The sequence below is a fragment of the Neovison vison genome, chromosome 5 (genome assembly GCF_020171115.1).
Source record: "Neovison vison isolate M4711 chromosome 5, ASM_NN_V1, whole genome shotgun sequence".
NCBI classification, from domain to species: domain Eukaryota; kingdom Metazoa; phylum Chordata; class Mammalia; order Carnivora; family Mustelidae; genus Neogale; species Neogale vison.
The window spans coordinates 77,012,586-77,084,674 of NC_058095.1; positions in this window are offsets into that span (position 1 = coordinate 77,012,586).

The following is a 72,089-nucleotide window of genomic DNA, read 5'->3' on the forward strand; positions in this document are numbered from 1 at the left end:
AACTTTCCACATGGGGTACTGTGGAGCAAACAAAACAGACTCCATATGTCCAGTAGAAGGAAACCTTGCTATTTGGATCATCTCACAAAACTCAGCTGAGGAAATCCTCCATGGGATTTTGATGTCAACCCTCCCGTTGTTGGTCACCATAGATAAAAACTCTAGTGTGTTCAAACATCTGACATCCACCCTTACTCAGGTGCTGGATATCTCGAAAAAGACGCTTCACATTGGAACTGTGTTCCACTCGCACTGAATTGTACAGTAGCTTGTGTTTACAATTCCATCCTCACCCTAATGCTCCCCAAGGCCACTTGATATTGAATTCTGGAGCCGCAGTGCATTTTGCCTCCTCCATAGAAAGAAAACGTGCCTGCTGAGTCTGTCCAGAATCCCCACATGAGGATCAATCTGCTCGGCTCTCGAGGGAACCCCAATATATGGACTGCCCTGGCCACTAGTGCTGTGTCTGACAGAGCCAGAGTCCCAACCTAGTGACAGTCACCCAGAGAGCAGGTCCCATATCTAGCATGTGGGACTGGCCATGGCCCAAGTCAATCATCTCTACCCATCCTGGTATTCTGGCATCTTTCCCCAGACTTTGCTGAAATCCTTCCATTGGGTGAACCTGAGGCATAATTGAGTACTACTCCTTTCTCATGGATGGAAAACTGCCTGTTGGGATGAATGTCCAGTCCACAAAGTGGGAGCCAGTTGTATGGCCAATGTGACCACACCACTCCTGAGGACTGCCCAGGGCACAAACAGGCATTGTGACCCTCACCTGAGCATGCTTTCAAACAAACACTCACAGTTCCACCACAAGGTTCCCGTGTTGCAGGCCTGGTACGCCCCTAGGCCCAAATCCTAACCCTTGGTGGGATTTTCCATTTGCCCAGACCCAGAGCCCGTCTCTGTAATCCCTGTTTTGGGGCGCCTCTAAGATGGAAAACAGCACTCTTGTCTTCCCCGAAAAAGCCACCAAACTATGTGGAGCCGCCAGAATCCTTAGACCCAAAAAGTCTCCCATGGACCCATGAAAACTCACCTGCATTCCGAGGCCATTCTGGACACACAATCCAGGTAGAAAAGTCTTTGCTACCATCTTCCAGTCACCCTAATTACAGTTCCTGTAGAGCTGCCCCCAAGGTCTATGCATTGGGTCTGCACACTTGCAGACTTCTCTCCCAAAACCATGGCTCACATACCCTCCAGGATAGGGTCACTTGAGGTGCACAAAAGGACTGTGGCTGCTATCCCCAAGGAAACCGTGCCCATCACAGCTGCCCAAACCTTACAGATTATGAGAAACCTGCAAGGCCCCTGAGCCCACACCAATATTAGCGGCCGCTCTGGACACAAATGCACAGTCTGAAAAAACATGATCCCCTCCATCCAGACAGAGAGCCACATCAATGGTCCTGAGTCAGAAGATTGAACCTGACATGCCCTTGGACCTCATTGGAACCCTTGATTAGGTTGTCAGGCATCTGTCCTCAGGGGACTATACTGGAATACCAATTTATGATACAACATGTGGTCCCTGAGCCACACAACAGAACATCTCCTATCCCCAGAAGGAAACCGTGCTCTTTTACCTGTGTCAAACCCTCAGGGTAAGAGAATCCTACACAGCACCTTAGCCACCAGCACATTCTAAGATCTCCCTGGTAACAAACCAGCATTGTGACCCATCTGAAGGAGATTCCATGTTAACTCGTCACCCTTGGTACTTCACTCCCGAGCCAACAGAACGAACCTGCCATGTTCCTGAGCTGCAATGGTCAATGGAGGTGTGCTCTCCAGGCATCCATGTCAGAGAGCTCTGCTATCCAGAATTTCAACATGGGGGACCCTGGAGTAAACAAACCAGATCCCACCTGTCCAGTAGAATAAAACCTTACTCTTTGGAGCATGTCACATGTCTCAGCATGGAAAATCCTCCATGGCAATTTATGCCACCCCTCCATTTGTCAGTCATCATAGACACAAACTCCAGTGTGAGCAAGCATCTGACATCCGCCCTTACTCAGGTGCTGGATATCTCGATAAGCCCCTATACATTGGAATTGTCTTCCGCTTGGCACTGAATTTAACTGTAAATTTGTTTACAATTCCATCCTCACCCTAATTGTCCCCAAGCCCTCTTGATAGGGCATTCTCGAGTCACAATGCAGCATTTTGCCTGCCCCATAGAAAGAAGAAGTACCTGATGAGTCAGGCCAAATGCCCCATATTAGGATCTACCTGCATGGCCCTCAACAACACCCTAATATCATAGGCCACCATGGGCACTAAAGCTATGTCTGACATAGTCTGATCCACAACCTCCAGTCAGCACCTAGATATTGGGCCCCATATCCTGCAAATGAGACCTGCCGTGGCCCGAAACTGTCATCTCTGCTCAACCTGGTTATTCAGGCATCTGTCCCCAGAACATAGCTCAAATCCCTGCTTATGAGGCAACCTGAAGCACAGCAGTACTCCTCCTTCCCAATGGTAGGAAATCTGGCCTGTGAAATGGGTGTCCAACCCTCAGAGTGGGAACCGGCTACATGGCCCTTGAGACCACGGTTACTCATGGGAGATGCCCTTGGCACAAAAAGTCATTGTGACCTTCAGCATGAGCCTGCTTTCAAAAAATACCCATCATTAGCTGCACCAGGAGTCTGCAGAGTGGGCCTAACAGGTTGCTATGGCCAAAACCTCTCCCGCGTTGGTGTTTTCCAGGCACTGAGACCCAGAAACTGTCTCTGGATTCTCTCTTTTCTGGTTCCCCTGAGACTAAAATCAGCAGTCTTCTCTTCCCCCAGAGACACCAAACTCCTGGGACTGGGCAGAATACCCAGAGACGAAGAATCTCCCATGGCCCCATAAAGCCACCCCTATATTTTGTGACCGTCATGGACACAGAATCCAGACAAAATAGCCTTCACTACCGCCTACATGACACATTAATTTCAGTACAATATGAGCTGCCCTCAGGGCCTGCAGATCAGGCCTGTGATCACCTCGGGCCTCACCCTAACCCTAGGTCCCATTGCAGATTTCTGTCCCTAACGCCCTGGCCCACAGGCCCTCCAGGATTGGGACTCTGGTGCAACACCATATGATTGTCACAACACTCCGAAGGAGTCTCTACACTTCACTGTTGCCCAAACCCAGAAGATGATGAGCAAAGTAAAAGCCTCTGAGCCCATGTCAATTTCAAATGATGATCTGGACTGAAATGCGTATTCTGACGCAAAATGAGCACCTGCCTCCAGACAGACATCCAAGTAAAATGCCCTGAGTCAGAAGATTGAATCTTACATGCCCCTAGGACTTCCTCGATACCCTATCTTAGATTTTCAGATGCCAGTCCCCAGAGGCCTGTTGTCCAATACCAATTTATATTCCAACATGTGGACCCTGGGCCACACTACAGAACCCCTCCTGTCCCCAGAAGGATACCTTGCCCTTGGTAGCTTTGTCCAAGACTCAGTGTAGGAGAATCCTGCATAGAACCTGAGCACCCCAACATTCTAACATCTGCCTGGATAAAAACCAGCTTTGTGATCCAACAGCATGAAACTCCATGTCAATTCAAGGAGGAAGGAACTTTTCCCCAGAGCCAACAGATTGAACCTGCCATGTTCCTCAGCTGCAATGATCAATGGTCGTGTGCTTTCCAGGCATCCATGAGGGACAGCTCTGCTACCCAAACTTTCCAAATGGGGTACGGTGGAGCAAAAAATTCAGATTTACCCTGTCCAGTAGAAGGAATCCTTGCTGTTTGGAGCATCTCACAAGCCCCAGCATGGGAAATCCTCCATGGCCTCGTGACGCCACCATTTGACCATTTGGTGGTCATCGTAAACACAAACTCCAGCATGAGCAAACATCTGACATCTGCCTTTACTCAGGTGCTGGATATCTCGAAGCACCCACTATACACTGGAACTGCCTTCTGCTTGGCACTGAATTTAACTGTCTCTTGTGTTCACAATTCCACCCTCACCCTTCTGGTCCCCAAGCCCTCTTGATAGGAAATTCTGGAGCCACAACTCAGAATTCTGCATGCCCCACAGAAAGAAGTATCGCATGGTAAGACTGCCCAGAAACCCCACATTGGGATCCACCTGCATGGCCCTCATTGGCACCCTAATATCATAGGCCGCCAAGAGCACTCATGCTATGTCTGACAGAGCCTGAGCCATGACGTATAATCTGGCATGTGGTCAGTGGGCCCCATACCTGCTGGTGGGACCTGCCATGGCCCGAAGCCGTCACATCTACTCAACCTGGATATGCAGGCATCTCTCCCCAGACCATAGCTCAAATTCTTGAGTATGGGGAAACCTGATGCATAAGAGTACTCCTCCTTCACGATGGCAGGAAACCTGGCTGTTGAGATGGGTGTCCAACCCTCAGAGTGGGGCCCAGCTGCATGGCCCATGAAACCACGACCACTCTTGGTAGCCGCCCTGGGCACAAACAGGCATTGTGACCCTCAGCGTGAGCCTGCTTTCAAACAAACCCCCTTGGTAGCTAGACCAGGAGCCCGCCAAGCATTCCTGCAAGGTCCCTAGAATCAAATGCTCGCCTTCGTTCATGTTTAATGAATGAAACTGTCTCTGTAATCCCACATTTGTGTATTCCCTGAGACGGATAACAGCAATCTTCCCTTCCCACAGAGAAACCAAGCTCTTAGGAACTGGGCAGAATCCCCATAGATGAAGAATTTCCCATGGCCTCATGAAGCCACCGGTAAAATTTGCGACTGTCCTGGAAATACAATCACGACAGAAAAGCCAGCGCTACCGCCTCCAAGACAATATAATTTCAGTAAACTATGCACTGCCCTCAGGGCCTGCATATTGGGCCTGTGATCACCTCGGCCCTCACCCTAACCCTAGTTCACATTTGCATATTTCTGTAACCAAAGCCCTGGCCCACATGCCCTCCAGAATGGGGACTCTGGAGCCACACCAGACGACTCTGCCTAACGTCCTGAAGGAAACTCTGGCCCTCACTGTTGCCCAAATCCTGAAGATTAGGAGCAATGTACAAAGCCCCTGAGCCCACCACAATTGAAAGGAAAACTCTGGACCAAAATGTGCATTCTGGCACCATGAGCACCTGCCTCCAGGCAGACATCCATGTCAAAGGTCCTGAGTCAGAAGATTGAACCTGACATGCCCCTAGGACTTCATCAATACCATAGATTAGATTTTCAGGCGTCTGTCCCCAGAGGCCTTTTCTCCAATACCAAAATGTGGTCCATGGGTCACAGAACAGAACCCCTCCTGTCCCCACTAGGAGAGCTTGCACTTGGTAGCTTTGTCCAAGACTCAGTGTAGGAGAATCCTGCATGGCCCCTGACCACCCCAACATCTAACATCTCCCTGGATAGAAACCATAATTATGATCCAACACCATGAAACTCCATGGCAACTCAGGCCGCTTGGAACTTCGCCCCAGAGTCACCAGAACGAAACTGCCATGTTCCTCAGCTGCAATGGCCAATGAAGGTGTGCTTTCCAGGCATCCATTTTAGAGAGCTCTGCTACCCAAACTTTCCATATGGGGACACTGGAGCAAACAAACCAGAATCCCCCTGTCCAGTACAAGGAAACCTTGCTGTTTGGAGCATCTCACAAGCCACAGCATGGGAAATCCTCCATGGCATCGTGTGCCACCCCTCCATTTGGCAGTCATCATAGACACAAAGTCCAGTGTGAGCAACATCTGATATCCACACTTACTCCAGTGCTGGATATCTCGAATCAGCCGCCGCACACTGGAATTGCCTTCCGCTTGTCACTGAATTGAATCATAGCTTGTGTTTACAATTCCATCCTCACCCTCCTTTTGCACATGCCCTCTTGATAGGGAATTCTTGAGCAACAAGTCAGCATTCTGCCTGCCCCACAGAAAAAGAAGTGCCTGGTGAGTCTGTACAGAAAAACCACATGAGGATCCACCTGCATGGCCCTCGACAGCACCCTTATATCATAGGCCGCCATGGGCACTGGGGATCTGTCTGACACAGCCTGGGCCACGACCTCCAGACAGCCACTTAGACAGTGGACCCCATATCCTGCAGGAAGGACCTGCCGTGGAACGAAGCCGTCACATCTACTGAACCTGGATATTCAGGCATCTCTCCCCAGACCATAGCTCATTTCTCTGCTCATTACCCTATGCCTCCCTGTATGAGGTGTACTCCTCCTTCCCGATGATAAGAAACCTGGCTGTTGAGATGGGTATCCAACCCTCAGAGTGGAGCCAGCTGCATGGGCCATAAGACCACGGTCACTCATGGGAGTCGCCCTGGCCACAAGAAGCTTTGTGACCTTCAGCATGAGCCTGCTTTCAAACAAACCCCCTCAGTACCTGGGCTAGGAGCCCGAAGAGCAGGCCTACCACGTTCCTAGGGCCAAATCCTCACCATATTTCATTATTTCCAAGCTCCTACACAGAACTCATCTCTGGTATCCCTCTTTTGGGGGTCTCCTGAGACTGAAAACAGCAGTCTTCCCTTCCCCAGAGAAACCAAACTCTTGGGATCCGAGCAGAATCCCCTGAGACGAAAAATCTCCCATGGCCGCATGATCCACCATTACATTTTGCGACCGTCCTGAACACACAATCCAGACAGAAAAGCCTGTGCTACTGCCTCCATGACACCTTAATTTCAGTACAATATGAGCTGCACTCAGGGACTGCAGATCGGGCCTGTGATTACCTCGGCCCTCACCCTAACCCTAGTTCACGTTTGCAGATTTCTGTCCCCAGAGCCCTGACCCACTTGCCCTCAGGAAGGGGACTCTGGAGCCACACCGGGCGACTGTGCCTATCCTCCTGAAGGAAACTCTGCCCTTCACTGTTGCCCAAACCCTGAAGATTAGGAGCAAAGTACAAAGGCCCTGTGCCCACCTCCATTTAGAAGAATGTTCTGGAACCAAATGCGCATTCTGACCCACAATGAGCACCTGCCTCCAAGCAGACATTAAAGTCAAAGGCCCTGAGTCAGAAGATTGAACCTGACATTCCTCTAGGTCTTTATTGATACCCGAGCTTAGGTTTTCAGGTGCCTGTCCACAGGGGCCTGTTCCCCAGTACCAACTTATATTCCAACATGTGGTCCCTGAGCCACACTAAAGAACCCCTCCTGTCCCCAGTAGGATACCTTGCTCTTGGTTGCTGTGTCCCAGATACAGTGTAGGAGGATCCTGCATGACCCTCTGACCAATCAACATTCTAATTTCTCCATGAATACCAACCAGCATTGTGATCCAAGAGCATGAAACTAAATGTCAACTTAGGCTGCTTGGAACTTATCCCCAGAGCCACCAGATCGAACCTGCCATGTTACTCAGCTGAAATGGACCATGGAGGTGTGCTTTCCATGCATCCATCCGGGTGAATTCTACGACCTAAATGGTCAGATGGGGGACCCTGGAGCAAACAAACCAGACTCCACCTGTCCAGTAGAAGGAAACCTTGCTGTTTAGAGCATCTTACAGCCCCAACGTTGGTGATCCTCCATGGGCTCTTGAAGCCACCTCTCCATTTGTCAATCATCATAGACACAGACTCAAGTGTGAGCAAACATCTGACATTCTCCCTTTCTCAGGTGCTGGATATCTCACAGAATCCACTGCAGATGGGCACAGCCTTTCACTTGGCACTGAATTTAACCGTAGCTTGTATTTACAATTCCATTCTCAGCCTATTGGTCCCCAAGCCCTCTGGATACGGAATTGCAGAGTCACAACACGGTATTCTGCCTTCCCCGTAGAAAGAAGTAGTGCCTGGAGAGTCTGCCCAGAAAACCCACATGAGAATAAATCTGCGAGACCCTCGAGGGTACCCTGATTTATAGGCTGCCCTGGCCTCTCACACAGTGTCTGTCAGAGCCTGAGCCCTGACCTAGTGTCAGCAACCCAGAGAGCGGGACTCATATCTAGCATGTGGGAGTGAACATAGCCTTATTACATCATCTCTACTCATCCTTGGTATTCAGGCATCTGTCCTAAGGCCTATGCTGTAATCCCTGCCAATGGGGGGACCTGAAGCACAACAGAGAACTCTACCTTCTCCATGGCAGGAACCTAACTATTGGGGTGTGTGTCCAACTCCCAGAGTTGGAGCCAGCTACATGGCCAATGAGACCACAACCACACATGAGGGCTGCCTAGGGCCCAAACAGGCATTGTGACCCTCAGCCTGAGCATGCTTTCAAACAAGCCCTCTCAGTTGCACCACCAGGATCCCGCTTTGTAGGCCAGGGATGCCCCTAGACCCATATCCTAACCCTTGGTGGTATATTCCAAGCATTCAGACCCAGAGACTGTCTCTGGAATCCCTGTTTTGGGGCAACCCTAAGATGGAAAACAGCCCTCTTCCCTTCCTTGAAAAACCCACCAAATTATTGGGAGGGGCCAGGATCCTTAGAGAGTAAAATCTCCCATGGATTCATGGGACCACACCTGCATTCCGAGGCCTTCCTGGATACAGAATCCGGATATAAAAGCCTGTGATACTGCCTTCGCGTCACCCTAATTACAGTTCCTAATGAACTGCCCTCCAGGTCTACGCATTGGTACTGCGATCACCTCGCCTTTATCCCTAACTGAGTTTGTGTTTGCAGACTTCTCTCCATAACCATGGCTCACATGCCCTCCAGGGTGGGGCTTTGGAATCACACCACAGCACTGTGCGTGCCATCCCCTAGGAAACTGTACACATCACAGTTTCCCAACCCTCCAGATTAGGAGAAACATGCAAATCCCCATAGCACAACACAATGTTGGAGGCCGCTATGGACGAAAATGCACAGTCTGAAACACTCTGATCACCTAAATCTAGGCAGACACCCAAGTCACCTGTCCTGAGTCTGAAGATTCAACCTGACATGCCCCTAGAACTTCATTGGAATCCTAGATTAGGTTTTCAGGCATCTTTCCTCAGAGGCCTGTTCTAGAATATGAACTTATGATACAACATGTGGTCCCTTAGCCACACAACACTACATCTCCTGTCCCCAGAAGGGAATACAGCTCTTCTACCTGTGTTAAATTCTAAGGGTAGGAGAATCCTGTGTGGCGCCTTAGCTACCAGCACATTCTAAGATCTCCCTGGTAACAAACCAGCATTGTGACCCATCTGCAAGAGATACAATGTCAGCTCAAGGCCTTGGTACTTCACCACAGAGCCACCAGAAAAAACCTGCCATGTTCCTCAGCTGCAATGGTCAATCGAGGTGTGCTTTCCAGGCATCCATGCAGAAGAGCTCTGCTATCCATACTTTCCACGTGTGGGACTCTGGAGCAAACAAACCAGACTCCACCTGTCAGAGAAAAAACAACCTTGCTATTTGGAGCATCTCACATGCATCAGCGTGGGGAATCCTCCATGGCCTCTTGATGCCACCTCTCCATTTTTCGGTCATCATAGACACAACCTCCAGTGTGAGCAAACATCATTCATCCACCCTTATTCAGGTGCTGGATATCTCGTTCATTGGCCATCATAGATACAAACTCCAGTGTGAGCAGACATCTGACCTCTCCCAAACTCAGGTGCTGGAGATCTCGAAAAAACCGCTGCACATTGGAACAGCAATAAACTTGGTACTGATCGTAAATGTAGCTTGTCTATCCCGACTTCTGTCCTCACACTCCTCACCTGTAAGCCCTCCATATTGGGAATTTGGGAGCCACAATGCAGCCTTCTGCTTGCCCACAGAAAGAAGACGTGCCCTATGGGTCTGCACAGAAAATCCACATGAGGATCCACCTGCACGGCTCTTTATGGCACCCCAATATGATAGGCCATCCTGTGCACTAATGCTCTGTCCGACCCAGCCTGCGCCCCAACCACCTAGCAGCCACACACATAATGGGCCCCATATCCTACAGGTGTGAGCTGCCTTGAACTGAGTCTTTCATCTCGAACCAACTTGGATATTCAGGTACCTGTTCCAGAACATGGCTCAAATTCCTGCCCATGGGGGACCCTGAAACTCAAAAGAGTACTCCTCCTTCCCCATGGAGGAAAACTAAATGTTGAGATGGTTGTCCAACCCACAGATTGGGATCCAGGTGCATGGAAGAAGAAACAGTGCCCACTCAGGATGGGGAGCTGGGCACAAAAGGGCATTGTGACACTCACCCTGAGACCCATTTCCAACGTGACCCCGTGGGAGCTGGACCAGGACCCCACAGAGCGGGCCTGTCAGGCCCCTAGGCCCAAATCCTAAGCCTTGGTGGGATTACCCAGGCACCAGGACCCAGAACCCATCTCTGGAATCCATGCTGTGAAAGGAACCCTGACACGGTAAAATGCGGCCTCCCCTTCCCTAGTAAGACACCAAACTCTTGGGTGCTGGGCAGAAACCCCAGATAGAAAGAAACTCCCATGGGCACCTGAGGACACCCATCCATTCTGTGGCCATCCTAAACACAATGCAGACAGAAAAGCGTGTGCTCCTGCCTCCCAGCTGACCGAATTTCAAATCGGAGGAGCTGCCCTCAGAGTCTGCAGATCGGGCCTGCCATCACCTCGCCCCTAACTCGTACCCGATTTTGTGTCTGAAGATTTTAGTTCCAGAGCCCTGAACCACATTCCCTCCAGGATGGGGCCTCCAGAACCACAGCACATCACTGGGCCTGCTCTCTGGAGGAAACTCTGCCCATCTCAGTTGCCCAAACGGTCCACATTAGGAGAAACCTGCAAGGCCCCTGAACTCACCCCAATTTCATAGGCCACTCTCGAAAAAAATGCACTGTCTGACACTACCTCAGCACCTACCTCCAGGAAGACATGCAGGTCAATGGCTCTGAGTCCAAAGATAAAATCTGACATGCCCCTAGGACCTCATCAGAACCCTAGCTTAGATTTTCAGGCCTCTGTCCCCAGAGGCCGGTTCTGGAAAACCAACATATGGTCCGACCTGTGGTCCATGAGCCATACAAGAGAACCCCTCCTGTCCCAAGATGGAAACCTTTCTCATGGGAACTGGGTCTAACCCTTAGGATAGGAGAATCCAGCATGGCCCCAGGGCCTCCGCCACATTCTAAAATCTCCCTGGACATGAAGCAGCATTGGGACCCATTAAACTGAGAACTTCTGTCAACTCAGATCACTTGGAACTTGGAACCAGAGACAGTGGATCAAGCCTGCCCTGTTCCTCGGCTATAATGATAATGAGAGGTGGGCTTCCCAGGCCTCCATTCAAAGATCTGTGCTATCGAATCCTCCATATGAGGGAAACTGGAGCCCTCTAAGTGGACTTCCCCTGTCCTGCAATAGAACACCTTGCTGTTTGGAGCAGCTCACAAGCTCCAGTTTGGGAAAACCTCCAAGGCTTCTTGAGAAAACCCCACCATTGATTGGCCATTATGGATACAAACTCCAACGTGTGCAGGCATCTGACCCTCGACCATACTCAGGTGCTGGAGATCTCGAAACCACTGCTGTAAATTGGAACGGCCATGTGCTCTGCATTGAGCTTAACCATATCTTGTGTTTTCAGGCTTCTGTCCTCAGAGTCCTCGCCTGCAAGCCCTCCATATTGGGAAAACTGGAGTCACAATGCAGCCTACTGCCTGCCCATCAGAAAGAAGAAGTGCCCTATGGGTCTGCGCAGAAACCCCACATGAGGATTCAGTTGCACAACTCTCAACGGCACCCCAATATCATAGGGCGCCCTCTGCCTGAATGCTCTGTCTGACACAGCTCAAGCCCTGACCTCTGGTCAGCCACCCAGACAGCGGGCCCCATATCCGGCAGGTGGGTCCTGCCTTGGCCCCAGGCCGTCATCTTGAAGCAACCTGGGTAATCAGGTATCTGTCCCAGAACGTAGCTCAAATTCCTGTCCATAGTGGACCCTGAAGCAGAAATGAGTACTACTCCTTCCCCATGGCAGGAAAACTGAATGTTGAGATGACAGTCCAACCCTCAGAGTGGGAGCCAGGTGCATGGCCCATGAGACCACGCCAAATCAGGATGGGCAGCTGGGCACAAACAGGCATTGTGACCCTCATGCTAAGACCCTTTCCAACAAGCCCCCTCGCGAGCTGGACCAGGAGCACACAGAGCAGGCATGTCAAGCACCTAGGCCCAAATCCTAAGCTTTGGTGGGGTTATCCAGGTGTCCGGACCCAGAACCAATCTCTGGAATGCATGTTTGGACAGGACCCCTGAGATGGAAAACAGCGCTCTCCCCTTCCCCAAGAAAGACACCAAACTCTGGGGTGCTGGGCAGAATCCCCAGAGAGGTAGAATCTTCCATGGACCCATGAGGCCACCCCTCCATTCCATGGCCATCCTAGACACACAATCCAGACAGAAAAGCCTGTGCTCCTGCCTCCCAGCCATCCGAATTTCAAATCCCGAGCAGCTGCTCTCAGGGTCTGCAGATTGGGCCTGCCATCACCTCTCCCCTAACTCTTACCCGAGTTTGTGTCTGAAGACTTTGGTCCCAAAATCCTGACCCACATGCACTCCAGTATGGGGCCTTCAGAACCACATCACATCACTGGGCCTGCTCTTCTGAGGAAACTCTGCCCGTCTCAGTTTCCCAAACTCACCAGATTAGCAGAAACCTGTAAGGCCCCTAAGCCCACCCCAATACCATAGGCCACTCTGGAAAAATGCACAGTCTGACCCAGCCTCAGCACATTCCTCCAAGAAGACATGCAGGTCAATGGGAATGGATGAATGCCCTAAGACCTTGGTGGGTCCAAGATGCTGGGTGTGCAGCCAACTGTCTCGGTTTCTGTCTGAAGGTCTGGGCTCAGGCTATTTAAGACAGAGCATTAATGCTTAGGGTAGCCTATGCAATTGGGATGTTGCCGAGGACCGAAAAGTTTGATCCTCCTTTTAAGTTTCTAGACAACGCTACAGAAAATGTATTTCTTCCAGTGGTCAGTCAGAGTGCTTCGTTTGGGCCCCAGTATTCCCAATCAGGAGGGCTTGTGGGCCCGGAATGTGAGGATAGAAGTCTGAAAACACAAGCTAGGGTGAGGTTTGGGCTCAAGGGCATGGCAGGCACACTCTGCAGAGGCTGAATTGGGATCTTCTGCCTCTGAAGTCAGGGTAAGAATCACACATTGGCTGAGGCTGGAGTTTGTGTCCATGATGGCCCCTTCATGAAGTGGGGACCTCATGAGGCTAAGGAGGTTTTTCCTCACTGAGTTTGTGAGTTGCGCCAAGCCACAGGGTTACCTTCTGCGGGAAAGCCAAGTCCTGTTGGATGGCTCCAGGACGTCCCATATGGAAGGACTGGAGAGCAGGGTTCGAAGGATGGATGCCTGTACAGCATACCTGCCATTCCCATTGGCTATTTGCGACAAGACATGTTTGAACTGCTGGCTCTGGGGCATGCTATCCAGGGGGCTAAATTGAAACGGACTCTCCTGAGGATGGGTCATAATGTGGGTTTGTGTCCATGGAGACCTTGGAATGTGCTGGTGGCTCAGGGACCTTCAGAATTTGCCTACCCAAAGGGTTAGATACCACTCCACTAAGAAAGCTCCCCATGTGGAGACAAGAGAGGTTCTCTTTGGTGCCTCAAAAAAGCCCCAGATGCTGGTCTTTGAAACCAGTCCTCTGAGGAGAAACACCTGGAAAACAAAGCTAGGTTTCAGATTAGGGCCTAGGGGCCTGTCCGTTTCAATCTTCTGTCTCTGGGCTCACTGTATGAGTGTCTAAGTGGACATAGTTGCTCAGTTAGTGTCAGAGTGTCCCTCTTAGTCCAGGGAAGCCTACACTATTGGGATGACCTCGGGGGACTTCAAGATTTCTCCTAATATGTAGGGTTGTGGCCAAACGGATTGGGCACAGTTTCCTTGGAGAGGAGAGGCACAGTCCTTTGTTGTGGCTCCATAGGCCTTTGCCTGGAAGGTGTGTGGGTCCGGGCCATGGGCACAAAAGTCTGAAAACAGAAACTCGGCTTAGGTGTGGTGCAGAGGTTATGGCAGGCCAGATCTACAGACCGAGAGGGGAGCTCCTTGGCTTATGAAAGAAGGGCGAGTGGGAGGCGTTCCCTCAGGTTTTGTCTCTTGATGTTGTGTCCACGATTGCCGTGGATTATAGGGTGGCCTCAGGGGCTATGGACGAGTCTCCCTCTCTGGGGATTTGGCCCAGCTCCCAAGAGTTTTGGGTCTTTTTGTGGGAAGGGTGGAGTCCATTTGTTTGGCTCCAGTGTAGCTCCAAGAGAGGGATACCAGAGTAGTGCCCCAGGTACAGGCAACTGGAAAACTCGAACTCTGGTGAGGATTGGAAACATAGGGGCTTCGTAAGCCCCATATGCGGGCTCTTGGTCCAGGCCCTGAGAGGCCTTACTTCAACATGAGGCTCACGCTGAGGGTCACAATGCGAGTTTGTGCCCAAGTCGGCACTCAAGTTTGGGCATGGCTTCAGAGGCTATGAAGGTTTCTCCTACCCTGAAGGTGTGACTCCATGCCAACAGCAAGATTTCCAGCCATGGGGAAGGAGGAGTTCTGATTCATGCTTCAGGTACCCACCTGTGTGGGGATTTGATATAATGTCTAAGTTCAGATGCCTGAAAACCCAGGTTGGGAAGAGATGACAGCCTAAAGCCTAGGGTCCTTTCTGGTTTAATCTGCTTCTCTGGGGACATCTGCTTATGGTCTAAGTGGAGGTAGGTCCTCAGCTTGTGTCAAATCGCTGAGGGTCACAAAGCGTGTTTGTGTCCAAAGCGGCCCTCAACATGGCCGGGGCCTTATGGGCCACGCAGGTTTCTCCTACACTGAACATTGGAGAACATGTGAACAAAGGTTTCTGGCCATGGGGAAGCAGGAGTTCTGATTTCTGCATCACGTTCCAGCTAGGCAGTGATTGGAGATAAGGTCTAGGTTCTGAAGTCCGAAAACTGAGGCTGGGAAGAGATGATGACTTAAGTCCCTGGTGGGTCCGATGTGCTCATTGTGTGGCCGGCTGCCTGGGTGTCAGTTGGGACATCCAGACTCAGGCTGTGTCAGACAGGGCATTAGTGCCCAAGGTAGACTGTACTATTGGGGAACAGTTGAGTGGCGGGCAGGTTTATCCTCATTTGGAATTTCTGTGTAGCCCCATTGGGTAACGTTTTTCTTCTGGAGGACAGGCACAATGCTGCATTGTGGCTCCGGAATTCCCAAACTGGAGGGCATTTGGCCAGCAGTGTGAGGACGGAAGTCTGAGAACACAAGCTAGGCTTAGGTTTCGGTGCAAGGACATGGCAGGCACACTCTGAAGAGCTGAATGGAGATCTCGTGGTTCTGAAGTCAAGGCGAGGATCAGCCATTGGCTCAGGTTGGGGTTTTTGCCCATGATCAGCCTTCATGAAGATTGGGGGCATCATGTGGCCTGGGAAGTTTTCCCATAATGGGAGTTGTGAGATGCTCCATGCAAAAATATTCCTTCTGCGGGACAGTCGAGACCATTTGGATGGCTCCAGTATGTCCCATAAGGAATGACGCCAGAGCAGGGTTCTAGGGATTGATGCCTGAAGAGCCCGCCTCACATTTCAATTGTCTCCTAGAGACAAGGCCAGTTCGATCTGCTGGCTCTGGGGAAGCAACCGAGGGGGTTGAGTTAAAATGGACTCTCCTGAGGATGGGTCATAATGTGGAATTGTGTCCATGGAGACATTGGAATGGGGTGGTGGCTCTGGTGACCTGAAGTTTTCTCCTAACGGGAGGTTTTGGCACAGATCCATAGAGCAAAATTTCCATGTGGATATGAGATTTGTTTTGATTGGTACCTCCAGAAACCCCGATATGCTGGTATTGGAATCCAGGCCACTGAGGAGAGATGCCTGGAAACAAAAGCAATGGATCCGATTAGGGTCCAGGTGCCTATCCGGTTCAATCTTCTTCTATGGGCATATCTGTCTTTGGGTCTCAGTGGAGGTAGTGGCTCAGCTTGTCATATCGCCCCTGTTTGTCCTAGACGTCCTACACTGTTGGGATGGCCTCAGGAACATTGGAGGTTTCTCCTAATCTGTAGGGTTGTGTCCAAAGGAATGATCAGAATTCCCTTGGAGAGACCAGGCACAGTCCTGAGGTGTGGCTATAGGGGCCCCAGAATTGATGGTGTGTGGGCCAGGATAGTGAAGACAGAAGCCTGAAAACAAAAACTTAGCTTAGGTTTAGGGACATAGGTATGGCAGGCCCAATCTACAGACCGTGAGGAGAAATTTTCTGGCTATGAACAAAGGGCGAGTATGAGGCGCTCTTACAGGATTTGTCTCCGGATTTTGTGTCAACAGTGGCCGTGGAATGTCAGGCTAGCCTCATCGGCCAGGGACAAGTTTTTCTCTCTGGGAATCTGGCCCGATTCCAAGTGTTTGTGGTCATTCGTTGGATGGAGGGAGACCTTTCTCTATTTTTTTTAACCTCATGTGTCCCACCAAAGAGGGAATCTAGAGAAGAGCTCTGAGTAGGGGTGACTAGACATCTCGAGCTCTGGTTAAGATTGGGGGACTAGGGGCATGGCAAGCCCCATATGTGGGCTCTTGGTCCAGTGTGTGAGAGGCTTTACTTGTGGACAGGGTTCACACTGAGGGTCCCAATATGTGTTTGTATCCATCGCGGCCCTCCAGCATGGGCAGGGCCTCATGGGCCAGCTGGTTTCTCCTACACTGAACATTGGACAACATGCCAACCACAAGGTTTCTGGCCATGGGGAAGGAGAAGTTCTGATTTCTCCATCACGTACACCACTTGGCAGTGAGTGGAGGTAAGGTCTAGGTTCTGAAGCCTGAAAACCGAGGTTGAGAAGAGATGACGACCTAAGGCCATGGCGTGCCAATGTGCTCAGTGTGCGATCAGCTGTCTGGGTGTCGGTCACAAGGTCTGGGCTCAGGCTGTGTCAGACTGAGCATTAATGCCCAGGCTGGACTGTATAATTGGGGTAAAGATGAGCGGTGTGCAGGTTGATCCTCATTTGGGTTTCTGGGTAGCCCCATAGGGCAAAGTTTTTCTTCTGGAGGGCAGGCAGAGAGCTGCATTGTGTCTCCAGAATTCTGAAACTGGACAGCTTGTGAGCCAGGAGTGTGAGGACGAAGTCTGAGAACACAAGGCAGGCTTAGGTTTCAGGGCGAGGGAACAGCAGGCACACTCTCTAGTTCCGAATCGAGATCTCGTGCATCTGAAGTCAGACATTGCCTCAGGTTGGAGTTTCTGTCCATGATGCCCCCTAGATGAAGGTGGGGGAATCACGAGGCCATGGAGGTTTGCCCACGGTGTGAGTGTGTGATACTGCAAACCACAAGGATTCCTTCTGCAGTACAGTCGAGACCTGTTGGATGGATTAATGACGCCCCATAAGGAACTTCTCCAGAGCGGGGTTCTAACAATGGATGACTGGGCAGCCCAACTCACATTCCAATCGTCTCCTTGTGACAAGGCAGGTTTGGTCTGATGTCTCTGGGGGAGCAACCGAGGGGGCTGAGTTGAAATGGACTCTCTTGAGGATGGGTCATAATGTGGGATTGTATCCATGGAAATGGTGGAATGAGGCTGTGGCTCCGGGGACCTGAAGGTTTCCCTTAACTGGAGATTTTGACACAGCTCCAAAGAGCAAGTTTCCCATGTGGATATGAGATTTTTTGGAATTAGTACCTCCAGAAACCCCCATATGATGGTATTGGAAACCAGGCCTCTGAGGAGAGATGCCTGGAAGCAAAAGCAATGGATCCAATTAGGGCCTAGGTGCCTGTACGGTTTAATCTTCTTCTCTGGGGATATCTTCTATGGGTCTGAGTGGAGGTCATGCTCAGCTTTTGAGAGATAGCCCCTGTTTTTCCTGGGAGGCCTACACTATTGGGATGGCTTCGAGAACTTTTTAGGTTTATCCTAAACTGTAGGGTTGTGGCTGATGGAATGGGCAGAATTCCCCTGGAGAGGGCAGGCACAGTCTTGAGGTGTGGCTCCAGGGGCCCCAACCTGGAGGGTATGTGGGCCATGACTGGGGACAGAAGTCTGAAAACACAAACTCGGCTAGGTTTGGGAATGTAAGTATGGCAGGACCGATTTACAGACCTCAATGAGAATTTTTGGGGCTATGATTTAGGGGCGAGTGTGAGGCACTTTGTCAAGCCCTTTACTTGAGGATAGGGCTCATGCTGAGGGTCTGAATGTGTGTTTGTGCCCAATGCGGCCTCAAGCATGGGTGGGGCCTCATGGGCCACTCTGGTTTCTCCTATACTGAACGTTGGACAACATGCCAACCACAAAGTTTCTGGCCATGGGAAAGGAGGAATTCTGATTTCTGCTTCACGTACAGTGCTTGGCAGTGGGTGGAGATAATGTCTAGGTTCTAAAGCCTGAAAACAGAAGTTGGGAAGAGATGACAACCTAAGGCCCTGGCTAGTCCAATGTGCTCAGTGTGCGGCCAGCTGTATGGGTGTTGGTCGGAAGGTCTGGGCTCAGGCTGTGTCAGACAGGGCATTAGTGCCCAGGCTAGACTGTATAATTGGGGAACAGTTGAGTGCCATGCATGTTGATCCTCATTTGGGGTTTCTGGGTAGCCCCCTAAGGCAATGTTCCTCTTCTGGAGGGCAGGCAGAGCTATGCATTGTGGCTCCAGAATTCCCAACTTGAGGGCTTGTGAGCCAGGAGTTTGAGGACGGAATTCTGAGAACACAAGTGAGGCTTAGGTTTCCCATTGGTGGCACGGCAGGCACACTCTGCAAAGCTGAATCGACATCTCATGCATCTGAAGTCAGGGCGAGGATCGGACGTTGGCTTAGGTTGGAGTTTCTGTCCATGATTTCCCCGATATGAAGGTGGGGGGGGGCATCAGGAAGCCTTGGAAGTTTTCCCAATGTGCGAGTGTGTGATGTTCCAAACTACAAGGATTCCTTCTGCGGGACAGTTGAGACCTGTTGGATGGATCAAGGACGTCCCATAAGGAACTTCTCTTGAGCAGGATTCTAACGAAGGATGCCAGGGCAGCCCAACTCGCATTCCAGTTGACTCCTAGTGACAAGGCAGTTTCGATCTGCTGGCGCTTGGGGAACCGAGGGGCTGAATTGAAATGGACTCTCCTGAAAATCGGTCATAATGTGGGTTTGTGTCCATGGAGACCTTGGAATGGGGCAGTGGCTCCGGTGCCCTGAAGAATTCTCCTAACCTGAGGTTTTGATACAGCTCCAAAGAGCAAGTTTCCCATGTGGAGACGAGATTTGTTCTGATCGGTGCCTCAGGAACCCCCATGAGCTGGTATTTGAAACCAAGCATCTGAGGAGAGATGCCTGGAATCCAAAGCAATGGATCCTATTAGGGCCTAGGGGCCTTTCCCCTTCAATATTCTCCTCTGAGAGCCTCTGTCTACGATTCAGAATGGAGGTCATCGCCCAGCTTGTGTCAGATCGCACCTGTCTGTCCTGGGAGGCCAATACTATTGGGTTGGTCTCGGGGACTTTAGAGTTTTCTCCTAATCTGTAGGGATGTGGCAAATGAAATGGGCAGAATTCCCTTTTTGAGGGAAGGCACAGTCCTGAGGTGTGGCCCCAGCTGTCTGGGTGTCGGTCGGGTGGTCCAGGCTCAGGCTGTGTCAGAAAGGGCATTAGTGACCAAGGTAGACTGTATAATTGGAGTACAGTTGAGTGGTGTGCAGACTGATCCTCATTTGGCTTTTCTGGATAGCCCCAGGGGCAACGTTTTTCTTCTGGACGGCTGGAAGAGTGCTGCATTATGGCTCTGTTATTCCCAAACTGAAGGGCTTATGGGTCAGAAGTGTGAGGAAGGAAGTCTGAGAACACAAGCTAGGCTTTGGTTTTGGGGCGAGGGCATGGCAGGCACACTCTGCAGAGCTAAATCGAGTTCTTGTGCATCTGAAGTCATGGCGAGGATCAGATGTAGGCTCAGGTTGGAGTTTCTGTTCAGGATGTCCCCTTCATGAAGGTGGGGGGCATCATGGGGCCATGGAGATTTTCCATGATGGGAGTTGTTAGATGCTCCAATCGGCAAGGATTCCTTTTACAGGACAGTTGAGACCGGTCAGATGGCTCCAGGATGTCCCATATGGAACGACACCAGAGCAGAGTTCTAAGGATTGATGCCTGGAGAGCCTGCTGTGCATTCCTATTGTCTCCTAGCGACAAGGCAGGTTTGATCTGCTTCCTCTGGGTGAGCATCTGATGGGGCTGTGTTGAAATGCACTCTTCTGAGAATGGGTCATAATGTGGGTTTGTGTCCATGGAGACCTTGCAATGGGGTGGTGGATGCAGGGACCTCAAGGTTTCCCCTAACTGGAGGTTTTGACACATCTCCATCGAGCACGTTTCCCATGTATAGATGAGATTTGTTCTGATTGGTACCTCTGGAAGAACCCATGTGCTGGTATTGGAAACCAGTCCTCTGAGGAGAGATGCCTGGAAACCAAAACAATGAATCCGATTAGGGCCTAGATGCCTGTCCAGTTCAATCTTCTTCTCTGGGGATATCTGTCTACGAGTCTGAGTTGAGGTAGTTGTTCATCTTGGGATAGATTGCCCCTGTTTGTCCTGAGCGGCCTATACTATGTGGATGACCTCAGGGACTTTGGAGGTTTCTCCTAAGCTATAGGGTTGTGGCCAATGGAGTGGGCAGAATTCCCCTGGAGAGGGCAGGCACAGTCCTGAGGTGTGGCTCCAGGGGTCCCAGTCTGGAGGGTGTGTGGGCTAGTACAGTGGGGACAGAAGTCTGAAAACCCAAACTCAGCTTAGGTTTGGGAACGTATGTATGACAGGCCCAATCTGTGGACTGTGAGGAGAATTTTTGGGGCTATGAACAAAGGGCAAGTGTGAGGCTCTTGCCCAGGTTATTGTCTCTGGATTTTGTGCCAACAGTGGTTGTGGAATGTCGGGATGGCGTCATGGGCCATTGACGAGTCTTTCTCTCTGTGGATTTGGCCAGATCCCAAGTGTTTGGGGTCATTCGGTGGATGGGTGGAGTCCCTTGGGTATTTTTTTTTACCTTAGGTGTCCCACCATAGAAGGATTCCAGAGCAGAGCCCTGAGTAGTGGTGACTAGACATCTCAACCTCTGGTTAAGATTGGGGGACTAGGGGCATGGCAAGCCCCATATGCATGCTCTTGGTCTTGGCCTGAGATGCTTTCCTTGAGGACAGGGCTAATGCTAAGGGTTACAATGTGTGTTTGTGCCCATTGTGGCCCTCAAGCATGGGCGGGGACTCATGTACCACGCTGGATTCTCCTACACTGAATTTTGGACAACATGCTAACCACAAGTTTTCTTGCCTTGGGGAAGGAGGAGTTCTGATTTCTGCATCACATTCCCCCCTCGGTAGTGAGTGGAGATAACTTCTAGGTTCTGAATCCTGAAAACCGAGTTTGGGAAGAGCTGACAACCTAAGGCCATGGCGGGTCCGATATGCTCAGTGTACGACCAGCTCTCTGGGTGTCAGTCGGGAGTTCTGGGCTCAGGCTGTGTCAGACAGGGCTTTAGTGCCCAGGCTAGACTGTATAATTGGGGTACTGTCAAGTGGCATGCAGGTTGATCCTCATTTGGCGTTTCTTGGTAGCCTCATAGGGCAAAGTTTTTCTTCTGGAGGGCAGGCAGAGTGCTGCATTTTGTCTCCAGAATTCCCAACTGGAGGGCTTGTGGGCCAGAAGTGTGAGGACGTTTCTGAGAACACAAGCTAGACTTAGGTTTCGGGACAAGGGCACAGCAGGCAGACTCTGTAGAGCTGAATGTAGATTTTGTGCATCTGAAGACAGGGCGAGGATCAGACGTTGGCTCAGGATGGAGATTCTATCCATGATGGCCCTTTCATGAAGGTGGGGGGGGGCATCACGAGGCCATGGAGGTTTTCCCACATTGGGATTGTGTGATACTCCAAACTGCAAGGATTCCTTATGCTGGACAGTTGAGACCTGTCGGATGGTCCAGGACACCCCATACGGAACTTCTCCAGAGCAGGGTTCTAATGATGGATGCCTGGGCAGCCCAACTCGCATTCCATTTGTCTCCTAGTGCCAAGGCAGGTTCGATCTGCTGGCTCTTGGGGAGCAAACAAGGGGGCTGAGTTGAAATGGACTCTCCTGAGGATTGGTCATAATGTGGGTTTTTTTCATGGAATGGGGTGGTGGCACCGGGGCACTGAAGGATTCTCCTAACTAGAGGTTTTGACACATCTCCATCGAGCAAGTTTCCCATGTGGTGATGAGATTTGTTCTGATGGGTGCCTCAGGAAACCCCCATATGCTTGTATTGGAAAGCAGTACTCTGAGGAGAGATGCCTTGAAACAAAACAATGGATCCAATTAGGGCCTAGGGGCATGCCCGGTTGAATCTTCTTGTCTGGGGACATCTGTCTATGGGTCTGAGTGGAGGTAGTTGCCCAGCTGGTGTCATATCGCCCATGTTTGTCCCGGGTGGCCCACATTATTGGGATGGCCTCAGAGTCTTTGGAGGTTTCTCTGAATCTGTAGTGTTAGGGCCAATGAAATGGGCAGAATTCCCATGGAGAGGGTAGGAACAGTCCTGAAATGTAGCTCCAGGGCCACCATCCTGGAAGGTGTTTGGATTAGGACTGTGGGGACAGAAGTCTGAAAACACAAACTTGTCTTAGTTTGAGGATGTAGGTATGGCAGGCACGATCTACAGACGTTGAGAACTCTTTGTGTGAGGAGAACTCTTCGTGATATGAACAAAGGGCGAATGTGAGGTGCTTCATCAAGCTTTTTCTCTGGATTTTGTTTCAATGATAGTCATTGAATGTCGAGATGGCTTCATTGGGCAGGGACGAGTATCCCTTTCTGGGGATTTAGACCGATCCCAAGAGTTTGTGGTCATTCTTTGGGATGAGAGGTGTCCTTTCTGTTTTTTTACCTCAAGTGTCCCACCAAAAGACTGATTCCAGAGGAGAGTGCTGGGGAGGGGCGACTGCACAACCCGACCTCTGGTTTAGAATGGGGACCTAGGAGCATGGCAAGCCCCATATGCAGGCTCTTGTTCCAGCCACTGAGAGTCCTTACTTGAGGACAGGGCACACGCTGAGGGTCACAATGCCTGTTTGTGCCTAACACGACCCTCAAACATGGGTGGGGCCACCTGGGCTCACTGGTTTCTTCTACAGTGAACATTGGGCAACGTGCCAACCACAAGTATTCTGGGAATGGGGAAGGAGGAGTTCTGATTTCTGCATTACATTCAACCCTGGGCAGTGATTGGAGATAATGTCTAGGTTCTGAAGGCAGAAAACAGAGGTTGGGAAGAGGTGACCCAAGGCCATGGCAGTTCCGAGTGTTCAGTGTGGGACCCACTGTCTGTGTGTCAGTTGGGAGGTCCAGGTTCAGGCTGTGTCAGAGAGTTCATTAGGGCCCAGGGTGGACTGTATAATTGGGGTGCAGTCGAGTTGCGTGTAGGTTGATCTTCTTTTGGGGTCTGGGTAGCCCCATAGGGCAAAGATTTATTTTTGGAGGGCAGGCAGAGTGCTGAATAGTGGCTCCAGAATTCCCAAACTGGGGGCTAGTTGGCTAGGAGTGTGAGGACATAAATCTGAGAGCACAAGCTAGTCTTAGGTTTAGGGGAGAGGGCAGGGCAGGCACACTCTCCAGAGCTGAATCGAGATCTCGTGCATCGGAATTCAGGGTGAGTATCAGACGTTGGCTCTCGTTGGAGTTTCTGTCCATGATGGCCTCTTCATGAAGGGGAAGGGCATTAGGGGCCATTGAAGTTTTCCCATGATGGGAATTTTGAGATGCTCCAAACCGCAAGGTTTCCTTCTACAGTACAATTGAGACCTGTTGGATTGGTGTAGGACATCCCATAGGAAACGACTTCAGAGCAGGGTTCTAAGGATGGATGCCTGGGTAGACTGCATCGCATTCCAAATGTCTCCTAACAAAAAGACAGGTTCGATTCCTGGCTCAGGAGGACCAACTGAGGGGGCTGAGTTGAAATGGACTCTCTTGCAGATGGGTCCTAATGTGGGTTTGTGTCCATGGAGACCTTGGAATGGAGTGGTGGCACCGGAGCCCTGAAGGATTCTCCTAACCTGAGGTTTTGACACAGCTCCAACGAGCAAGTTGCCCATTGGAGATGACATTTGTTCTGATCGGTGCCTTAGGAAACCCCATATGCTGGTATTGGAAACCAGGCCTCTGGGGAGAGATGACTAGAAACCAAAGCAATGGATCTGATTAGGGCCTAGGGGCCTCTCGGGTCAATGTTTTTCTCTGGGGACAACTGCCTACGTGTCTGAGTGGAGGCAGTTATTCAGCAGGTGGCAGATTACCCCTGTTTGTCCCGGGCGACCTACACCATTGGGATAGCTTCGGGGATTTTGGAGGTTCCTCTAATTTGCACAGGTGTGGTCAATGGAATGGGCAGAATTTCCTTGGAGGGGGCAGGCACAGTCCTGGCGTGTGGCTCCAGGGCCCCCAGCCTGGAGGGTGTGTGGGCCAGGGCTATGGTGACAGAAGTCTGAAAACACAAACTCAGATTGGGTTTGGGAATAGAGGTATGGCAGGCCTGATCTACAGACCACGAGAAGAATTTTTTGGGCTATGAACAAAGGGCCAGTGTGAGGTGCTTGCTCAGGGTCTTGTCTCTGGATTTTGTGTCAGCCGTGGCCATGGAATGTCGATGTGACCTCATGGGCCATGGATGAGTCTTTCTTTCTGGGGGTTTGGCCCGATCCCAAGTGTTTGGGTCATTCTGTGGATGAAAGGACTCTTTTCAGTATTTTTTTTTTTACCTCAGGTGACCCACCATAGAGGGATTCCAGAGCAGAGCCTGAAGTAGGGTTGACTAGACATCTTGAACTCTGATTAAGATTGGGGAACTAGGGGCATGGCAAGCCCCATATGCGGGCTCTTGTTCCAGCCACTGAGAGGCCTTACTTGAGGACAGGGCACACGATGAGGGTCACAATGCGTGCTTGTGCCCAACGTGACCGTCAAGCATGGGCGGGGCCACCTGGGCATGCTGGTTTCTCCTACACTGACCATCGGACAACATGCCAACCACAAGGATTCTGGGCATGGGGAAGGAGAAGTTCTCATTTTTGCATCACGTTCACCCTTGGGGAGTGAGTGGAGATAAGGTCTAGGTTCTGAAGCCTGAAAACCGAGGTTGGGAAGAGATGATGACCTAAGGCCATGGCGGGTGCACTGTGCTCAGTGTACGGCCAGCTGCCTGGGTGTCGGTCAGGAGGTCCGGGCTCAGGCTCTGTCAGACAGGTCTTTGTGCCCAGGCTAGACTGTATAATTGGGGTACAGTCAAGTGGCATGCAGGTTGATCTTCATTTGGTGTTTCTGGGTAGCCCCATAAGGCAACATTTTTCTTCTGGAGGGCAGGCAGAGAACTGCATTGTGTCTCTAGAATTCCCAACTGGCGGGCTTGTGGGTCAGGAGTTTGAGGACGTTTCTGAGAACACAAGCTAGGCTTAGGTTTTGGGACGATGGCACGGCAGGCACACTCTGCAGAGCTGAATTGAGATTTCGTGCATCTGAAGTCAGGGCGAGGATTAGACATTGGCTCAGGATAGAATTTATATCCATAATGACCTCTTCATGAAGGTGGGGGTGCATCCCGAGGCCATGGAGGATTTCCCATGGAGGAATTGTGTGATGCTCTAAACCGCAAGTATTCCTTCTGCGGGACAGTCAAGACCTGTTGGATGGATCCAGGATGTCCCATAAAAACATTATCCAGAGCAGAGTTCCAAGGATGGATGCCTGTGCAGCCCAACTCGCATTACAATTGTTCCCTAGCGACACGGCATGTTCAATCTGCTGGCTCTGAGGGAACAACCGAGGGGGTGAGTTTAAATGGGCTCTCCTGAGGATAGGCCGTAATGTGGGTTTGTGTCCATGGAGACCTTGGAATGGGGCAGTGGCTCTGGGGCCCTGAAGGATTCTGCTAACCAGAGGTTTTGAGACAGCTCCAAAGAGCAAGATTCCCATGTGGATATGAGATTTGTACTGATTGGTCCCTCAGGAACCACAATAAGGTGGTATTGGAAACCAGGCATCTGAAGAGAGATACCTGGAAGCCAAAGAAATTGAACCAATTAGGACCTAAAGGTCTGACTATTTCAATCTTCTTATCTTGGAACATCTTCTATGGTTCTGAGTGGAGGTCGTTGCTCAGCTTGTGTCAAATCGCCCCTGTTTGCCCCGGGTGGCCGAAACTATTGAGATGGTCTCAGGGTCTTTGGAGGTTACTCCTAGTCTGCAGGGTTGTGGCCAATGGAATGGGCAGAATTCCTATGGAGAGGGCAGGCACAGTCTTGAAGTTTGGCCCCAGCTGTCTTGGTGTCGGTCGGGAGGTCTGTGCTCAGACTGTGTCAGACAGGGCATTATTACCCAGGCTAGACTGTATAATTGGGACACAGGTGAGTGGCGTGCATTTTGATCCTCATTTCGTTTTCTGGATGGCCCCATAGGGCAACGTTTTTCTTCTGGAGGGCAGGCAGAGTGCTGCATTGTGTCTCCAGAATTCCCAAACTGGAAGTCTTGTGGCCCAGGACTGTGAGGACGGAAGTCTCAGAACACAAGCTAAGCCAGTGTTTTGGGGCGCGGGCTCGGCAATCATGATCTGCAGAGCTGAATCGAGATCTCGTGCAACTGAAGTCGGGTCGAGGATCAGAGGTTGGCTCAGGTTGTTGTTTCATTCCATGATCCCCGTTCATGAAGGGGGTTGGCATCATGAGGCCATGGAGGTTTTCTCACAATGGGAGTTGTGAGATGATCTATTCAGCAAGGATTACTTCTGTGGGCCATTCGAGACCTGTCGGATGACTCCAGGTGTCCCATATGGAAAGACGCCAGAGCAGTGTTCTAAGAAGGATACCTGGAGAGCCCGGCTGGCATTTCAGTTGTCTCCTGCAACAAGGCTCATTCGATCTGCTCGTTATGGGGCAGCAATCGAGTGGGCTGAGTTAAAATGGACTCTCCTGAGGATGGGTCATATTGTGGGTTTGTGTCCATGGAGACCTTGGAATGGGGCGGGGGATCCGGGGACCTGAAGTTTTCTCCTAACTGGAGGTTTCGACACAGCTCCAAAGAGCAAGCTTCCCATGTGGAGACGAGATTTGTTCTGATTGTTACCTCCAGAAACCTCCATATGCTGGTAATGAAAATCAGGCCACTGAGGAGAGATGCCTAGAAACAAAAGCAATGGATCCTACTATGGCCTAGGTGTCTGTCTGGTTCAATCTTCTTCTCTGGGGATATCTGTCTATAGGTCTGAGTGGAAGTAGTCGCTCAGCTTGGGACAGATCACCCCTGTTTGTCCTGGGGGGTCGACACTATTGGGATGGCCTCGGGGACTTTGGTGGTTTCTCCTAATCTGTAGGGTTGTGGCCAATTGAATGGGAAGAATTCCCTTGGAGAGACACAGTCCTAAGCTGTGGCTCCAGGGGCCCAAGCATGGAGGGTGTGTGGGCCAGAGCTGTGGGGACAGAAGTCTGAAAACACAAACTTGGCTTAGGTTCGGGGATGTAGGTATGGCAGGACTGATCTACAGACCATGAGGAGAAATTTTGGGGCTATTAACAAAGGACGAGTATGAGGCACTTGCTCAGGCTTTTGTCTCTGTATTTTGTGTCAACGTGAGCATGGAATTTTGGGGTGGCCTCATGGGCAATGGACGAGTCTTTCTTTCTGGGGATTTGGCCCGATCCCAAGAGTATGAGGTTATTCTGTGGGATGGGAGGAGTCCTTTCTGTTTTTATACCTCAGTTGTCCCACCAAAAGAGGGATTCCAGAGCAGAGCCCTGGGGAGGGAGGATTGGAAAACCCGAATTCTGGTTAAGAATGGGGGCCTATGGGCATGAACGCCCCATATGCGGGCTCTTGTTCCAGCCACTGAGAGGCCTTACTTGAGGAAAAGGCACACGCTGAGTGTCACAATGCGTGTTTGTGCCCCACGCAGCAGTCAAGCATGGGTGGATCCTCATGGACAATGCTTGTTTCTCCTACACTGAACGTTGGACAACATGACAACCACAAGGTTTCTGGCCATGCAGAAGGAGGAGTTCTGATATCTGTATCACGTTCAGCTCTGGGCAGTGAATGGAGATAAGGTTCTGAAGCATGAAAACCGAGATTTGGAAGAGATGACGACCTTAGGCCATGGCGGATCTGATTTTGTGCTCAGTGTGCTGTCAGCTGTCTGGGTGTTGATCAGGAGGTCTGGGCTCAGTTTGTGTCAGAGAGGGCATTAGTGCTCAGGGTAGGCTGTATAATGGGGGTATAGTCAAGTGGCCTGCAATTTGATCCTCATTTGTGGTTTCTGGGTAGCCCTAAAGGGCAACGGTTTTCTTCTGAAGGGCAGGCAGAGTGCTATATTGTGAATCCGAATTTCCCAAACTGGAGGGCTTGTGGGCCAGGAGCATGATAACAGAAGTCTGAGATAACAAGCTAGTCTTAGGTTTCAGGGCAATGGCACAACAGGCACACTCTTTAGAGCTGAATTGAGATCTCATGCTTCTGAAGTCAGCGGGAGGATCAGATGTTGGCTCATGTTGGAGTTTCTGTCCATGATGGCCCCTTCATGAAAAGGAGGGGGTGGGCATCAAGGGTCCATGGGGGTTTTCCCATTATGAGAGTTGTGAGATCTCTAAACAGCAAGGATTCCTTCTGTGGGACAGTCGAGAACTTTGGATGGCTCCAGGACGTCCCATATAAAACGACTGGGGAGCAGGGTTCAAAGGATGGATGCCTGGGCAGCCCACTCGCATTCCAGTTGTCTCCTAGCAAGAAGGCAGGCACCATATGCTGAATCTGGGGGAGCAACCGAGGGGGCTGGGTTAAAATGGACTCTCCTGTGGATAGATAATAATGTGGGTTTGTGTCCATGGCGACCTTGGAATGGGGCGGTGGCACTGGGGCCCTGAAGGATTGCTCTAATTGGAAGTTTTGATACAGTTCCAAAGAGCACGTTTCCCATTTGTGGACGAGATTTGTTCTGATTGGTGCCTCAGGAAATCCCCATATGGTGGTATTGGAAACCAGACCTCTGGGGAGAGATGCCTGGAAAACAAACCAATGGATTCGATTATGGCCTAGGGGCCTGTCCGGTTAATGTTCTTCTCTGGGGACATCTGTCTCCGTGTCTGAGTGAAGGTAGTTGCTCAGCTGGTGGCAGATCTCACCTGTTTGTCTCGGGGTGCCTACACTATTGGGATGGCCACAGGGACTTTAGAGGTTTCTCCTAACCTGTAGGGTTGTGGTCAATTTAATAGGCAGAATTCCCTTGGAGAGGGCAGACACAGTCTTGATGTGTGTCTCCAGTGGCACAAGCAAGGATTGTGTGTGGGCCAGGGATGTGGGGACAGAAGTCTAAAAAAAACTAACTCGGCTTAGGTTTGGGGATGAAGTTATGGATGGCCTGATATACAGACCAAGAGGAGAACTCTTCAGGATATGAAGAAAAGGCGAGTGTGAGGCACTTGCTCAGGCTTTTGTCTCTGGATTTAGTGTCAAAAATAGCCATGGAATGTCGGGGTTGCATAAGGGGCCATGGCCGAGTCTCCCTTTTGGGGGATTTGGCCCAATCACAAGAGACTGGGGTCATTCTGTGGGATGGGGGAATGCTTTCTGTTTTTTTGTTTGATTGTTTGTTTAACCTAAGGTGTCCCATCAAAAGATTGATTCCAGAGCAGAGCCATGGGGAGGGGCGATTGGAAAACTCGACCTCTGGTTAAGATTGGGGGCCTTGGAGCATTGCAAGCCCCATATGTGGGCTCTTGTTCCTGTCACTGAGTGGTCTTACTTGAGGACAGGGCTCACTCTTAGGGTCACAATGCGTGTTTGTGTCGAATGCGGCCCTCAAGCATGGGTGGGTCCTCATGGTCCACAGTGTTTTCTCCTACACTGAACGTTAGACAACATGCCAACCACAAGGTTTCTTGCCATGGGGAAGGAGGAGTTCTGATTTCTGTATCACCTTCACCACTGGGCACTGATCAGAGATAAGGTCTAGGTTCTGAAGCCTTAAAACCGAGGGTGGGAAGAGATGACGACCTAAGGACATGGCGGGTGCCATGTGCTCAGTGTGCAGCCAGATGTCTGGGTGTCGCTTGGGAGGTCCGGGTTCAGGCTGTGTGAGACAGGGCATTAGGGCCCAGGGTAGGCTGTATAATTGGGGTACAGTTGAGTGGCCTGCAGTTTGATCCTCATTTGAGGATTCTGGGTAGCCCCATAGGGCAAATTTTTCATCTGAGGACAGGCAGAATGCTGCATTGTGTCTCCAAAATTCCCAAAGTGGAGGGCTTTTTGGCCAGAAGTGTGAGAATGAAAATCTGAGAGCACAAGCTAGTCTTAGGTTTTGGTGCAAGGGTAGGGCAGGCACACTCTGCAGAGCTGAATTGAAATCTCGTGCATCTGAAGTCAGGACGAGGATCAGACGTTGGCTCACATTGGTGTTTCTGTCCATGATGGCCCCTTCATGAAGGAGGGGGGTGCATCAGGGGGCCATTGAGGTTTTCCCATGATGGGTATTGTGAGATGCTCCAAACTGCAAAGATTCCTTCTGTGGTACAGTAGAGACCTGTTGCATGGCTCCAGGATGTCCCATAGGAAACGACTCCAGAGCAGTGTTCTAAGGATGGATGCCTGGGAAGAACACCTCACATTCCCATTTTTCTCCTAGCAAAAAGATATGTTCGATCTGCTGGGTCTGGGGGAGCAACCAAGGGGGCTGAGTCGAAATGGACTCTCCTACGGATGGGTCATCATGTGGGTTTTTGTCCATGGAGACCTTGGAAGGTGGCGGTGGCACCGGGCCCTGAAAGATTCTCCTAACTGAAGGTTTTGACACAGCTCCTAAGAGCACATTTAACATGTGGAGATGACATTTGTTCTGATCAGTGCCTCAAGAAACCCCACATGCTGGTATTGGAAACCAGGCCTCTGGGGAGAGATGACTGGAAACCAAAGCAATGGATCTGATTGGGGCCTAGGGGCCTGTCGGGTCATTTTTTTTTTTTTCCTCTGGGGACATCTGCCTATGGTTCTGAGTGGAGGTAGTTGTTCAGCTGTTTGCAGACAGTCCCTGTTTTTCCCGGGTGACCTACAACATTGGGATAGTTTTGGGGATTTTGGAGGTTCCTCTAATTTGTAAAGTTGTGGCCAATGGAATGGGCAGAATTCCCTTGGAGTGGGGAGGTACGGTCCTGAGTTTTGGCTCCAGAGACCCCAGCCTGGAGGGCGTGTGGGGCCAGAGCTGTGGTGACAGAAGAAGCCTGAAAACACAAACTCAGATTAGGTTTGGGGACGAAGGTATGGGAGGCTTGATCTACAGAGCATGAGGAGAACTCTTCGGGATATGAACAAAGAGCGAGTGTGAGGTGCTTGCTGAGGCTTTTGTCTGGATTTTGTATCAACGATGGCTGTGGAATGTCAGTGTGACCTCATGGGTCATGGATGTGTCTCCCTCTCTAAAAATTTGCCTGTATCCAAGAACTTGGGTTCATTCTGTGGGATGGGAAAAGTCCTTTCTGTTTTTATACCTCAGGTGTCCCACCAAAAGAGGGATTCCAGAACAGAGCTCTGGGGAGGGGTGACTGGACAAACCGAACTCTGGTTAAGATTGGGGGCCTAGGGGCATGGAAGCGCCATATGCCGGCTCTTGTTTCAGCCACTGAGAGGTCTTACTTGAGGAAAGGGATTATGCTGAGGGTCACAGTTCATGTTTGTGCCAAACGTGGCACTCAAGCATGGGTGGGGCCTCATGGGCCACGATGCTTTATCCCACACTGATCCTTGGACAATATGCCAACCACAACGTTTCTGGCCATGGGGAAGGCAGAGTACTAATATCTGCATCATGTTCACCCCTGGACAGTGATTGGAGATAAGGTCTAGGTTCTGAAGCCAGAAAACCGAGGTTGGGAAGAGATGACAACCTAAGGCCTTGGCGGGTCCGAGGTGCTCAGTGTGCGGCCAGCTGTCTAGGATTCAGTCAGGAGGTCCGGGCTCAGGCTGTGTCAGACTGGGCATTAGTGTCCAGGGTAGACTGTAAAATCGGGGTACAGTCGAGTAGCGTGCAAGTTGATCCATATTTGGGGTTTCTGGGTAGCCCCAGATGGCAACATTTTTCTTCTGGAGGGCAGGCAGAGGGCTGCAGTGTGGCTGCAGAATCCCCAAACTGGACGTCTTGTGGGTCAGGAGTGTGAGGACAGAAGTCTGAGAATACAAGCTAGGCTTAGGTTTTGGGGAGAGGGCATGGCAGGCACACTCTGCAGAGGTGAATCGAGATCTCGTGCATCTGAAGTCAGGGCGAGGATCTGACGTTGACTCAGGTTGGAGTTTCCCTCCATGACGGCCCGTTCATGAAGGGGAAGATCTCACGAGGCCATGGAAGTATTCCCATGATGGGAGTTGTGAGATGCTCCAAACCGCAAGGATTCCTTCTGTGGGACTGTTGAGAACTGTTGGATGGCTCCAAGACGTCCCAAACAGAACGATTCCAGAATAGGGATATAAGGATGGATGTGTGGGCCGCCCATCTCACATTCCAATTATCTCCTAGCAACAAGGTATGTTCGATCTGCTGGCTGTGGGGGAGCAACTGAGTGGGCTGAGTTGAAATGGACTCTCCAGAGGATGGGTCATAATGTGAGTTTGTGTCCTTGGAGACCTTGGAATGGGGCCATGACTATAGGGCCTTGATGGATTCTCCTAAGTGGAGGTTTTGACACAGCTCCGAAGAGCATGTTTCCCATTTGGAGAGGACATTTTTTCTGATTGGTACCTCAGGAAATCCCCATATGCTGGTATGGGAAACCAGGCTTCTGTGGAGAGATGCCTGGAAACCAAAGCAATGAATCCGATTAGGGCCTAAGGGCATGTCCAGTTCAATCTTCTCTGGGGACATCTGTCTACTGGACTGAATGGAGGTAGTTGCTAAGCTTGTGTCAGATCGTCCCTGTTTGTCCCGGGCAGCCCACAGTATTGGGATGGCCTCAGAGTCTTTGGAGGCTTCTCCTAATCTGTAGTGTTGGGGCCAATAAAATGGGCAGAATTTCCTTGGAGAGGGCAGGCACAGACCTGGGGTGTGGCTCCAGGGACTCCATCCTGGAGGGTGTGCGGGCAAGGGCTGTGGGGACAGAAGTCTGAAAACACAAACTCGGCTTAAGTTTGGCAACGTAGGCATGGTGGGCACGATCTACAGACGGTGAGGAGAACTCTTAGTGATATGAACAAAGGGCAAATGTGAGGCGCTTCCCCAGCTTTTGTCTCTGGATTTTGTGTCAATGATAGCCGTTGAATGTTGAGGTGGCTGCATTGGCCATGTACCTGTATCCCTCTCTGGCGATTTGGTCCAATTCCAAGAGTTAGTTGTCATTGTTTAGGATGGGAGGAGTCCTTTCTGTTTTTTTACCTCAAGTGTCCCACCAAAAGACGGATTCCAGAGCACAGCCCTGGGGATGGGTGACTGGAACCTCCTACCACTGCTTTAGAATGGGGGCCTAGGGGCATGGAAAGCCCCATATGCTGGCTCCTGTTCCAGCTACTGAGAGGCCTTAATTGAGGACAGGGCTCATGCTGAGTGTCACAGTGTGAGTTTGTGCCCAACCTGGCCCTCAAGCGTAAGTGGGGCCTCATGGGCCACGCTGGTTTCTCCTAATCTGAACTTTCAACAACATGCTAACCACATGGATTCTTGCCATGAGTAAGGAGGAGTTCTGATTTCTGCATCATGTTCAATCCTGGGCAGTGATTGGAGATAAGGTCTAGGTTCTGAAACCTGAAAACCGAGGTTGGGAAGAGATGAAAATATAAGTCCATGGTTGGGTCCGATGTGCTCAGTGTGTGGTCAGCTGTCTGGGTGTCAGTCGGGAGGTAAAGACACAGGTTTTGTCAGACAGGGCATTATTGCCCAACGTAGACTGTATAATTGGGGTTCAGTCAAGTGGCGTGTAAGTTGATGCTCATTTGGGGTTTCTGGGTAGCCCCATAGGGCAACGTTTTTCTTCTGGGGGACAAGCAGAATACTGCATTGTGGCTCTGGAATTCCCAAACTGGAGGGCTTGAGGGCCAGGATTGTGAGGACGGAAGTTTGAGAACACAAATTAGGCTTAGGTTTAGGGGCAAAGGCACAGCAGGCACACTCTGCAGAGCTGAATCCAGATCTCGTGCATCTGAACTCAGGGCGTGGATCAGTCTTTGGCTCAGGTTGGAGTTTTGTACATGATGGCCTCTTCATGAAGAGGGAGGTTCTCAAGATTCCATGTATGTATTCCCACTATGGGAGTTGTGAGATGCTACAAACATCAAGGATTCCTTCTGTAGGACCCTCAAGAACTGTTGGATGCCTTCCGGAGGTCCCATATGGAACGACTCCAGAGCAGGATTCTAAGGATGGATGTGTGGTATGCCTGCCTCACATTCCAATTATTTCCTAGCAACAAGGCAGGTTTGATCTGCTCGCTCTGGGGGAGCAACCGAGGGGGGTGAGTTGAAATGGACTCTCCTGAGGATGGGTCATATTGTGAGTTTGTGTCCATTGAGACCTTGGAATGGGGCGGTGGATCTGGGGCCCTGAAGGAATTTCCCAACCAGAGGTTTTGACAGAGCTCCAAAGATTATGTTTCCAATGTTGAGACGAGATTTGTTCTGATGGGTGCCTCTGGAAACCCCCATATGCTGGTATTGGAAACCAGGCCTCTGAGGAGAGATGCCTGGAAACCAAAGCAATGGATTGATTAGGGCCTAGGGGCCTGTCCGGTTCAATCTTCTTCTCTCTGGACATCTGTCTCCGGGTTTGTGTGGAGCTAGCTGTTCAGCTGGTGTCAGATCGGACCTGTTTGTCCTGGGCGGCCTAAACTATTGGGATGGCCCTGGGGACTTTGGAGGTTTCTCCAAATTTGTACAGTTGTGGCCAATGGAATGGGCAGAATTCCCTTTGAGAGGGTAGGCACAGTCCTGAGGTGTGGCTCGAGGGGCCCCAGCAAGGAGGGTGTGTGGGCCAGGGCTGTGGGGACAGAAGTCTGAAAACAGCAACTCGGCTTAGGTTTGGGGACTTAGGTACGGCAGGCCCGATCTACAGATCATGAGAACTCTTCGGGATATGAAGAAATGATGAGTGTGAGGCACTTGCTCAGGTATTTTTCTGGATTTTCTGTCAATGATGTCAGTGGAATGTCGGGGTGGCACCAATCAGAACAAATTAGGAGAAACTTCCAGCATCCCCAAGGCTATCCTAAGAGTGTAGGCTGCCCGGGACAAACAGGGGCTATCTGCCACCAACTGAGAAACTACCTCCACTCAAACCCGGAGACAGATGTCCCCAGAGAAGAAGATTGAACTTGACAGGCCCCTAGGACCTCTTCAGATCTATTGCTTTTTTTTCCAGCCATCTCTCCTCAGAGGCCTAGTTTCCAATACCCGCATATGGGGCTTTACTGAGGCACCCATAACAAATCTCGTCACCATATGGGAAACTTGCACGTGGGAGATGTGTCAAAACCTCTGGTTAGTAGAAAACTTCAGGACCCTGGTGCCACGGCCCCATTCCAAAATCCCCATGGACAAAAGCCCACATTATGACCCATGCGAAGGAGAGTCCATTTCAGCTCAGCGCCCTTGGTTGCTCCCCCAGGGCCAGAAGATCGAACTCGTATTATCGCAAGGAGACAATTGGAATTCTAGGCAGGCAGCACAGGCATCCATTCTTAGACCCCTGCTCTGAAGTCATCCCTATGGGATTTCCTGGAGCCATCCAACAGGTCTCAATTGTCCCGCAGAAGGAATCCTTGGAGTTTGGAGAATCTCACAAATCCTATCGTTGGAAAACCTCCATGGCCTCGGGATGCACCACCCCCTTCATGAAGGGGCCATCATGGACAGAAACTCCAACCTGAGCCAACGTCTGATCCTTGCCATGACGTCAGATGCACGAGATCTGGATTCAACTCTGCAGAGTGTGCCTGCCGTGCCCTCGCCATGAAACCTATGCCTAGCTTGTGTTCTCAGACTTCCGTCCTCACACTCTTGGCAAACAAACTCTCAGGATGGCAATTCCAGAGCCACAATGCAGCAGTATGCCTGTGCTCCAGGAGATAAATGTTGCCCTATGGGACTACCAGAAACCCCAAATGAGGATCAACCTGCACGCCACTCGACAGTACCCCAATTATACAGTCCAACTGAGCACTAATGCCCTGTCTGACACAGCCTGAACCCGGGCCTCCCAACCGACACCCAGACATCTGAATGCACACTGAGCACATTGGACCCGCCATGGCCTAATGTCGACATCTCTTCCCAACCTAACTTTTCAGGGTTCAGAACCTAGACCTTAACTCCAATCAAGGCCCAGTGGCGAACGTGATGCAGAAATCAGAACTCCTCCTACCCCATGGCAAGAATCCTAGTGGTTGGCATATTTTCCAACAATCAATGTAGGAGAAACCAGCATGGCCTATGAGGCCCTACCCATGCTTGAGAGCTGCATTGGGCACAAACACACATTGTGACCCTCAGCATGAGTCTTGTCCTCAAGTAAAGCCTGTCAGTGGCTGGACCAAGAGCCCGCATATGGGGCTTGCCATGCCCATAGGCCCCCATTCTTAATCAGAGGTCTGGTTGTCAATTCGCCCCTCGCCAGGGCTATGCTCTGGAATCCCTCTTTTGGTGGGACACCTGAGGTAAGAAAAAAGAATGGGCTCCTCCCATTCCAGAGAATCACCCCAAACTCCTGGTATCAGACCAATGCCCAAGATGGAGATTCATCAAAGGCCCATGAGGACACCTTGATTTTCATAGGCATCAGTTACACAAAATCCAGAGACAAAAGCATGAGCAAGCACCTCACTCTCGCCCTTTGTTCATATCCCAAAGAGTTCTCCTCACGGTCTGTAGATTCAGCCTGCCATACCTACGTCTACAAACTTAAGCCAAGTTTGTGTTTTCAGACAACTGTCCCCACAGCCCTGGCCCACACACCCTAAAGGCTCAGGCCCCTGGAGCCAAACATGAGGACTGTACCTGCCCTCTCCAAGTGAATTCTGCCCATTCCATCGGCCACAACTTAAAATAGGATAAACCTCCAAAGTCCTCAAGACCATCCCAATAGTGGTGGCTACCCAGGACAAACAGGGGCAATCTGAGCCCATCTGAGCACCTGCCTGCACTCAGACCCGTAGACAGATGTCCCCAGAGGTAAATTGGAATGAACAGGCCCCTAGACCCTAATCGGATCCATTGCTTTGGTTTGCAGGCATCTCTCCTCAGAGGCCTGGGTTCCAATACCAGCATATGGCTATTCCTTGAGACACCCATCAGAACAAATCTCGTCTCCACATGGGAAACTTGTGCATTGGAGCTGTGTCAAAGCCTCTGGTTAGGAGAACCCTTCAGTGCCCAGGTTCCACCGCCTCATTCCAAGGTCTCCATGAACACAAAACAACATTAAGACCCATGCAAGGAGAGTCCATTTCAACTCACCCCCTGTGTTGCTCCCCAAGATCCAGGAGATCGAAACTGTCTTGTAGCTAGGAGACCATTGGAATGACAGGCGGGCTGCCCCGCCATCCATCCTTAGAACACTGCTCAGAATCATTCTGCATGGGAATTCCTGGAGCCAAGCAACAGTTCTCAATGGTCCCGCAGAAGAATCTTTGGGGTTTGGAGCATCTCCCAACCCCCATTGTAGGACAACCTCCATGGCCACGTGATTCCTCCTCCCGCCATCATGAAGGGTCCACCAGGGACAGAAACTCCAACCTGAGCGATTGTCTGATCCTTGCCCTGACTTCATATGCACGAGATCTCAATTCTGCTATGAGAGCGTGCCTGCCGTGCCCTCACCCAGAAAAATAAATCTAGCTTGTGTTCTCAGATTTCCGACCTCACACTCCTGGCCCACAAGCCCTCCAGGTTGGCAATTCCAGAACTATAATGCAGCACCCTGCCTGCCCTCCAGAAGAAAAACATTGCCATCTGGGGCTACCCAGAAACCCCAAATGAGGATCAACCAGCACGCCACTAGACTGTACCCCAATTATATAAGCTGCCCTGGGCACTAATGCCCTTTCTGACACAGACTGAGCCTAGACCTCCCGACCCACAAGCAGCCAGCTGGTGGCACACTGAGCACACTGGACGCAATATGGCCTCAGGTCATCATTTCTTCCCAACCTCGGTTTCCAGGCTTCAGAACCTAGACCTTATCTCCAGACACTGCACTGGGTTGAACATGATGGAGAAATCAGAACTCCTCCTTACTCATGGCAAGAATCCATGTGGTTGGCATGTTGTCCAACGTTCAGTGTAGGAGAAAGCAGTGTGCACCATAAGTCCCTGCCCATGCTTGCACACCACGAGGGCATAAACACACATTGTGACCCTCAACGTGAATTCTGTCCTCAAGGAAGGCCTCTCAGTGGCTGGACAATTAGCAGGCATATTGGGCATGCCATGCCCCTAGGTTCCAATTTTTAACCAGATTTCTGGTTGTCCAGTGGCCCTTCCCCCGTGCTCTGCTCTGGATTCCCTCTTCTGGTGGACACCTGAGGTAACAAAACTGAATGGACTCCTCCCATCCCACAGATTGACCGAAAACAACTGGGATCAGGCCAAATCCTCAGAGAGGAAGACTCGTCCATGGCCCGTGAGGCCTCCCCAACTTTCCATGGCCATAGTTGACACTAAATCCAGAGACAAAAGCCTGAGCAACTGCGTCACACTCGCCGTTTCTTCATATCCCAAAGAGTTCTCCTCACGGTCTGTAGATCAGGCCTGTCATACCTACGTCCCCAATGCTAAGCTGAGTTTGTGTTTTCGAACATCTGTCCCCACAGTCGGGGCCCACACACCCTCCAGGCTGGGGCCCCGGGAGCCACACATCAGGTCTGTGCCTACCCACTCCACGGGAATTCTGCCCATTCCATTGTCCACAATCGTACAAATTAGGAGAAACCTCCAAAGTCCCTGTGGCCATCTCAATAGTGTAGGCCGCCCGGAAAAAGAACGGAGGTCTGACACCAGCTGAGTAACTACCTCCAGTCATACCATAGACAGATGTGCCAGAGAAGAAGATTGAACAGGACAGGCACCGAGACCCTAATCAGATCCAATGCTCTGGTTTCCAGGTATCTCTCCTCAAAGGCCTGGTTTCCAAGACCAGCATATGGGGGTTTCCTGAGGCACCAGTTAGAACAAATCTTGTCTCCACATGGGAATCTTGCTCTTTGGAGCTGTCTCAAAATCTCCGGTTAGGAGACTCTTTCAGGTCCCCGGTGCCACCGCTCCATTCCAAGTTCTCCATGGACACAATCCCACATTAAGACCCATCTGCGGGAGAGTCCATTTCAACTCAGGCCCCTTGGTTGTTCCCCCAGAGCCAGCAGATCGTACCTGTCTTCTCGATAGGAGACAACTGGAATGCAAGGCAGACTGCCCAGGCCCGCCTTAGAACCCTTGGAATCCGTCCTTAGAAGCCCGCTGTGGTGTCATTCCATATGGGGCATCCTGGAGTCATCCAACAGGTCTCAAATATCCTGCATAAGGAATCCTTGCATTTTGGCGTATCTCACAACTCCCAATGTGGGAAAAGGTCGATGGCTTTGTGACGCCTGCCCACCTTCATGAAGGGTAAATCGTGGACAGGAACTCCAAACTGAGCCAACATCTGATGCTCGCCCTGACTTCAGATGCATAAGATCTCAATTCAGCTCTGCAGAGTGTGCCTGCCTTGCCCTCGCCCTGAAACCTAAGTTTAGCTTGTTTTCTCAGACTTCAATCCTCACACTCCTGGCCCCCAAACCCTCAAGTTTGGCAATTCCAGACCCACAATGAAGCACTCCCCCTGCCCTCCAGAAGAAATATGTTGCCCAGTGGAGCTTCCCAGACACCCCTAATGAGGGTAGACCTACACGGCACTCTACTGTACCCAAATAATATATTCTAACCTGGGAACTAATACACTGTCTGACACAACCTGTGCCCAGACCTCCTGACCAACACCCATCCAGCTGACCGCACACTAGGTACATCGGACCCGCCATGGCCTTTGCTTGTCATCTCTTCCCAACCTAGCTTTTCAGGCTTCAAAACTGAGACCTTACCTCCAAAGCCTGTGAAGGGGTGAAGGTGATGCAGAAATCAGAACTGCTTCTTACTAATGGCAAGAAAACTTGTGGTTGGCATGTTGTCCAGCGTTCAGTGTAGGACAAACCTGCGTCCACCATGAGGCCCCGCCCAAGATGGAGTGCTGCGAGGGCATAAACACGCATTGTGACCCTAGCGTGAGTCCTGTCCTCTAGTAAGTCCTCAGAGTGGCTGGACCTTTAGACGTCATAATGGGTTTGCCATGGATCTAGGCCCCAAATATAACCAGACTTCTGGTTGTCCAGTCGCCCTTCCCCAGGGCTCTGTTCTGCACTCCCTCTTTTGGTGGGACACCTGAGGTAAAAAAACAAAACAGACTCCTCCCATCCTACAGAATGACCCCAGTCTCTTGGGATCGGGTCCAATCCCCAGAGAGGAAGACTCAGCCATTGCCCATGAGGTCCCCCGGACTTTCCACAGCCATCGGTGACACAAAATACAGAGACAAAAGCCTGAACAAGCGCCTCACTCTCGCCCTTTGTTCATATCCAAAAGAGTTCTCACGGTGTGTCGATTGGGCCTGCCATACCTACAACCCGAAACCTAACCCGAGTTTGTGTTCTCAGACAACTGTCCCCACAGCCCTGGCCCACACACCATATAGGCTCAGGCCCCTGGAGCCAAACATGAGGCCTGTACCTGCCCTCTCCTAGGGAATTCTGCTCATTACATCGGCCACAACCCTAAAAGTAGGACAAACTTCCAAATTCCCCAAGGCCATCCCAGTAGTGGTGGCTGCCCAGGACAAAATGGGGAAGTCTGAGCCCATCTGAGCACCTGTCTGCACTCAGACCCGTAGACAGATGTCCCCAGAGGTAAATTGGTACGAAATGGCCCCTAGGCCCTAATCGGATCCATTGCTTTGGTTTGCATGCAACTCTCCTCAGAGGCCTGGGTTCCAATACCAGCATATGGCTATTTCTTGAGGCACCCATCAGAACAAATCTCGTCTCCACATGGGAAACTTGTGCATTGGAGCTGTGTCAAAGCCTCTGGTTAGGAGAACCCTTCAGGGCTTCGGTTCCACCGCTTCATTCCAAGGTGTCCATGGACACAAACACACATTAGGACCCATCCGCACTAGAGTCCATTTCAACTCCTCCCCTCGGTTGCTCCCCCAGATCCAGGAGATCTAAACTGTCTTGTAGCTAGGAGACCCTTGGAATGACAGGTGGGCTGCCCCGCCATCCATCCTTAGAACCCTCCTCAGCATCATTCCGCATGGGAATTCCTGGAGCCAACCCACAGATCTCAATGGTACCGCAGAAGAATTGTTGCGGTTTGGAGCATCTCACAACTCCCATTGTAGGAAAACCTACATGGCCTCGTGATTCCTCCCCCGCCATCATGAAGGGTCCATCAGGGACAGAAACTCCAACCTGAGCGATTGTCTGATCCTTGCCCTGACTTCAGATGCACGAGATTTCGATTCTGCTCTACAGAGTGTGCCTGCCGTGCCCTCACCCAGAAACTTAAGCCTAGCTTGTGTTCTCAGATTTCTGTCCTCACCCTCTGGCCCAAAAGCCCTCCAGTTTGGCAATTCCAGAATTACAATGCAGCACCGTGCCTGCCCTCCAGAAGAAAAACATTGCCCTCTGGGGCTACCCAGAAACCCCAAATGAGGATCTACCAGCACGCCACTTGACTGTACCCCAATTATACAGGCTGCCCTGGGCACTAATGCCCTTTGTGACACAGACTGAGCCTCGACCTCCCGACCCACAGCTAGCCAGCTGGTGGCACACTGAGCACATTGGACGCACCACGGCCTTAGGTCATCATCTCTTCCCAACTTCGATTTTCAGGCTTCAGAACCTAGATCTTATCTCCAGTCACTGCTCAGGGGTGAATGAGATGCAGAAATCAAAAGTACTACTTCCCCATGGCAAGAATGCATGTGGTTGCAATGTGGTCCAAAGTTCAGTGTGGGAGAAAGCAGTGTGCACCATGAGTCCCTGCCCATGCTTGCACACCACGAGGGCATAAACACACATTGTGACCCTCAACATGAAATCTGTCCTCAAGGAAGGCCTCTCAGTGGCTGGACCATTAGCAGGCATATTGGGCATGCCATGTCCCTAGGTTCCAAATTTTTTTTTAAGTTTTTTTTCCAATTTATTTATTTTCAGAAAAACAGTATTCATTATTTTTTCACCACACCCAGTGCTCCATGTAAGCCGTGCCCTCTATAATACCCACCACCTGGTACCGCAACCTCCCACCCCCCTGCCACTTCAAACCCCTCAGACTGTTTTTCAGAGTCCATAGTCTCTCATGGTTCACCTCCCCTTCCAATTTACCCAAATTCCCTACTCCTCTCTAACGCCCCTTGTCCTCCATGCTATTTGTTATGCTCCACAAATAAGTGAAACCATATGATAATTGACTTTCTCTGCTTGACTTATTTCACTCAGCATAATCTCTTCCAGTCCCGTCCGTGTTGCTACAAAAGTTGGGTATTCATCCTTTCTGATGGATGCATAATACTCCATACTGTATATGGACCACATCTTCCTTATCCATTCATCCGTTGAAGGGCATCTTGGTTCTTTCCATAGTTTGGCGACTGTGGCCATTGCTGCTATAAACATTGGGGTACAGATGGCCCTTCTTTTCACGACATCTGTATCTTTGGGGTAAATACCCAGGAGTGCAATTGCAGGGTCGTAGGGAAGCTCTATTTTTAATTTCTTGAGGAATCTCCACACTGTTCTCCAAAGAGGCTGCACCAACTTGCATTCCCACCAACAGTGTAAGAGGGTTCCCCTTTCTCCACATCCTCTCCAACACATGTTGTTTCCTGTTTTGTTAATTTTGGCCATTCTAACTGGTGTAAGGTGATATCTCAATGTGGTTTTAATTTGAATCTCCCGAAGGGCTAATGATGATGAGCATTTTTTCATGTGTCTGATAGCCATTTGTATGTCTTGATTGGAGAAGAGTCTGTTCATATCTTCTCCCCATTTTTTGATGTGTTTGTCTGTTTCATGTGGGTTGAGTTTGAGGAGTTCATTATAGATCCTGGATACCAACCTTTTGTCTGTACTGTCATTTGTAAATATCTTCTCCCATTCCGTGGGTTGCTTCTTTGTTTTTTTGACTGTTTCCTTTGCTGTGCAGAAGCTTTTGATTTTGATGAAGTCCCAGAAGTTTATTTTCGCTTTTGTTTCCTTTGCCTTTGGAGACGTATCTTGAAAGAAGTTGCTGTGGCTGATATCAAAGAGATTACTGCCTATGTTATCCTCTAAGATTCTGATGGATTCCTGTCTCATGTTGAGGTCTTTTATCCATTTTGAGTTGATCTTTGTGTACGGTGTAAGAGAATGGTCGAGTTTCATTCTTCTAAATATAGCTGTCCAGTTTTCCCAGCACCATATTGAAGAGACTGTCTTTTTTCCACTGTATATTTTTGCTGTTTTGTCGAAGATTAATTGACCATAGAGTTGAGGGTCCATATCTGGGTTCTCTACTCTGTTCCACTGGTCTATGTGTCTGTTTATATGCCAGTACCATGCTGTCTTGGTGATCACAGCTTTGTAATAATTTTTTAACCAGATTTCTGGTTGTCCAGTCGCCCTTCCCCAGGGCTCTACTCTGGAATCCCTCTTCTGGTGGACACCTGAGGTAACAAAACTGAAAGGACTCCTCCCATCCCACAGATTGACACAAAACAACTGGGATCGGGCCAAATCCTCAGATAAGAAGACTCGTCCATGGCACGTGAGGCCTCCCCAACATTCCATGGCCATCGTTGACACTAAATCCAGAGACAAAAGCCTGAGCAAATGTGTCACACTCGCCGTTTCTTCATATCCCAAAGAGTTCTCCTCACGGTCTGTAGATCGGGCCTGTCATACCTACGTCCCCAATGCTAAGCTGAGTTTGTGTTTTCGAACATCTGTCCCCACAGTCGGGGCCCACACACCCTCCAGGCTGGGGCCCCGGGAGCCACACATCAGGTCTGTGCCTACCCACTCCACGGGAATTCTGCCCATTCCATTGTCCACAATCGTACAAATTAGGAGAAACCTCCAAAGTCCGTGGCCATCTCAATAGTGTAGGCCGCCCGGACAAAGAGGGGAGGTCTGACACCAGCTGAGTAACTACCTCCAGTCATACCATAGACAGTTGTCGTCAGAGAAGATTTTGAACAGGACAGGCACCAAAGCCCTAATCGGATCCATTGCTCTGGTTTCCAGGTATCGCTCCTCAAAGGCCTGGTTTCCAAGACCAGCATATGGGTGTTTCCTGAGGCACCACTTAGAACAAATCTTGTCTCCACATGGGAATCTTGCTCTTTGGAGCTGTCTCAAAATCTCCGGTTAGGAGACTCTTTCAGGTCCCCAGTGCCACCGCTCCATTCCAAGTTCTCCATGGACACAAGCCCACATTAAGACCCATCTGCGGGAGAGTCCATTTCAACTCAGGCCCCTTGGTTGTTCCCCCAGAGCCAGCAGATCGTACCTCTCTTGTCGCTAGGAGACAAATGGAATGCAAGGCGGACTGCCCAGGCCCGCCTTAGAACCCTTGGAATCCATCCTTAGAACCCCGCTGTGGCGTCAATCCATATGGGGCCTCCTGGAGTCATTAAACAGGTCTCAAATATCCTGCATAAGGAATCCTTGCATTTTGCCGTATCTCACAATGCCCAGCATGGGAAAACGTCGATGGCTTTGTGACGCCCGCCCCCCTTCATGAAGGGGACATCATGGACAGGAACTTCAAACTGAGCCAACATCTGATGCTCGCCCTGACTTCAGATGCACAAGATCTCAATTCAGCTCTGCAGAGTGTGCCTGCCTTGCCCTCGCCCTGAAACCAGAGTTTAGCTTCTGTTCTCAGACTTCCATCCTCACACTCCTGGCCCCCAAACCATCAAGTTTGGCAATTCCAGACCCACAATGAAGCACTCCCCCTGCCCTCCAGAAGAAATATGTTGCCCAGTGGAGCTTCCCAGACACCCCTAATGAGGATAGACCTACACGGCACTCTACTGTACCCAAATAATATATTCTAACCTGGGAACTAATACACTGTCTGACACAGCCTGTGCCCAGACCTCCTGACCAACACCCATCCAGCTGACCGCACACTAGGTACATCGGACCCGCCATGGCCTTTGCTTGTCATCTCTTCCCAACTTAGCTTTTCAGGCTTCAAAACTGAGACCTAACCTCCAAAGCCTGTGAAGGGGTGAAGGTGATGCAGAAATCAGAACTGCTTCTTACTAATGGCAAGAAAACTTGTGGTTGGCATGTTGTCCAGCGTTCAGTGTAGGACAAACCTGCGTCCACCATGAGGCCCCGCCCAAGATGGAGTGCTGCGAGGGCATAAACACGCATTGTGACCCTAGCGTGAGTCCTGTCCTCTAGTAAGTCCTCAGAGTGGCTGGACCTTTAGACGTCATAATGGGTTTGCCATGGACCTAGGTCCCAAATTTAACCAGATTTCTGGTTGTCCAGTCGTCCTTCCCCAGGGCTCTGTTCTGCACTCCCTCTTTTGGTGGGACACCTGAGGTAAAAAAACAAAACAGACTCTTCCCATCCTACAGAATGACGCCAGTCTTTTGGGATACGGTCCAATCCCCAGAAAGGAAGACTCAGCCATCGCCCATGAGGTCCCCTGGACATTCCACCGCCATCGGTGACACAAAATCCAGAGACAAAAGCCTGAGCAAGCGCCTCACTCTCGCCCTTTGTTCATATCCCAAAGAGTTCTCACGGTCTGTCGATTCAGCCTGCCATACCTACAACCCGAAACATAACCCGAGTTTGTGTTCACAGACAACTGTCCCCACAGCCCTTGCCCACACACCCTACAGGCTCAGGCCCCTGGAGCCAAACACGAGGCCTGAACCTGCCCTCCAAGGGAATTCTGCCCATTCCATCGGCCACAACCCTAAAAGTAGGACAAACCTCCAAATTACCCAAGGCCATCCCAGTAGTGGTGCCTGCCCAGGACAAACAGGGACAGTCTGAGCCCATATGAGCACCTGCCTGCACTCAAAGCTGTAGACAGATGTCCCCAGATGTAAATTGCAACTAACGGGCCCCTAGGCCCTAATCGGATCCATTGCTTTGGTTTGCATGCAACTCTCCTCAGAGGCCTGGGTTCCAATACCAGCATATGGCTATTTCTTGAGGCACCCATCTGAACAAATCTCGTCTCCACATGGGAAACTTGTGCATTGGAGCTGTGTCAAAGTCTCTGGTTAGGAGAACCCTTCAGGGCTTCGGTTCCACCTCCTCATTCCAAGATTTCCATGGACACAAATAAACATTAGGACTCATCCGCAGGAGAGTCCATTTCAACTCACCCCCTCGGTTGCTCCCTCAGATCCAGGAGATCTAAACTGTCTTGTAGCTAGGAGACCCTTGGAATGACAGGCGGGCTGCCCCGCCATCCATCCTTAGAACCCTCCTCAGAATCATTCCGCATGGGAATTCCTGGAGCCAAACCACAGGTCTCAATTGTCCCGCAGAAGAATTGTTGAGGTTTGGAGCATCTCACAACTCCCATTGTAGGAAAACCTCCATGGTCTCGTGATTCCTCCCCCGCCATCATGAAGGGTCCATCAGGGACAGAAACTCCAACCTGAGCGATTGTCTGATCCTTGCCCTGACTTCAAATGCACGATATCTCGATTCTGCTTTACAGAGTGTGCCTGCCGTGTCCTCACCCAGAAACTTAATCCTAGCTTGTGTTTCAGATTTCCGTCCTCACCGTCCTGGCAATTCCTAACCCTCCAGTTTGGCAATTCCAGAAATACAATGCAGCACCCTGCCTGCCCTCCATAAGAAAAACATTGCCCACTGGGGCTACCCAGAAACCCCAAATGAGGATCTACCAGCATGCCACTTGACTGTACCCCAATTATACAGGCTGCCCTGGGCACTAATGCCATTTCTGACACAGACTGAGCCGAGACCTCCCAACCCACAGCCAGCCAGCTGGTGGCACACTGAGCACATTGGACGCACCATGGCCTTATGTCATCATCTCTTCCCAACATCGATTTTCAAGCTTCAGAACCTAGATCTTATCTCCAGTCACTGCTCAGGGGTGAATGAGATGCAGAAATCAGAACTACTACTTCCCCATGGCAAGAATACATGTGGTTGCACTGTGGTCCAACGTTAAGTGTGGGAGAAAGCAGTGTGCACCATGAGTCTCTGCCCATGCTTGCACACCACGAGGGCATAAACACACATTGTGACCCTCAACATGAATTCTGTCCACAAGGAAGGCCTCTCAGTGGCTGGACCATTAGCAGGCATATTGGGCTTGCAATGTCCATAGGTTCCAATTTTTAACCAGATTTCTGGTTGTCCAGTCGCCCTTCCCCAGTGCTCTGCTCTGGAATCCCACTTCTGGTGGACACCTGAAGTAACAAAACTGAAAGGACTCCTCCCATCCCACTGATTTACCCAAAACAACTGGGATCGGGCCAAATCCTCAGAGAGGAAGACTCGTCCATGGCCCGTGAGGCCTCCCCAACATTCCATGGCCATCGTTGATACGAAATACAGAGACAAAAGCCTGACCAAGTCCCACACACTCACCCTTTCTTTATATCCCAAAGAGTTCTCCACACGGTCTGTAGATCGGGCCTGCCATACCTACGTCCCCAATCATATGCTAAGTTTGTTTTTTTGGACATCTGTCCCCACAGTCCTGGCCCACACACCCTCCAGGCTGGGGCCCCGGGAGCCACACATCAGGTCTGTGCCTACCCACTCCACGGGAATTCTGCCCATTCCATTGTCCACAATCATACTAATTAGGAGAAACCTCCAAAGTCCCCGCGGCCATCTCAATAGTGTAGGCCGCCCGGAAAAAGAACGGAGGTCTGACACCAGCTGAGTAACTACCTCCAGTCATACCATAGACAGATGTTGCCAGAGAAGAAGATTGAACAGGACAGGCACCGAGGCCACAAACAGATCCATTGCTCTGGTTTCCAGGTATCGCTCCTCAAAGGCCTGGTTTCCAAGACCAGCATATGGGGGTTTCCTGAGGCACCACTTAGAACAAATCTTGTCTCCACATGGGAATCTTGCTCTTTGGAGCTGTCTCAAAATCTCCGGTTAGGAGACTCTTTCAGGTCCCCCGGCCACCGCTCCATTCCAAGTTCTCCATGGACACAAAACCACATTAAGACGCATCTGCGGGAGAGTCCATTTCAACTCATCCCCCTTGGTTTTTCCCCCAGAGCCAGCATATCGAACCTGTTTTGTCACTAGGAGACAACTGGAATGCAAGGCGGACTGCCCAGGCCCGCGTTAGAAACTTTAGAATCTATCCCTTGAACCCCGCTGTGGCGTCATTCCATATGGGGCATCCTGGAGCCATCCAACAGGTCTCAAATGTCCTGCATAAGGAATCTTTGCATTTTGGCTTATCTTACAAATCCCAGCGTGGGAAAACGTCGATGGCTTTGTGACGCCCGCCCACCTTCATGAAGGGTAAATCATGGACAGGAACTCCAAACTGAGCCAACATCTGATACTCGCCCTGACTTCAGATGCACAAGATCTCAATTCAGCTCTGCAGAGTGTGCCTGCCTTGCCCTCGCCCTGAAACCAGAGTTTAGCTTCTGTTCTCAGACTTCCATCCTCACACTCCTGGCCCCCAAACCCTCAAGTTTGGCAATTCCAGACCCACAATGAAGCACTCCCCCTGCCCTCCAGAAGAAATATGTTGCCCAGTGGAGCTTCCCAGACACCCCTAATGAGGATAGACCTACACGGCACTCTACTTTACCCAAATTATATATTCTAAACTGGGCACTAATACACTGTCTGACACAGCCTGTGCCCAGACCTCCTGACCAACACCCATCCAGCTGACGGCACACTGGATACATTGGACCCGCCAATGCCTTTGCTTGTCATCTCTTCCCAACCTAGCTTTTCAGGCTTCAAAACTTAGACTTTACCTCCAAAGCCTGTGAAGGGGTGAAGGTGATGCAGAAATCAGAACTGCTTCTTACTTATGGCAAGAAACTTGTGGTTGGCATGTTGTCCAGCGTTCAGTGTAGGACAAACCTGCGTCCACCATGAGGCCCGGCCCATGCTTGACTGCTGCGAGGGCATAAACATGCATTGTGACCCTAGCGTGAGTCCTGTCCTCTAGTAAGTCCTCTCAGTGGCTGGACCATTAGACGTCATAAAGGGTTTGCCATAGACCCAGGTCCCAAATTTAACCAGATTTCTGGTTGTCCAGTCGCCCTTCCCCAGTGCTCTGTTCTGCACTCCCTCTTTTGGTGGGACACTGAGGTAAAAAAACAAAAGAGACTCCTCCCATCCCACAGAATGTCCCCAGTCTCTTGGGATCGGGTCCAATCCCCAGATAGGAAGACTCAGCCATTGCCCATGAGGTCCCCTGGACATTCCACTGCCATCGGTGACACAAAATCCAGAGACAAAAGCCTGAGCAATCGCCTCACTCTCGCCCTTTGTTCATATCCCAAAGAGTTCTCACGGTCTGTCGATTCGGCCTGCCATACCTACAAACCGAAAACTAACCCGAGTTTGTGTTCTCAGACAACTGTCCCCAAAGCCCTGGCCCACACACCCTACAGGCTCAGGCCCCTGGAGCCAAACATGAGGCCTGTACCTGCCCTCTCCTAGGGAATTCTGCCCATTACATCGGCCACAACCCTAAAAGTAGGATAAACCTCCTAATTCCCCAAGACCATCCCAGTAGTGGTGGCTGCCCAGGACAAAATGGGGAAGTCTGAGCCCATCTGAGCACCTGTCTGCACTCAGACCCATAGACAGATGTCCCCAGAGGTAAATTGGAACGAACTGGCCCCTAGGCCCTAATCGGATCCATTGCTTTGGTTTGCATGCAACTCTCCTCAGAGGCCTGGATTCCAATACCAGCATATGGCTATTTCTTGAGGCACCCATCAGAACAAATCTCGTCTCCACATGGGAAACTTGTGCATTGGAGCTGTGTCAAAGCCTCTGGTTAGTAGAACCCTTCAGGGCTTCGGTTCCACCGCCTCATTCCAAGGTGTCCATGGACACAAACACACATTAGGACCCATCCGCAGGAGAGTCCATTTCAACTCACACACTCGGTTGCTTCCCCAGATCCAGGAGATATAAACTGTCTTGTAGCTAGGAGACCCTTGGAATGACAGGTGGGCTGCCCCGCCATCCATCCTTAGAACCCTCCTCAGAATCATTCCTCATGGGAATTCCTGGAGCCAACCCACAGGTCTCAATGGTCCCACAGAAGAATCGTTGGGGTTTGGAGCATCTCACAACTCCAATTGTAGGAAAACCTACATGGCCTCGTGATTCCTCCCCACGCCATCATGAAGGGTCCATCAGGGACAGAAACTCCAACCTGAGCGATTGTCTGATCCTTGCCCTGACTTCAGATGCACGAGATCTCGATTCTGCTCTACAGAGTGTGCCTGCCGTGCCCTCACCCAGAAACCTAAGCCTAGCTTGTGTTCTCAGATTTCCATCCTCACACTCCTGGCCCACAAGCCCTCCAGTTTGGCAATTCCAGAACTATAATGCAGCACCCTGCCTGCCCTCCAGAAGAAAAACATTGCCCTCTGGGGCTACCCAGAAACCCCAAATTAGGATCTACCAGCATGCCACGTGACTGTACCCCAATTATACAGGCTGCCCTGGGCACTGATGCCCTTTCTAACACAGACTGAGCCTAGACCTCCCGACCCACAGCCAGCCAGCTGGTGGCACACTGAGCACATTGGACGCACCATGGCCTTAGGTCATCATCTCTTCCCAACCTCGATTTTCAGGCTTCAGAACCTAGATCTTATCTCCAGTCACTGCTCAGAGGTGAATGAGATGCAGAAATCAGAACTACTACTTCCCCATGGCAAGAATACATGTGGTTGCAATGTGGTCCAAAGTTCAGTGTAAGAGAAAACAGTGTGCACCATGAGTCCCTGCCCATGCTTGCACACCACGAGGGCATAAACACACTTTGTGACCCTCAACGTGAATTCTGTCCTCAAGGAAGGCCTCTCAGTGGCTGGATCATTAGCAGGCATATTGGGCATGCCATGCCCCTAGGTTCCAATTTTTAACCAGATTTCTGGTTGTCCAGTCGCCCTTCCCCAGTGCTCTGCTCTGGAATCCCTCTTCTGGTGGACACCAGAGGTAACAAAACTGAAAGGACTCCTCCCATCCCACAGATTGACTGAAAACAACTGGGATCGGGCCAAGTCCTCAGAGAGGAAGACTCGTCCATGGCCTGTGAGGCCTCCCCAACATTCCATGGCCATCGTTGACATTAAATCCAGAGACAAAAGCCTGAGCAAGTGCCTCACACTCGCCGTTTCTTCATATCCCAAAGAGTTCTCCTCAGTTCTCCTGTAGATCGGGCCTGTCATACCTACGTCCCCAATGCTAAGCTGAGTTTGTTTTTTCGGACATCTGTCTCCACAGTCCTGGCCCACACACCCTCCAGGCTGGGGCCCCGGGAGCCACACATCAGGTCTGTGCCTACCCACTCCACGGGAATTCTGCCCATTCCATTGTCCACAATCGTACAAATTAGGAGAAACCTCCAAAGTCTCCGTGGCCATCTCAATAGTGTAGGCCGCCCGGACAAAGAGGGGAGGTCTGACACCAGCTGAGTAACTACCTCCAGTCATACCATAGACAGATGTTGCCAGAGAAGAAGATTGAACAGGACAGGCACCGAGGCCCTAATCGGATCCATTGCCCTGGTTTCCAGGTATCGCTCCTCAAAGGCCTGGTTTCCAAGACCAGCATATGGGGGTTTCCTGAGGCACCACTTAGAACAAATCTTGTCTCCACATGGGAATCTTGCTCTTTGGAGCTGTCTCAAAATCTCCGGTTAGGAGACTCTTTCAGGTCCCCGGTGCCACCTCTCCATTCTAAGTTCTCCATGGACACAAACCATATTAAGACCCATCTGCAGGAGAGTCCATTTCAACTCATCCCCCTTGGTTTTTCCCCCAGAGCCAGCATATCGAAACTGTTTTGTTATTAGGAGACAACTGGAATGCAAGGCGGACTGCCCAGGCCCGCGTTAGAAACTTTAGAATCTATCCCTTGAACCCCGCTGTGGCGTCATTCCATATGGGGCATCCTGGAGCCATCCAACAGGTCTCAAATGTCCTGCATAAGGAATCTTTGCATTTTGGCGTATCTCACAACTCCCAGCGTGGGAAAACATCGATGGCTTTGTGACGCCCGCCCCCCTTCATGAAGGGGACATCATGGACAGGAACTCCAAACTGAGCCAACATCTGATACTCGCCCTGACTTCAGATGCACAAGATCTCAATTCAGCTCTGCAGAGTGTGCCTGCCTTGCCCTCGCCCTGAAACCAGAGTTTAGCTTCTGTTCTCAGACTTCCATCCTCACACTCCTGGCCCCCAAACCCTCACGTTTGGCTATTCCAGACCGACAATGAAGCACTCTGCCTGCCCTCCAGAGGAAAAATGTTGCCCAGTGGAGCTTCCCAGACACCCATAATGAGGATAGACCTACACAGCAATCTACTGTACCCAAATTATATATTCTAACCTGGGCACTAATACAGTGTCTGACACAGCCTGTGCCCAGACCTCCTGACCAACACCCATCCAGTAGACCGCACACTGGATACATCGGACCCGCCATGGCCTTTGCTTGTCATCTCTTCCCAAACCAGCTTTTCAGGCTTCAAAACTTAGACCTTACCTCCAAAGCCTGTCAAGGGGTGAAGGTGATGCAGAAATCAGAACTTCTTCTTCCTTATGGCAAGAAACCTTGTTGTTGGCTTGTTGTCCAGGGTTCAGTGTAGGAGGAACCTGCGTCCACCAATGGGCCCCGCCCATGCTTGAGTGCTGCGAGGGCATAAACACGCATTTTGACCCTAGCGTGAGTCCTGTCCTCTAGTAAATCCTCTCAGTGGCTGGACCATTAGACGTCATACTGGGTTTGCCATGGACCCAGGTCCCAAATTTAACCAGATTTCTGGTTTTCCTGTCGCCCTTCCCCAGGGCTCTGTTCTGCACTCCCTCTTTTAGTGGGACACCTGAGATAAAAAAAAAACAAAACAGACTCCTCCCATCCCACAGAATGACCCCAGTCTCTCGGGATCGGGTCCAATCCCCAGAGAGGAAGACTCAGCCATTGCCCATGAGGTCCCCTGGACATTCCACCGCCATCGGTGACACAAAATCCAGAGACAAAAGCCTGAGCAATCGCCTCACTCTCGCCCTTTGTTCATATCCCAAAGAGTTCTCACGGTCTGTAAATTCCGCCTGCCATACCTACAACCCGAAACCTAACCCGAGTTTGTGTTCTCAGACAACTGTCCCCACAGCCCTGGCCCACACATCCTACAGGCTCAGGCCCCTGGAGTCAATCATGATGCCTGTACCTGCCCTCTCCTAGGGAATTCTGCCCTTTCCATCGCCACAACCCTAAAAGTAGGACAAACCTCCAAATTCCCCAAGACCATCCCAGTAGTGGTGGCTGCCCAGGACAAACAGGGGCATTCTGAGCGATCTGAGCACCTGCCTGCACTCAGACCTGTAGACAAATGTCCCCAGAGGTAAATTGGAACGAACTGGCTCCTAGGCCCTAATTGGATCCATTGCTTTGGTTTGCAGGCATCTCTCCTCAGAAGACTGGTTTCCATTACAAGCATATGGCTATTTCTTGAGGCACCCATCAGAACAAATCTCGTCTCCACATGGGAAACTTGTGCATTGGAGCTGTGTCAAAGCCTCTGGTTAGGAGAACCCTTCAGGGCCTCGGTTCCACCGCCTCATTCCAAGGTGTCCATGGACACAAACACACATTAGGACCCATCCACAGGAGAGTCCATTTCAACTCACCCCCTCGGTTGCTCCCCCAGATCCAGGAGATCTAAACTGTCTTGTAGCTAGGAGACCCTTGGAATGACAGGCGGGCTGCCCTGCCATCCATCCTTAGAACCCTCCTCAGAATCATTCCTCATGGGAATTCCTGGAGCCAACCCACAGGTCTCAATGGTCCCGCAGAAGAATCGTTGCGATTTGGAGCATCTCACAACTCCCATTGTAGGAAAACCTCCATGGTCTCGTGATTCTTCCCCCCGCCATCATGAAGGGTCCATCAGGGACAGAAATTCCAACCTGTGCGAATGTCTGATCCTTGCCCTGACTTCAGATGCACGAGATCTCGATTCTGCTCTACAGAGTGTGCCTGCCGTGCCCTCACCCAGAAACCTAAGCCTAGCTTGTGTTCTCAGATTTCTGTCCTCACCCTCCTGGCCCACAAGCCCTCCAGGTTGGCAATTCCAGAACTATAATGCAGCACCCTACCTGCCCTCCAGAAGAAAAACATTGCCCTCTGGGGCTACCCAGAAACCCCAAATGAGAATCTACCAGCACGCCACTTGACTGTACCCCAATTATACAGGTTGCCCTGGGCATTAATGCCCTTTGTGACACAGACTGAGCCTAGACCTCCCAACTCACAGCCAGCCAGCTGGTGGCACACTGAGCACATTGGACGCACCATGGCCTTAGGTCCTCATCTCTTCCCACCCTCGATTTTCAGGCTTCAGAACCTAGATCTTATCTCCAGTCACTGCTCAGGGGTGAATGAGATGCAGAAATCAGAACTACTACTTCCCCATGGCAAGAATACATGTGGTTGCAATGTGGTCCAACGTTCAGTGTAAGAGAAAGCAGTGTGCACCATGAGTCCCTGCCCATGCTTGCACACCACGAGGGCATAAACACACACTGTGACCCTCAACGTGAATTCTGTCCTCAAGGAAGGCCTCTCAGTGGCTGGACCTTTAGCAGGCATATTGGGCTTGCCATGACCCTAGGTTCCAATTTTTAACCAGATTTCTGGTTGTCCAGTCGCCCTTCCCTAGGGCTCTGCTCTGGAATCCCTCTTCTGGTGGACACCTGAAGTAACAAAACTGAAAGGACTCCTCCCATCACACTGATTTATCCAAAACAACTGGGATGGGGCCAAATCCTCAGAGAGGAAGACTTGTCCATGGCCCGTGAGTCCTCCCCAACATTCCATGGCCATCGTTGATACGAAATACAGAGACAAAAGCCTGAGCAAGTGCCTCACACTCGCCCTTTCTTCATATCCCAAAGAGATCTCCTCATGGTCTGTAGATCGGGCCTGCCACACACCCACACGCCATGGCCTTTGCTTGTAATCTCTTCCCAACTTAACTTTTCAGGCTTCAAAACATAGACCTTACCTCCAAAGCCAGTCAAGGGCTGAAGGTGATGCAGAAATCAGAACTGCTTCTTCCTTATGGCAAGAAACCTTGTGGTTGGCATGTTGTCCAGCGTTCAGTGTAGGACAAACCTGCATCCACCATGAGGCCCTGCCCATGCTTGAGTGTTGCGAGGGCATAAACACGCATTTTGACCCTAGCATGAGTCCTGTCCTCCAGTAAGTCGTCTCAGTGGCTGGACCATTAGTCGTCATAATGGGTTTGCCATGGACCTAGGCCCCAAATTTAACCAGATTTCTGGTTTTCTAGTCGCCCTTCCCCAGGGCTCTGTTCTGCACTCCCTCTTTTGTTGGGACACCTGAGGTAAAAAAAAACAAAACAGACTCCTCCCATCCCACAGAATGACCCCAGTCTCTTGGGATCGTGTCCAATCCCCAGAGAGGAAGACTCAGCCATTGCCCATGAGGTCCCCTGGACATTCCACCGCCATCGGTGACACAAAATCCAGAGACAAAAGCCTGAGCAATCGCCTAACTCTCGCCCTTTGTTCATATCCCAAAGAGTTCTCACGGTCTGTCGATTCGGCCTGTCATACCTACAACCCGAAAACTAACCCGAGTTTGTGTTCTCAGACAACTGTCCCCACAGCCCTGGCCCACACACCCTACAGGCTCAGGCCCCTGGAGCCAAACATGAGGCCTGTACCTGCCCTCTCCAAGGGAATTCTGCCCATTCCATTGGCCACAACCCTAAAAGTAGGATAAACCTCCAAATTCCCCAAGGCCATCCCTTTAGTGGTGGCTGCCCAGGACAAAAATGGGCAGTCTGAGCCCATCTGAGCACCTGTCTGCACTCAGACCCATAGAGAGATGTCCGCAGAGGTAAATTGAAACAAACAGGCTCCTAGGCCCTAATTGGATCCATTGCTTTGGTTTCCAGGCATCTCTCTTCAGAAGCCTGGATTCCAATACCAGCATATGGCTGTTTCTTGAGGCACCCATCAGAATAAATCTCGTCTCCACAAGGGAAACTTGTCCTTTGGAGATGTCTCAAAGCCTTTGGTTAGAAGTACTCATCAGGGACCCAGTGCCAATGCTTCATTCCAAGGTCTCCATAGACACAAACCCATATTAGGACCCATCCACAGAAGAGTCCATTTCAACTCAGCCCCTTCGGTTGCTCCTGCAGAGCCAGCATATCAAACCTTTCTCTTCGGTAGGACACAATTGGAATGCAAGGTGGGCTGCCAAGGCATCCATCCTTAGATCCCTGCCCTGGTGTCTTTCCGTTTGGGATGTACTGGAGCGATCCAACAGGTCTCAATTGTTGATCAGAAGGAATCCTTGTGGTTTGGAGCATCTCACAACTCCCATCGTGGGTAAACCTCCATGGCCTCGAGATGCTGTCCCCTTCATGAAGGGGCCAGAATGAACAGAAAATCGACCCTGATCCTAGGTCTGAACTTCGCCCTGATTTCAGATGCACAAAATCCCAATTCAGATCTGCAGAGGGTGCCTGCCGTGCCCTCGCCCAGAAACCTATGCCTAACATGTGTTCTCAGACTTCTGTCCTCACACTCCTTGCCCACAGGGTATCCAGTTTGGGAATTGCAGAGCCACAAGGCAGCATTTCTTCCATTCGGAAGAAAAACTTTGCCCTTGGGGATATCCAGAAATGCCAAATGAGGATCAACCTGCATGACACTCGACTGTACCCAATTATACAATCTACCCTGGGCACTAATGCCCCGTCTGACACAGCCCAAGCCTGAACCTCCCGACCAACACCCAGACAGCTGGCTCCACACTGAGCACATCGGACCCCCCCATGGCCTTAGTTCGTCATCTCTTCCCAGCCTTGGTTTTCAGACTTCACAACCTAGACCTTATCTCCAATCACTGCCCAGGGGTGAATGAGATGCAGAAATCAGAAATACTACTTCCCCATGGCAAGAATACATGTGGTCGGCATGTTGTCCAATGTTAAGTGTAGGAGAAACCAGCATGCACCATGAGTCCCCACCCATGCTAGAGCACCATGAAGGGGCATAAACACATATTGTGACCCTCAGCGTGAGTTCTGTCCTCAAAGAAGGCCTCTCAGTTGCTGGTTCATTAGAAGGAATACTGGGCTTGCCATGACCCTAGGCCTCAATTTTAACCATAGTTTGGGTTGTCCAGTCACCCCTCCCCAGGGCTTTGCTCTGGAATCCCTATTTTGATGGGACACCTGAGGTAACAAAACTGAAAGGACTCCTCCCATCCCACAGATAGACCCAAGACAATTGGGATCAGGACAAATCCAAAGAGAGGAAGATTCGTCCATGGCCCATGAGGCCTCCTCGACATTCCACGGCCATCATTGAAACAAAATCCTGAGACAAAAGCCTTAGCAAGCACCTCAAACTCGCTCTTTCTTCATATCCCAAAGAGTTATCCTCACAGTCTGTAGATCAGTCCTGCCATACCTACGTCCCCAAACCTAAGCTGAGTTTGTGTTTTCAGACTTCTGTGCCCACAGTCCTCGACCACACCCCCTCCAGGCTGAGGCCCCTGGAGCCAAACATCAGGTCTGTGCCTGCCCACTCCACGGGGATTCTGCCTTTTCCACTGTCCATAATAATACAAATTAGGAGAAACTTCCAAAGTCCCCAAGGCCATCCCAATGGTGTAGGCCTCCCAGGCAAACATGGGAGGTCTGACACCATCTGAGCAACTACCTCCACTCATAGCATAGACAGATGTCGCCAGAGAAGAAGATTGAACTGGAGACCCTAACCGGGGTCTCCGATTAGGGCCTAGATTGAACCCTAGGCCCTAATCGGATCCACTGCTGTGGTTTCCAGGTATCTCTCCTCAGAGGCCTGGTTTCCATTACCAAAATATGCAGTTTTCCTGAGGCACCAATTAGAACAAATCTTGTCTCCACATGGGAAACTTGCTCTTTGGAGTTGTCTCAAAATCTCTGGTTAGGAGACTCCTTCAGGGCCCCGGTGCCACAGCCCCATTCCAAGGTCTCCATGGACACAAACCCACATTTGGACCCACCCGCAGGAGAGTCCATTTCAACTCAGCCCCCTTGGATGCTTCCCCCAGAGCCAGCAGATCAAACCTGTCTTGTTGATAGGAGACAATTGGAATGCGAGGTGGGCTGCTTAGGCATCCATCCTTAGAATCCTGCTCTGGCGTCATTCCGTATGGGACGTGCTGGAGCCATCCAACAGGTCTCAAATGTCCTGCAGAAGGAATCCTTGCATTTTGGAGCATCTCACAACTCCCAACGTGGAAAAACATCGATGGCATTGTGATTCCCACCCCCCTTTATGAAGGGGAAATCATGGACAGGAACTCCAAACTGAGCCAACGTCTGATCCTCACCCTGACTTCAGATGCACAAGATCTCGATTCAGCTCTGCAGAGTGTGCAGGCCTTGTCCTTGCCCTGAAACCTATGTCTAGCTTGTGTTCTCAGACTTCCGTCCTCACACTCCTGGCCCCCAAGCTCTCAAGTTTGGCAATTCCGGACCCACAAGCAGCACTCTTCCGGTACTCCAGAACAAAATTGTTTCCCTATGGAGCTTCCCAGACACCCCAAGTGAGGATAGACCTACACGGCACTCTACTGTACCCAAATTATATAGTCTAACCTGGGCACTAATACAATGTATGACACAGCCTGAGCCCGGACCTCCTGACCAACACCAGAAAGCTGACCACACACTGAGCACATCGGACACATCCTGGCCTTATCTCGTCATCTCTTCCCAACCAAGCTTTTCAGACTTCAGAACTTAGACCTTAACTCGATACCCTGCCAAGTGGCGAATGTGATGAAGAAATCAGAATTCCTCTTTACCCATGGCAAGAAACCTTGTGGTTGGCATGTTGTCCAACGTTCAGTGTAGGAGAATCCAGTGTTCACCCTGAGGCCCCGCTGATGCTTGAGTGCTGTGAGGGCATAAACATGCATTGTGACCCTCAGCGTGAGTCCTGTCCTCTAGTAAGTCCTCTCAGTGGCTGGACCATTAGACGTCATAATGGGCTTGCCATGCCCCTAGGCCCCAATTTATAACCAGATTTATGGTTGTCCAGTCACCCCTCCCAGGGCTCTGCTCTGGAATCCTTCTTTTGGTGGGATCCCTAAGGTTAAAAAAACAAAACGGACTCCTCCCTTTCCACAAAATGACCCCAAACTCTTGGGATCGGGACAAATTCCCAGAGAGGAAGACTCGTCCATTGCCCATGAGGTCACCCGGACATCCCACAGCCATAGGTGACACAATATCCAGAGACAAAATCCTGAGCAAGTGCCTCACACTCGCCCTTTGCTCATATCCCGAAGAGTTCTCCTCACAGTCTATAGATCAGTCCTGCCATACCTACGACCCAAAACCTAAGCCGAGTTTGTTTTCAGACAACTGTCCCCACAGCCCTGGCCCACACACCCTACAGGCTCAGGCCCCTAGTGCAAAATCTGAGGACTGTACCTGCCCTCTCCAAGGGAATTCTGCCCATTCCATTGGCCACAAACCTACAAATAGGATAAAGCTCCAAAGTCCCCAAGGCCATCCCAGTAGTGGTGGCTGCCCAGGACAAACAGGGGTTGTCTGAGCCCATCTAATCACCCACCTGCACTCAGACCTGTAGACAGATGTCCCCAGAGGTAAATTGGAACGAACAGGCCCCTAGGCCCTAATCAGATCCATTGCTTTGGTTTCCAGGCATCTCTCCTCAGAGGCCTAGAATCCAATAACAGCATATGGCTGTTTCATGAGGCATGCATCAGAAGAAATCTCGACTCTACATGGAAACTTGCACTTTGGAGCTGTGTCAAACCCTATGGTTAGGAGAACCCTTCAGGGCTCCGGTGCCACCGCCTCATTCCAAGGACTCCATGGACACAAACCCACATTAGGACCCATCCGCTGGAGAGTCCATTTCAACTCAGCCCCTTCGGATGCTCCCCCATAGCCAGCAGATCTAATCTGTCTTGTCTCTAGGAGACAACTGGAATGAAAGGCGGGCTGCCGAGCCATCCATCCTTAGAACTCTGCTCAGAACAGTTCCGTATGGGAAGTCCTGGAGCCATCCAACAGGTCTCAATAGTCCCGCAGAAGAATCTCTGCAGTTTGGAGCATCACACAACTCCCATCGTGGGAAAACCTCCATGGCCTTGTGATCCCACCCCCCCCCTTCATGAAGGGTCCATCAGGGACAAAAACTCCAACCTGAGTGATCGTCTGATCCTCGCCCTGACTTCAGATGCACGAGATCTCGATGCAACTCTGCAGAGTGTGCCTGTCGTGCCCTCGCCCAGAAACGTAAGCATAGTTTGTGTTCTCAGACTTCCGTCCTCACACTCCTGGCCCACAAGTGCTCCAGTTTGCAATTCCAGAACTATAATGCAGCACTCTGCCTGCCCTCCAGAAGAAAAACATTGTCCTCTGGGGCTACCCAGAAACCACAAATGAGGATCAACCTGCATGCCACTTGACTGTACCCCAATTATACAGGCTTCCCTGGGCCCTAATGCCCATTCTGACACAGCCTGAGCCTGGACCTCCTGGCCCTCACCCAGCCAGCTGGCCGCACACTGAGCATATTAGACCCGCCATGGCCTTAGGTCATCATTTCTTCCCAACCTGGGTTTTCAGGGTTCAGAATCTAGACTTTATCTCCAATCACTGCCCAGGGCTGAACATGATGCAGAAATCAGAACTCCTTCCCCATGGCAAGAAACCTTGTGGTTGGCATGTTGTCCAATGTTCAGTGTAGTTGATACCAGTGTGGCCCATGAGGCACCACAAATGCTTGACGACCGTGTTGGTCACAAACACGCATTGTGACCCTCAGCATGAGCCCAGCCCTCAAGTAAGGCCTCTCAGTGGCTGGAACAAGACAGCATATTGGGCTTGCCATGCCCCAAGGCCCCAAATTTTAACCATATTTCAGGTTGTCTATTCGCCCCTCTCCAGGGCTCTGCTTTGGAATCCTTCTTGTGGTGGGACACCTGAGGTAACTAAACTGAAAGGACTCCTCCCATCCCACAGATTGACCCAAAACAATAGGGATCAAGCCAAATCCACAGAGAGGAAGACTCATCCATGGCCCATGAGGCCTCCCCAACATTCCACGGCCATCGTTGACACAAATCCAGAGACAAAAGCATGAGCAAGTGCCTCACACTCGCTCTTTCTTCATATCCGGAAGAGTTATCCTCACGGTCTGTAGATCAGGCCTGCCATACCTACGTCCCCAAACCTAAGCTGAGTTTGTGTTTTCAAACTTCTGTCCCCACAATCCTGGCCCTCACACACTCCAGGCTGGGGCCCCTGGAGCCACATATCAGGACTGTGCCTGCCCAGTCCATCAGAATTCTGCCCATTCCATTGTCCATAATCGTACAAATTAGGAGAAACCTCCAAAGTCCCCGAGGCCATCACAATAGTGTAGGCCAACCTGGCACTAACAAGGGCCATCTGACACCAGCTGAGCATCTACCTCCACTCATAACGTAAATGTTTGTCCCCAGAGAAGAAGATTGAACTGGACAGGCCCCTGGGCTCTAAATGGACCCATTGCTTTGGTTTCCAGGTGTATCTCCTCAGAGGCCTGGTTTCCAAGACCAGCATATGTGGGTTTCCTGAGGCACCCATTAGAACAAATCTTGTCTCCACATGGGAAACTTGTCCTTTGGAGATGTCCCAAAACCTCCGGTTAGGAGAATCCTTCAGGGCCCCATTCCAAGGTCTCCATGGACACAAACCCACATTAGGACCCATCCGCAGGAGAGTCCATTTCAAATAAGCCCCCTCAGTTGCTCCCGCAGATCCAGCAGATCTAACCTGTCTTGTCACTAGGAGATACTTGGAATGAGAGGCGGGCTGCCCAGACATCCATGCTTAGAACCCTGCTCGGAATCATTCCTTATGGGAACTCCTGGAGCCAACCAACAGGTCACAATAGTCCCATAGAAGAATCTTTGCGGTTTGGAGCATCTCACAACTTCCATCGTGGGAAAACCTCCATGGCCATGAGATGCTGCCCCCTTCATGAAGTGGCCAGAATGGACAGAAATTCAAACCTGAGCCTAGGTCTGAACCTCGACCTGACTTCAGATGCACGATATCCCGATTCAGATCTGCAGAGAGTGCCTGCCGTGCCCTCGCCCAGAAACCTATGCCTAACATGTGTCCTCAGACTTCCATCCTCAAACTCCTCACCCACAAGGCATCCAGTTTGGGAATTCCAGAGCCACAATGCAGCACTCTGCCTGCCCTCCAGAAAAAAAATGTTGCCCTTGGGGCTACCCAGAAACACCCAGAAATGACGATCTAGCTGCACAGCACTTAACTGTACCCCAATTATAAAATCTACCCTGGGCACTAATGCCCTGTCTGACACAGCCCAAGCCTGAACCTCCTGACCAACACCCAGACAGCTGGCTCCACACTGAGCACATCGGACCCCCCCATGGCCTTAGTTCGTCATCTCTTCCCAGCCTCGGTTTTCAGACTTCACAACCTAGACATTATCTCCAATCACTCCCCAGGGGTGAATGAGATGCAGAAATCAGAAATACTACTTCCCCATGGCAAGAATACATGTGGTGGGCATGTTGTCCAATGTTAAGTGTAGGAGAAACCAGCATGCACCATGAGTCCCCACCCATGCTTGAGCGCCATGAGGGAATAAGCACACATTGTGACCCTCAGCGTGAGTTCTGTCCTCAAAGAAGGCCTCTCAGTTGCTGGACCATTAGAAGGAATATTGGGCTTGCCATGACCCTAGGCCTCAATTTTAACCATAGTTTGGGTTGTCCAGTCACCCCTCCCCAGGACTCTACTCTGGAATCCCTCTTTTGGTGGGACACCTGAGGTAACAAAACTGAAAGGACTCCTCCCATCCCACAGAAAGACCCAAAACAGGATCGGGCCAAATCCACAGAGAGGAAGACTCGTCCATGACCCATGAGGCCTCCCCGACATTCCATGGTCATCGCTGACACAAAATCCAGGGACAAAAGCCAGAGCAAATGCCACACTCACCCTGTTATCATATCCCAAAGATTTCTCCTAATGGTTTGTAGATCAGTACTGCCATACCTACGTCACCAAACCTAGGCTGAGTTCGTATTTTCAGACATCTGTCCCCACAGTCCTGGCCCACACACCCTCCAGGCTGGGGCCCCTGGAGCCACATATCAGGTCTGTGCCTGCCCACTACACTGGAATTCTGCCCATTCCATTGTCCATAATTGTACAATTTAGGAGAAACCTCCAAAGTCCCCGAGGCCATCCCAATAGCATAGGCCGCCTGGACAAACAGGGCCGGTCTGACACAAGCTGAGGAACTACCTCCACTCATACCATAGACAGATGTCGCCAGAGAAAAGATTGAACCGGAGAGGACCCTAGGATCTAATCAGATCCATTGCTGTGGTTTCCAAGTATCTCTCCTCAGAGGCCTGGTTTCCAATACCAGCATATAGGGGTTTCCTGAGGCACCAATTAGAACAAATCTTGTCTCCACATGGAAAAGGTGCTCTTGGGAGTTGTCTCAAAACCTCCGGTTAGGAGAATCCTTCAGGGCCCCGGGGCCACCACTCCTTCAAATGTCCTCATGGACACAAAAACACATTAGGACCCATCCTCAGGAGAGTCCATTTCAACTCAGCCCCCACGGTTGCTCCCGCAGAGCCATCAGATCGAGCCTGTCTTGTTGCTAGGAGACAATTGGAATGCGAGGCGGGCTGCCCAGGCATCCATCCTTAAAACGCTGCTCTGGAGTCATTCCATATGGGACGTCCTGGAGCTGTCCAACTGGTCTCAATTTTCCCTCATAAGGAATCCTTGCAGTTTAGAGCATCCCACAACTCCCAATGTGGGAAAACCTCCATGGCCTCGAGTTTCCACCCCCTTCATGAAGCGGCCATCATGGACAGAAACTCCATCCTGAGCCAAAGTCTAATCCTCATCCTGACTTCAGATGCACGAGATTTCGATTCAGATCTTCAGAAGGTGCCTGCCGTACCCTCGCCCAGAAACCTAAGTCTAGCTTATGTTCTCAGACTTCCATCCTCACACTCCTGGCCCCGATGCCCTCAAGTTTGGCAATTCCGACAGACCATGCAGCACTCTGCCTGCCCTCCAGGAGAAAAATGTGGCCCTAATGAGCTTCCCTGACATGTTAAATGAGGATGAACCTACACGGCACTCGACTGTACCCAAATTATATTGCTAACCTCGGCACTAATGTGCTGTCTGACACAGCCTGAGCCTGGACCTCCTGACCAACACCGAGACAGCTGACCGTACACTGAGCACATCGGACCAGCCATGGTCTTAGGTTATAATCTGTTCCCAACCTTGGTTTTCAGGCTTCAGAACTTAGACCTTATCTCCAATCACTGCCCAGTGGTGAACGTGATGCAGAAATCAGAATTCTTCCTTCCCCATGGCAAGAAACCTTGTGGTTGGCGTGTACTCCAAAGTTCAGTGTAGGAGAAACCAGCATGGCCCATGAGTTCCCGCCCATGCTTGAGGGCTGCGTTGGGCACAAACATGCATTGTGACCCTCCGTGTGAGCCCTGTCATCAAGTAAGACCTCTCAGTGGCTGGACCAAGGTCCCTCATATGGGGATTGCCATGCCCTAGGCCTCCAATCTTAACCAGAGTTCGGGTTGTCCAGCCGCTCCTCCCCAGGGCTTTGCTCTGGAATACCTCTTTTAGTGGCACACCTGAGGTAAAAAATCAGAATGGACTCCTCCCATCCCACAGAATGACACCAAAATCTTGGGATTGGGCCAAATCCCCAGAGAGGGAGACTCGTCCATGTCCCATGAGGCCACCCTGACATTCTACAGCCTTCAGTGACTCAAAAGTCTAGAGACAAAAGCCTGAGCAAGTGCCTCACACTCACCGTTTGTTCATATCCTGAAGAGTTCTCCTCAAGGTCTGTAGATCGGGCCTCCCATACCTACGTCCCCAAACCTAAGCCGAGTTTCTGTTTTCAGACTTCTGTCAGACAGCTCTGACCCACATACCCTCCATGCTTGGGCCCCTGGAGCCACACCACAGGACTATGCCTTCCCTCCCCAAAGGGATTCTTCTCATTTCATTGGCCACAAACTTGCAAATTAGGAGAAACCTCCAAAGTCACAGAGGCTATCCCAATAGTGTAGACTGCCCAGGACGAACAGGGGCGATCTGACACCAGCTGAGGAACTACCTCCACTCAGACCCGTAGACAGATGACCTAAGAGAAGAAGATTAAACTGGCCAGGACCCTTGGCCCTAATCAGATCCATTGCTTTGGTTTCCAAGCATATCTCCTCAGAGTTCTGGTTTCCAATACCAGCATATGGGGAGTTATTGAAGCACCAATGAGAACAAATCTTGTCTCCCAATGGGAACCTTGCTCATTGGAGCTGTGTCCAATCCCCCAGTTAGAAGAATCCTTCAGGGCCCTGGTGGCACGGCCCCATTTCAAGGTCTCCATGGACACAATCCCACATTATGACCCTTCCTCAGGAGAATCCATTTCAACTAAGCCCCCTCAGTTGCTACGCCATAGCCAGTAATCAAACGTGTCCTGTCGCTAGGAGACAATTGGAATGTGAGGCGGGCTGCCCAGGCATCCAACCTTAGAACCCTGCTCTGGAATCGTTCCATATGGGTTGTCCTGTAGCCATCCAACAGGTTTCAACTGACCCACAGAAAATCTTTGTGGTTTGGAGCATCTCACTACTACCACCATGGGAAAACCCCCATGGCGTCGTGATGACCCCCCGTCATGAAGGGGCCATCATGGACAGAATCTCCTATCTGAGCCAAAGTCTGAAACTCGCCCTGACTTCAGATGCACGAAATTTCGATTCAGATCTGCAGAGTGTGCCTGCCGTGTCCTCACCCCGAAACCAAAGCCAAGCTTGTGTTCTCAGACTTATGTCTTCACACTCCTGGCCCCGAAGCCCTCCAGTTTGTCAATTCCGGAGCCAGAATGCAGCACTCTGCCTGCCCTCCAGAAGAAAAACTTTGCCCTATGGGTCTACTGAGAAACCCCAAATGATTATCTTCTGCATGTCACTCGACTGTACCCTAATTATACATCCTATCTGGGCATGAATGCCCTGTCTGGCACAGCCTGAGTGCAGACCTCCTGAACGACACCTAGAAAGCTGGCCCCAAACTAAACACATTGGACCCTCCATGGACTTAGGGCATCATCTCTTCCCAACCTTGGTTTTCTGGCTTCAGAACCTAGACCTTATCTCCAGTTAGTGCCCAGAGGTGAACTTGATGCAGAAATCAGAACTCCTCCTTCCCCATGCTAAGAAATCTTGAGGTTGGCATGTCTAATGTTCAGTGTAGGAGAAACCTGCATTCTCAATGAGGCCCCTCCCAATATTGAGGACCACCTTGGGCACAAACACACATTGTGACCCTCAGCGTGAGTCCACTATTCAAGTAACACTTCTCAGTGGCTGGACCAAGAGCCTGCATATGGGGCTTGCCATGCCCATAGACACCCAGGCCTAACCAGAGGGCAGGTATTCCAGTTGTCTGTACCCAGTGTTCTGATCCAGAATCCCTCTATTGGGGGGACACATGAGGCAGAAAACAGGACTCCTCCCTTCCCACAGAATGACCCCAAGCTCTTGGGAGCTGGGCAAATCACCAGAGAGTGAGACTCTTCCATGGCCCATGAGGCCACACCTACATTAAACGATCATCATGAATACTACATCCTAAGACATAAACCTGAACTACCACCTCTCATTCACCCTACTTTATAATCATGATGAACTCCCCTCACGGACTGTAGATCACTCCTGCCATAGCCGTGGCCCCAAACCTCAGCCAAGTTTGTGTTTTTGGATGTCTGCCCCCACAGCCCTGGCCCACACAGCCTCCAGGCTGGGGCTTCTGGAGCCACATCACAGGACTGTCCTGCTATTTCCTAGGATACTGTGCCCATTCCATTGTCCACAACCCCACAGAATAGGAGAAAGCTCAATGCCCCCGAGGACATCCCAATACTGTAAGCTGCCCTGGACAAACAGGGGCAACCTGACACAAGCTGAGCAACTACCTCCACGCAGACACACAGACAGATGTCTGCAGAGACAGAAGATTGAACCGGACAGGCCCCTAGGCCCTAATCTGAACTCTTGCTTTGGTTTCCAGGTGTCACTCCTCAGACGCCTAGGTTTGACGACCAGCATACGGGGCTTTCCTGAGGCACCAAACAGAACACCTCTCGTCTCCACATGGGAAGCTTCCTGGTTGGAGTTGTGTCAAACCCTTTGGTTTGGAGAATCCTGCAGAGTCCCTGAGCCACCGCCACATTCCAAGGTCTCCATGGCCACCAACCCACATGATGACTCATCCTCAGGAGAGTCCATTTCAGCTCAGTCCTCTGGGTAGCTCGCCCAAGAGCCCGTAGATTGAGGCTTCCTTGCCCAGAGAAGCCAGTGGGAATGTGAGGTGGCATTTCCAGGCATCCATGCTTAGACCCCTTCTCTCGAGTCTTTCTGTAGGGATCATCCAGAGCCATCCAATAGGACTCAACTGTCCTGCAGAAGTAAACCTTGAGGTTTAGAGCAGCTCACAACTCCCAGCGTGGGGAAACCTCCCTGGCCTCATGACACTTCCACCCCATTCAGGAAGGGGCCATTATGGACACAAACTCCAGCTTGAGGCAATGTCTGATACTTGCCCTGACTTCAGATGCAGGAGATCTCGATTCAGCCTCTACAGAGTGGGCCTTCTGTGCCCTCGGCCCCAAACCTAACGCTAGCTTGTGTTTTCAGACTTCCTTCCTCACACACCTGGCAAACAAGCCCTCCAGACTGGGAATTCCGGAACCACAACCCAGCCCTCTGCCTGCCCACCAGAAGAAAAACGTTGCCCTATGGGTCTCTCTAGAAACCTCATTTGAGGATCAACCTGCTCAGGCCTCATCCCCAATTGGATAGGCTGCCTGGACACTAATCCTCTGGCTGACACAGCCTGAGGCCAGACATCCCGACAGACAAGGAGACAGCTGGCCACACACCCAGCACATTGGACACGTCATGGCCTTATACCGTCATCTCTTCCCAACCTGGGTTTTCAGGCATCTGAACCTAGACATTTTATCAAATCCTGGCACACGTGGGTACCTGAAGCACAAATCAGAACTTCTCCTTCCCCATGTCTATAAAGCTTGCTGTTGGCATGGAGTCACACCTTCAGGGGAGGAAAAACCTTCATGACCTCTGAGGCCAAGCCCAAACTCGAGTGCCTTCTTGGTTACAAACTCGCATTGTGACCGCCAGCATGAGCCCCATGTCAAAGTAAGGCCTCTCAGGGCCTGGACCAAGAGCTCGCATATGGGGCTTGCCAAGCCCCTATGATCCCAATCCTCCACAGAGTTCGAGTTTTCCATTCACTCATACCCAGGACTGTGATCTGGAGTCCCTCTCCTGGAAGAACACCTGAGCCAGACAACAGAACTCCACCCTTCCCACAAAATGACCCCAAAATCTTTGGAGCTGCCCCAAGTCCTCAGAGAGGGAGACTCTTCCATAGCCCCTGAGGCCACCCCTACATTCCACGGCTATGGGGGACAAAATATCCAGACACAAAAGCTTGTACGACTGCCCCCCATTCGTCCTTCTTTCATAAGCCGAGGATCTCCCCTCACGGTCTGTGGATCCGGCCTGCCATAACCTCAGCGCCGCACCTAAGCTGAGTTTGTGTTTTCAGTCTTCTGTGCCCACAGGCCAGACTCACACACCCTCCAGGCTAGGGCATATGGAGGTACACCAAAGGACTGTGCCTGTCCTCTCCAAGAAAACTGTGCCCAATCCATTGGCCACAGCCCTACAGATTAGGAGAAACCTCTAAAGCCTCCGAGGCAATGCGAACAGTTTAGGCTGCCCTGGACTTAGAGGGGCACTCTGACACAAGCTGAGCAACTATCTCCACTTAGGCACTCAGACAGTGTCCCCAGAGACAGAAGATTGAAACAGACAGGCACCTAGGCCCTAATCTGAACCCTATCTTTGGTTTCCAGGTGTCTCTCCTCAGAGAACTGGTTTGAAGACCAGCACCTGGGGCTTTTCTGAGGAAACATACAGAATCTCTCTCATCTCCAAATGGGGAGCTTTTTTATTGGAGCTGTATCAAACCCTTCAGTTAGGCGAATTTTTCAAGGTCCCTGAGCCACCAGCACATTCCAAGGTTTCCATGGACACAAACACACATTATGACCCATCCTCAGGAGTGTCCATTTCAACTCAGCTCCCGGTTAGCTTGCCCCAGAGCCAAAGTTCAAACATATCTTATCGCAAAGAGCCAATGGGAATGCGAGGTATGCTGTACAGGCATCCATCCTTCAAACCCTGCTCTTCAGCCCTTCCATATAGAACATCCTGGAGCCATTCAACAGGACTCGACTGTCCAGCAGATGGAAACCTCGTGGTTTGGAGCAATGCACAAAATAGCGTATGTGCTGGTGTCTCAGGTACTGTGCAGAATTCTCCAATCCTGAGGGCTTGGCACAGGTCGAAGGGCAAGGTTTCATTCTGGGGACAGGAGATGTTCTGTTGTGTGGCTCAGGGACCACATGTTGTATCCTAAGTTGGTATTCCAGAGCAGGACCCTGAGGACAGATACCTGAAAACCTAATCTAGGGTTCCAGTGAGGTCCTAGGGGCATGTAGGTTCAATCTTCTAACCCAGAAACATTGAATTGGCTGTCTGCTTGGATGTAGGAAATTGGGGTGTTTCAGACTGGCATTTGTGTCCAGCGCTGCCGACAATATTGGGGTAGGCTCAGGGGCTTGCGTGTTTCTCCTAAACTGGAAGGTTTGGACAGCTTTGACAGGCACAGTTTCCTTGGGGATGGCAGGCACAGTCCTGTGGTGTGGATCCAGAGACCTTACCCTGGAGGGCATATGAGCCATGGTTTTGGGAGAGAAGTCTACAAACACAAATGCAGGTTAGGGTTAGTGGAAAGGTGATCACAGACCCAATGTGTAGACCTGGAGTGCAGCTCATCAGGAACTGTAATTAGGGTGACTGGAAAGCAGTTGTACAGGTTTTTCTCTCTAGATTGTGTGTCCAGGATGGCCTCGGAATGCAGGTGTGTTCTCATGGGTCCATGGGAGACTTTTCCTCTCTATGGATCTGGGCGGCTCTCCATAGCTTGGTGGCTTTTTCAGGGAAGGGAAGAGTGCTGTTTTCCATCTTATGGGTGCCCCAAAACAGGGATTCCAGATATGGGCTCTGGTTCTGGGTGTCTGGGACTTCCCACCAAGGGTTAGAATTTGGGCATAGGGGAGTATGAGGCCTGCAATGCGGGATCATGATGGTACAACTGAGAGGGATTGTTTGAAAGCATGCTCAGGCTGATGGTCACAATGCCTGTTTGTGCCCATGGCAGCCCTCAGGAGTGGGCGTGTTCTCACTGGTATGGTATCTAGCTTCCCCTCTGAGGGTTGGACATCCATCCCAACAGCCAAATGTCCTGCCATGAAGAAGGAGGAGTTCTCTATTGTGCTTCAGGTTGCCCCATTGGCAGGGATTCCAGCAAAGGTCTGGAGACAGGTGCTTGAATACCAAGGATGGGTAGAGATGACGTACTTGGGCCATGGCAATCCCAAATGCTAGATATGAGGCCCGCTCTCTGGTGGTTGAAACTCAGTCGGGGCTCAGGCTCTGTCAGAAACAGAACTAGTGGCCATGTCAGCCTATAAATCTAGGTTGACTCAAGGGCCGAGCAGATTGCTCCTAATGTGGAGTTTCTGGGCAGACTTCTAGGCCTTTTTTCATTCGATGGCGAAGGCAGAATGCTGCGTTGTGGCTCCAGATTTCCCTGTCAAGAGGGCTTGGGGACCAGTCAGTTGAGGGTGGAATTGTAAGCTCAAGCTACAGTTCAATTCAGTGCCAAGTGGAAGGCAGTTCCAATGTGCAGTGGTTTACTCGAGACATCCAGCACCAGAGTAAGGGTGGATGTCAGATGTTTGCTCACACTAGCGTTTGTGTCTATGATAACCGACAAATGGAGGGGTGGCATAAAGAGGCCATGGAGGAGTTCACATGCTGAGGCCCGTGAACTGCTGCAAAAAGTAATGTTTCCTTGTACTAGGCAGGTGAAGTCTGGTTTGTTTACTCTAGGTTCCCCCATGTGAAAAGTTTGTGAACCAGATTTCTCTGGCATGGATGCCTGGAAAGCACATCTCCATTGATCATTGCAGCTGAGGAGCAAGGAAGGTTCGTTCTGGTGGCTCTGGGGCAAAGTACCAAGGCCTTGAGTTGACATGGGATCTCTTGCAGATGGGTCAAAATTCTGGTTTGTTACCAGGGAGAACTTAGAATGTGCTGGTTGATAAGGTGCCATGAAGGATTCTCCTACCCTGAGGGTTTTGCACAGGTTAAAGAGCACGGTACCCTTCTGGGGACAGGAGATGTCCTTTCATGTTGCTCAGAGACCACATGATGTCTCATAAATTAGTATATCAGAATAGGCCCCTGAGGGGCGCCTGGGTGGCTCAGTGGGTTAAGCCGCTGCCTTCAGCTCGGGTCGTGATCTCAGGGTCCTGGGATCGAGCCCCGCATTGGGCTCTCTGCTCAGCAGGGAGCCTGCTACCCTCTCTCTCTCTCTCTCTCTGCCTGCCTCTCCATCGACTTGTGATTTCTCTCTGTCAAATAAATAAATAAAATCTTAAAAAAAAAAAAAAGAATAGGCCCCTGAGGACAGATTCCTGAAAACCTAATGGGGTTCCATTGAGAGCCTAGGGGAATTTTAAGTTCAATCTTCTAACTTA